The sequence below is a fragment of the Rhineura floridana genome, chromosome 4, assembly GCF_030035675.1.
Source record: "Rhineura floridana isolate rRhiFlo1 chromosome 4, rRhiFlo1.hap2, whole genome shotgun sequence".
Taxonomy (NCBI): Eukaryota; Metazoa; Chordata; class Lepidosauria; order Squamata; family Rhineuridae; genus Rhineura; species Rhineura floridana.
The window spans coordinates 128207760-128279848 of NC_084483.1; the positions used below are offsets into that span (position 1 = coordinate 128207760).

The 72089-nt window shown below is 44.2% G+C and overlaps 1 protein-coding gene across 3 annotated transcripts; it reads right to left on the reverse strand.

The window, feature by feature from the left end:
* Positions 1-41138: 41138 nt before the first annotated feature.
* TBXT (T-box transcription factor T) lies at positions 41139-58536 on the reverse strand. Of its 3 annotated transcripts, none has more exons than XM_061626374.1 (8): positions 58331-58536; positions 55954-56218; positions 53114-53248; positions 51223-51284; positions 51066-51127; positions 49392-49565; positions 42816-42948; positions 41139-41406 (listed from the first exon to the last, which is right to left on the reverse strand). In XM_061626374.1, the coding sequence occupies exons 1-8, from the start codon at positions 58534-58536 to the stop codon at positions 41139-41141; spliced, it is 1305 nt and encodes a 434-aa protein (XP_061482358.1). The 3 variants fall into 3 exon arrangements, with proteins under 3 accessions (XP_061482358.1, XP_061482357.1, XP_061482359.1); XM_061626373.1 differs by having other exon boundaries at positions 49392-49568; XM_061626375.1 differs by lacking the exon at positions 49392-49565.
* Between the last annotated feature and the right edge of the window lie 13553 nt (positions 58537-72089).

Here is a 72089-nt window from a genome sequence, read left to right on the forward strand (position 1 = left end):
CTATGGGCAAAGTCCTTCCCTACTTAAGCAGGTGTCCACCCAGGCTCTAGTGCTGAGTCAACTCTCCCCACACGCTGCAGAGACTGCTTAGGTAGCTGAGCTAGGGAAAGTAATGAGCTAGAGTAGACAGGTCTATGATGCAGACTGCTTTGGATGTAACCATCACCCTAATAAAATGAGAATCGAACCAAGCCTTGCCTCCATCTCTTGCCTTTGGCTTTGGGCAGGATACTGTCCAAGAAGAGAGGAGACATCTCTGTCTTTGCTCTCTCTTCTGAACCATGAGGTCAATACCCAAGGCCAGGCATTGTGCCTCCAATGCTGTTTAACATCTATATAAAGCCACTGGGGGCTATCATTAGGAGATTTGGGCTGCAATGTCACCAGTATGCAGATGACATGCAGCTCTCTCTCATTTAAATCTCCACCGAGGTTGGCTGTAGAAACCCTGTCCAAGTGCCTGGAGTCGGTGAGTGGCTGGATGGGAAGGAATAAACTGAAACTGAACCCTGGCAAAACTGAGGTACTGTTCGTGGGAGACAAGAGAAGGCTGGGGGATGTTGACCTGGTACTCAATGGGGTACAATTGAGACACCATCCCCCCTCCCAGGCTGTGCCCCCCTCCCCTTGTCTGGCTTGGGAAGGTGGGGAAAACGTTGATGGAAAAGTTTTACCAATTCTGGAGCATGCACATCAGCTGCATCTTCCCATGATCTGTCAGCCACCCCATAGCCTTTCCAGTGAATCAAGTACTGCAGCTTGTGGCGTCTGATCCTGGAATCTAAGATCTCCTCAACTTCAAACTCAAGCTGCTCATTTACCAGGAGTGGAGCTCCGGGAGGTTCCTCCAGCCGTAACTCACTGGGAGGGGCGGCTTTCGTTAAGAGGGATCGATGGAACACAGGATGTATTTTAAACGTGTCAGGCAGCTTCAGTCGGTACGCCACGGGATTGATTTGAGTTTCTATTTCGAAAGGACCCACCCTCTTGTCTTGTAATTTTCTACATTTGCCCGGCATCTGGAGGAAGCGGGTGGACAGCCATACCTGGTCTCCCGGTTGAAGGGGGGGGCCCTCCTTCCTGTGCAGGTCAGCAACTCACTTGTACTCTGTTTTGGCTTCATTTAACTGCTGTTTCAGTGTCTGTTGCGCCACTTGCAATTCCTTAAGGAAGTTCTCAGCTGCCGGTACCAGCATTCCTTCTGAGCTGCTTGGAAAGACTTTAGGATGGAATCCATAATTAGCGAAGAACGGGGTTTGTTGAGTGCTGGAGTGCAGAGGATTGTTGTAGGCGAACTCTGCAAAATGCAAATATGATACCCAGTCAGTCTGTTGATAGGACACATAACTTCGTAAATATCTTTCCAAAACGGCGTTCAAGCGTTCCGTCTGCCCATCTGTCTGGGGGTGATGGGCGGAGGAGAGTTTTAATTCCGTCTGCAACTGTTTCCACATTGCTCTCCAAAATTTGGCTGTGAACTGAGTTCCTCGGTCTGAGACTACGCTGTTTGGCAATCCATGCAGCCGGTAGACTTCTTTTATGAATAACTTGGCTGTTTCTTTAGCCTCTAAGGCCCCTGCACAAGGAAGAAAGTGTGCCATTTTGGTAAGTAGATCCACCACTACTAAGATGGCTGTCATTCCTTGGGACTTGGGTAGATCAGTTATAAAATCCATGGAGAGGTCCTTCCAGGGTTCGTGTGGGACAGGCAACGGTTGTAACAGTCCTGCTGGTGTCCCTGTTTGTGTTTTTGTCCGCAGACAGACAGAGCAGGACTTTACATAACTCTCAATATCCCGACGCATTTTAGGCCACCAGAAGTCCTTGGCCACGTTCTGAATGGTCTTGTAAATCCCAAAGTGTCCCGCTGTGATGGAATCATGACACTGGCGTAGGATTCTGAGCCTTAATTCCCCTTCTGGCACATATCTGGCAGTTTTGAACCATAACAGTCCATTTCTCCAGTGAAAGGTTACTTCTGAGTCTTGACCTTGTCCCGTCTCCTGCTGATATTTTAGCATGTCTGCATCTTCTTGTTGTGCCTTTTTGAGTTCCTCTTCCCATGAAGGCTGGCATACTCCCAACGTTAATTTCTCTGGCGGGATTACGTACTGAGGCTGGTCCTCGGATTCACTTTCTTTGTATTGTGGCTGTCTGGATAAGGCATCCGCTCTCTGGTTTTTGGCTTGGGCATGGTAAGTAATCTGGAAGTTAAACCTAGTGAAGAACTAGGACCATCTTATCTGTCTCTGGTTCAGCTTTCTGGCAGTTTGGAGGCTTTCAAGATTCTTGTGGTCGGAGCGCACTTCAATTCGATGAGAGGTCCCCTCTAGGTATTGTCTCCAGTTTTCAAAAGAGTCCTTGATGGCCAGCAGCTCCTTCTCCCAAACTGTGTAGTTCTTCTCTGCAGACTTTAACTTCCGAGAGAAGTACGCACAGGGGTGCAGCTCCTTCCCTTCTTGGTCTAATTTTAGCAGGACCCCCCCGATGGCAAAATCTGAAGCATCTGCTTCCACTACGAAAGGGCGGTTCGGATCAGCAAAGCGCAGAATGAGCTCAGTAGCAAACCTTCTCTTCAGCTCCTCAAAGGCCTCGGTGGCATTCTCTGTCCATTGAAACTTCTTCTTCCCCCTTAAACAGTCAGTCAGAGGAGCTGTTAATTTGGAAAACCCTGGAATGAACTTTCTGTAATAATTGGCAAACCCCAAAAACCGTTGTACATCCTTTTTGGTGACAGGTTGGCCCCAGTCCAATATGCAGCTTACTTTCCCTGGGTCCATCTCCACGCCTTCCGCTGAGATTCGATATCCAAGGAAGTCTAGAGACTTGAGGTCAAATCCACATTTCTCTAATTTAGCATACAGGTGATTTTCTCTCAGTCTCTTCAACACCGTCTTCACATGCTGGTCGTGGTCTTCCTGGTTCTTTGAGAACACCAGGATATCATCTAAGTAACAGATTACATACGTGTCCAACAAGTCTCTAAACACGTCGTTCATGAATTTTTGAAAAATTCCTGGACTTCCACAAAGCCCGAACGGCATGACCAGGTATTCATACTGTCCGTAAGCGGTCAAGAATCCTGTTTTCCATTCATCTCCCTCCTTCATTCTGATCAGATTGTACGCTCCTCTCAAATCCAACTTCATGAAGATTTTTGCAGAGCGCAGTCGGTCCAGCAACTCTGAGATCAGGGGCAGCGGGTAGCTGTTGGGGATGGTGATCTGGTTCAATGCACGATAGTCGTTACAGGGTCTGAGTTTCCCCCCCTTCTTTTTCACAAACAATAGTGGCGCTCCAGCAGGGGATTGTGAGGGGCGTATGAATCCTCGCCTCAGGTTTTTATCCAGGAATTCCTTCAGGGCCTCCCTCTCATTCTCTGTGAGAGAGTAGATTCTCCCTGATGGGATGCTGGCTCCTGGCACTAGGTCAATCGCACAGTCGTAAGGGCGGTGGGGGGGTAAAGTCTCTGCCTCTTTTTCCTCAAACACATCTTTGAATTCTTCATACTTTGGCAGCAGGGTCACTTGCTCGATATCTTGCACTGCCCCCGCTAGGGTGTTCTTGATTCCTTCAGGTTGACAGTTCTCCTGGCAATACTGTGAGGTGAACCACACCACCGCCTCCTTCCAACTTATTTTGGGTTCATGCTTTGCTAGCCAGGGCATTCCCAGAATCACCTCAAAGTTCGAGAGATCTGACACGTATAGCGAAATGAACTCTTTGTGCCCAGGGATTTGAAGTTTCACTTCCTCCGTGGCTTGTGTCACCCCTCCTGACTTCAGGGGTCTCCCATCGATAGTCTCCACAGCTAGGGGAGCGTCCAGTTTCCACCGGGAAATTCCATGACGCTTGACTAACTTTGCATCAATAAAATTTGTGGAGGCTCCACTGTCAATTAAGGCAGTGGAATTAAACACCACTCCTCTGGAAGTTGTAATCCGAATAGGCAAGACCAACACCCCCTTTGAGGGAGGTTGGATCGTTGGGGGGCCTTTATACAACGCTGCCCCCAGTCCACCGGCCTGCACGTGGACTGGGTGTTCTAGTTTCCCGACGGCTCGGCTTTCCCCCCTTTCAGTCCACAGTCTCTGGCCACATGGCCCGGCTTTGAACAATAAAAGCATAAACGTTCCCGGCGTCGTCTTTCCTTTTCTTCTTCCGACAGTCTTGGCCTAGCCCCTCCCTGTCCCTCAGTTGCATTACCTGCCATCCCTGCAGTGGGGAGGGTCTTGTTGCGGGATGCTGAGGCTGAGTATCTCGGGACCTCCTGCTTCCTTTCCAGGCGCCTTCCTTCCATCCGGTGATCTATCTGTAGGCATAGCCGGATGAGCCCTGGTAGGTCAGCAGGGGGGGAGGTCCTGGCCAACTCATCCAGGATTTCAGCATTTAATCCACTCCGGTACATAAACATCAGGGCGGTGTCATTGTAACCAGTTTCCTGGGACAGAATTTTAAAAGCGTTAGTGTACTCGGAAACAGTCCCCTTTAGCTTGCTTCAGAGCGCCTAGTTGCCGCGCTACTGTTTCAGCCCTTTGCGGGTCTTGAAACATCTCGGTCATCTCCTGTATAAATCCTCTGTACCTTCCTAAGACAGTATCCTTTCTCACGAGATACGGAGACACCCATTTTGCAGCTTCTCCCTCCAGGAGGCTAATCACGAAAGCTACTTTAGCCCCATCGTCTGGAAATTCCGTGTGCCTGACATCCAGATATAACTCACATTGAGCCACGAAGGTTGCCAACTGATCACTTTGTCCCGCGTATTTTGGGGGCAATCCAATGGGAACCTTTACTATGGCAGCTGGAGGGGCTGTTCGCATCTGGTCTATTGTGGCCTTCAAGGTTTGATTATCCGTCTTCAGCGCCTTGACTGCTGCTAGCAGGGCTTGAACATCCGTCTGCAAATCAGCTACCTTAGTCCTCAAGAGTTCCACTTCTTCCGTCTCAGAAGTGGGGTTCGTCCCCCCCGCTGCTCCCTTTGACATCTTGTCCCAGTCAAGTGAAGAGAGCATTGAGGGTGATTTAGGTGGCTCTGTCAAGCTGTCAGGCCCAGGATGTGACTCAGGAACCAGACCAACGGCTGTAGTTAATTCGTGTTTTATTAGGGTAATGTCCAAACAAAGACTGCGTTTTCTCATGAAGCAATACAGGGATACAGGTCCTGCGGCATTGGGAGAAAGTTGACAGAGCAAGGGACTTCTTCCTGCCTGTTCTTTAAGAAGGGGCCAAACGGGCGCGCAATCTTTCGCTCCTCCTTAACTGCCCCTCAGGTACTGCCCGCCTTCCCCCCTTCTCTCCTGTCTTTTCAGCTGTCTGCGTGTGCGCGGTGAGGGGGGAAGCATCACCCCCTCCTCTTCTGAAGTTTCCGATTCCAGGATGGGGGATAGGGGAGGGGCTGATGGTAAACTGCCTCCCCGCTTTTCGGCTGTGAGCAGCCCTCCCTCTTTCCCCTCTTGCTCTGAGCCTGAAAGAGGGGGAGGCGTGAGAATGTCCAGGGAGGGCTCAGGCTCCCCGTTGCTAAGGGACCTTATCACTGGCAGTTCCTCTGTTTTGTCTTCTCTCCAAAGGGGGGAAGTTCCTCCCCCTTCCCTCTGCCATCCATCCGAATACTCTTCTCCCAACTCTCCGGGATCCAGCTCCCCGGGATTGGGACCCCAGCTCTGCCTTCCGACAGAGGGGGATGAGTGGAAGACCGTGTTCAAGACACAATATGGACAGTTTGAGTACTTGGTCATGCCGTTTGGACTATCCAATAGGCCAGGGGTCTTCCAAAACTTCATGAATGACATATTTAGGGACTATTTGGACAGGTTCATGATTGTGTATCTGGATGATACCCTCATCTGTTCAGACTCCCCAGCAGAACATGAGGAACACGTGTGGGCAGTCTGCAATGTCTCAGGGAACATTCTGTCTCTATGTCAAGCTGGAGAAGTGCAGCTTTGACCTGACCATGCTGGACTTTTTGGGGTATCGCATTTCTACCCTTGCATTTCTACCACCAGGGTAGAGATGGACCCAGGCAAGGTTCATTGCGTCCTCACATGGCAGCCTCCCAAAACAAAGAAAGACCTTCAGCAGTTCCTGGGCTTTGCCAACTACTACCATGGTTCATTGCTAACTACTCTGACAAGAATGTGCCCCTCACTGACTGCCTGAAAGGGCCGGGCCCCTTTTGTTGGACTGATGCTGCGCAAGGAGCCTTTGGGGAGCTGAAGGTTCGGTTTGCCTTGGAACCTATACTGCAACACGTGAACCCAGCCTGTCCCTTTGTGGTGGAGACAGATGCATCGGACTTGGCTATCTGCATGGTGCATTTGCAACCAGCACGGGGGAGGGGGTCTGAGACTATGTGCTTACTTTTTGCGGAAGTTGACAAGTTCAGAGCAATACTACACCATGTGGGAAAGGAGTTGCTGGCCATTCAGGATGCCTTTGAAACTTGGTGACATCTTTTGGAAGGAGCACAGCACGAGATTGAAGTGCGCTCCAATCATCGGATCCTGGAGAGTCTCCACACTGCCCGTAAGCTGAACTAGAGACAGGTGCGCTGGGCACAGTTCTTTGCTTGCTTCCACTTCAAGCTTCATTACATTCCTCAGGTGCAGAATAAGAGGGCAGACTCTCTGTCCCACAAACCAGAGTACCTGGAGAATACAACTTCAAGACCACAGCAACTGATCATACCCCTTGAGAAGATGGTGGCAGGGGTGTGCCAGGACTCTTGGGTGGAGGATCTGCAGTTGGCACAAGAACAAGATCCGTTTGTCCAGGAGAAGCGCGCAGAGTTAGAGGAGCAGCCTACTGGGAGTGCAGAGGGATTCACGCTGAAGGGGGGTGCTGTATCATCACGACACAGCTAGAAAGAGCGGAAGCAGATTATAAGAGAGCCACAGATCAACATCAACAGGAGGGGCCCGTAATCTGTGTGGGAGACAGGGTGTGGCTGTCCACACGCTACCTGCCTACACAGGGGTGCTGTCATAAGCTAGAAGATCGAAAGGTGGGCCCCTTTGAGGTGGAGGCTCAGATCAATCCAGTGGCTGTTCGCCTGAGGCTGCCTCCTTCCTTCAAGATACATCCAGTGTTTCATCACTACCTGCTTACTCTGGAACATCCTCTGGATCCCCACAGAATGCCACAGGTCCCTGCGCGCGCCCCCCCTTCGCAGTGAATGGGCAAGAAGAATATGAAGTGGAGCAAATTCTGGACTCACGGAAGCACAGAGGGCGGCTTCAATATTTGATTCACTGGAAGGGATACGACCAGACGGAGAGTTCGTGGGAAGCAGCTGATGACGTTCATGCACCAGACTTGGTGAGGGAGTTCCATGATGCTTACGCGGACAAGCATAAGCCCAGGGGGTGGGAGGAGATGGTGCATGGAGGGGGGGATGTTGTGCCCCAAGCGCACGAAGAGCTACCTCAAGGAGAGGAATCAGATGAGGACAAGGTCCCCGGGATTGTTGAAGGAAGGGGGAGCACTGGCAGCCTACAGATTTCCACGGCCAGCCCCCCCCATCGACGCAGTTCCCGCTCTGCCTGTGAGTTCCTCACCTGAGCTGTTGGGAAGCAACCCCTCATGCATGCCAACACTGCCCCCACAGGGATCCCCTCCTGGTACTTCAAACGCTTCCCCACCAAACAGCTTCCCACTCCCTGAAGTTGAGCCATCACCTAGCAAAGCCTAGCTGTCAGATGGGTCATCGGAGACTCGTCCCCCTTCGCCCTGCGTGAGACAGTGTGAGAAGAGGGACCTTGATAGGGTGAAACTTTGGAGGAGCCGTCATCTATGGGCAAAGTCCTTCCCTACTTAAGCAGGTGTCCACCCAGGCTCTAGTGCTGAGTCAACTCTCCCCACACGCTGCAGAGACTGCTTAGGTTGCTGAGCTAGGGAAAGTAATGAGCTAGAGTAGACAGGTCTATGATGCAGACTGCTTTGGATGTAACCATCACCCTAATAAAATGAGAATCGAACCAAGCCTCGCCTCCATCTCTTGCCTTTGGCTTTGGGCAGGATACTGTCCAAGAAGAGAGGAGACATCTCTGTCTTTGCTCTCTCTTCTGAACCATGAGGTCAATACCCAAGGCCAGGCATTGTGCCTCCAATGCTGTTTAACATCTATATAAAGCCACTGGGGGCTATCATTAGGAGATTTGGGCTGCAATGTCACCAGTATGCAGATGACATGCAGCTCTCTCTCATTTAAATCTCCACCGAGGTTGGCTGTAGAAACCCTGTCCAAGTGCCTGGAGTCGGTGAGTGGCTGGATGGGAAGGAATAAACTGAAACTGAACCCTGGCAAAACTGAGGTACTGTTCGTGGGAGACAAGAGAAGGCTAGGGGATGTTGACCTGGTACTCAATGGGGTACAATTGCCCCTGAAAGACCAGGTCCGCAGCCTGGGGGTCATTCTTGACTCCCAGCTGTCCATGGAGGCTCAGGTTTCGGCTTTGAGTCGGGCAGTGCTGTATCAACTCCATCTGATATGGAGGCTACGCCCCTACCTTCCCAACCATCTGCTCCCATTGGTGGTACATGCCCTGGTCTCCTCTCACCTAGACTACTGTAATGTGCTTGTTGCGCTGCAGCCAACTCAGAAGGGACAGGAAGGGGGGAGGCATGAGTTTCAGGCGCCTCCACAGCCAGAAGAAGCAGAGTTGGGGATTGTTGTGTCTGAGCAGGATCGTGCGGGAGGGGGGCAGCCTGCTCTCCAGCCAGTTCCCACAAGTAATGCCCTTTCCGAGGAGCCGAGCACACCACCCCCAGCTGATGCAGAGGACTTGTGGGGGGAAGCTTCAGAGTCAGTGCCAGCTCCTCCCTTGCCAAGCAGTTCGCAGGAGGATTCCAGTGTGGCCCCGCCCCGTGACCTCGAGCCCATTGCTCGGGAGCAGGTGTCTTCAGATGAGCTGTTGGATGCGCGTCCCCTGTCTCCTTGTTCCCTGCACCGTGAGAAACAGACAGGGCGAAGACAGAAATTACGAAGGAGTCAGAGATTACGTTCGAAAACATTTCCTATATAAGCCTGCCGCTCCCAGTGGGGGGTCGTTGAGTCAACTTCCTTCACACGCTGCAGAGCATGTCTAGAGTATAGTTAGGGACTCTAGTGAGTTAGCGTAGGGTTTCCTATGAAGCGCAGTGCCTTTGATGTATCCATTACTCTAATAAAACGAGATTTACTTGCACACACACTCCAGCCTCATTCTTTCGGCTCTGGACGGGACAGATTGACTCAACCACCATCTCTACTCGAACCTGTTCCCATGGTGGATGACATGGACCAGAATGGAGCAAGAGGGGGAGTACCTATCACCATGGAAGCTTTGTATGCCGAGATCCAGAACCTCCGAGTGACTACGCAAGCCCTACAAGCCAAGAACCAAAACCTCAGAGCCGCAACGCAAGCCTTGCAAGTGGATAACCAGAATCTCCATGCCTTGGTCGCCCATGTCCAGGCTGCGCCTCGGGGCGGCAGCCACTGTGAAGTCTCCAGTGGGGCTCCCCGTGCGATACGAGGGCCAGAGTGAACAGTTTGCCACGTTTCTAGCCCAATGTGAGTTGTACATTCAAGTGCGCAGAGCTGAGTTCCCAACTGATGACGCGAAGGTGGGGTTCATCATCAGTTTATTGGATTCGCAACGACCAGATATTGCGCCAGTTTGACGCCTTCAAGAATGTGATGGGGGACATGTTCCGAGATCCCCAGAGGAAGGAGACAGTTGCCCGCCAGTTAGGGACTCTGAGACAGGGAAGGGGGTCTGTAGGGCAATACACGAATGCTTTTCGTGTTTTGTCTCAGGAGATGGAGTACAATGACCCAGCCTTGATGTACTTCTACAGAAATGGACTGAGTCCAGAAGTGTTGGATGAACTGGCACGATCCACACACCCCGACTCACTGAGGGGTTTGATTCAACTGAGTTTGCAGATAGACAGCCGCTTAGAAGGAAGAAAGTTGGAGCGAAGAATGGAGCCTTCACAGAGTCAGGTTGCTGTTCCGCTGCCCTGTGCGCACCCCGTGCCCAATCCTGGCATCCCTACTGTCTCGGGAGAGGAGCCCATGCAGATTGGGGGGGCTAGACCACGATTGACAGAGGAGGAGAGGGAAAGACGCCGGAGGGAAGGACTGTGTCTCTATTGTGGAAAGTCTGGACACCTCACCAGAAATTGTGCAGCCAAAACCAGAAGATCCCAGCCGCCAGAATACCTCACATCCGAGCTCTCATAGAGGCTAGAGAGTTGGGGTGTGCTACAGACACTGAGCCTCCGTTATGACCCCTTCCCTCCCAAGGGGCCCTTCTGTTGCCCATTCGCATCACCCTATCCTCAGGCGAGAGCTTCTCAGCCAAGGCTATGATCGACAGCGGAGCATCCTCTTGTTTCATAGACTGAGAGTTGGCGCTACACCACACTATTCCCACAAGAGAACTGAGTCAGTCGTTGGCAGTGGAAACTATAGATGGCCAGCGTCTGAAGTCTGGGGGGGGTGACTCGGGTGACTGAGTCCGTGGAAGTGAAGGTCCCTGGGCATCGGGAAGACCTGTCGTTCTATGTGGCGTCCTTGCCGTGTTTCCCGGTGGTGTTGGGTATGCCTTGGCTGGTTAGGCACAACCCCACAATCTTTTGGGATGAAGCTGTGGTGGTTTTTACCTCCAAGTACTGCCATCAACATTGCCAGCCTGAAGAGGAGCCACAGGTGTTGGCAGGGGCGTCTCCCCCAAGGGAGATAACTTTGCCCACCAAGTATGGGAGTTTTTGGGACGTCTTCGATAAAAGGAAGCGGAGCAACTCCCTCCTCACCGGCCCTATGATTGATTTGGTGCCTGGGGCACGCATCCCCGCCGGGCGGATCTGCTCTCTATCTGAACCAGAGTTGGCAGCGTTAAGGGAGTTTCTGGACGCCAATTTGAAGAAAGGCTTCATTCGCCCTTCACAGTCCCCAGCTGGTGCACCCCTGCTGTTTGTGAAGAAAAAAGGGGGGGAGCTCCGTCCCTGTAATGATTATCGAGCCCTAAACCAGCTCACTATCCCCAATAGTTACCCACTGCCGCTCATTAGGGAAATGTTGGAGAGGTTGCGTTCCACCAAAATTTTCACGAAACTGGACTTGAAAGGAGCTTTCAACTTGGTGAGGATTAAGGCAGGTCATGAATGGAAGACTGCGTTTAAGACCTGTTACGGTCAGTTTGATGCCTCCAGCATCATCAGCGATGCCGCTCAACTAGATCAGCCTCAAAAGACCTTCTCTCCATCCCACCAGTTAAAACAGCTAGACTGGTGAGGACTAGGCAGAGGGCTTTTTCAATTGTGGCCCCCACTCTGTGGAATTCCCTCCCATATGATCTCCTTCATGCCCCCTCTATGATGAGCTTTTGCTGGGCCTTGAAGACCTGGCTCTTCAAACAGGCTTTTGGGGTGAGTTAGGTTTTATTATTATTGGTTGAGATTTTAATATTTTAATGTAACTAAAAGTTTTAATTTTGTACATTGCCCAGAGTGGCTAGATTGCCAGCCAGATGGGTGATTAATAAATTAAATAAATAAATAAATAAATAAATATGCCTTTCCTATCTACTTTGTATTTCTATAAATAAAGTAGCTTTTCTTATTTTAGAAAGTCTTAAGTCTCTGTGATCTAAATGCAGGGTAAAAGCCTGCTTCTAAGGTAAATGCACACACTGGCACACACGAAGCTCAGTCCACTGGGGATCCCTGCATATTTCCATAACAGGAACAAGATCTAGTTTGCTATTAGAATGCTATAAAAGCAATACTGTGCAGTGAGGGGCAGTTTTCCATCCCAAGAGCATTTCAGGCTCAAATGTTCAGGGGAGATCCCAGAATGCATTGGCAGAGCACATATTTTTTTGCATGACAACTGTCACCTGATCACAAATATCCCATTTTGGGCTAAGGTGGTCAGGTAGCTTCAGGCATACTTGAAGGAAACCATTTGTCTAGACCCATTTCACTCTGGTTCAGGCCCAGTTTTGACACTAAAACAGCCTTGGTCACCCTGATTGATGATCTGTACTGGGAGAGAGACAGGGGAGTGCAACTCTGTTAAGCCTCCTGGATCTCTCAGTAGCTTTTTATACCACTGACTGCAGTATCTTTCTGGATTAACTCTGTGGGTTGGGGTTTGGAGGCATTGTGAAATGGTGGTTTTGCTCCTACTCACAGGGCCATTTGCATAGAGTGACAGTGGGGGACCTCTTCGTCCCATGGCAGTTGAGTTGTGGAGTCCCACAAGACCCCATCTTGCCCCCCTTTCTGTTTAACATCTGCATGAAGCCACTGGGAGATATCATCAGGGATTTGGAGCATGGCATTGTGCTTATGATACCAGTTCTATTTCTCCATACTATCTGCATCAGAAGAGGCTGTGAAGGTGTTAGACAGTGTCTAGAGGCAGTAATGGGCTAGATAAAGGTAAATAAGCTAAGGATGAATCCAAACAAGACAGAGGTCCTGTGGGTACGTGGTTCTCATGTCTGGGAATTGGGTAGACAGGCTGTTCTGGGCAGGGCTGTACTTCCTCTGAGGACTGTAGAAATGGGTGATGATGGAGTTAAATATTGTCTCCAGTTAATGTGGATTGTAGCTAAGACTCCACCCTTTAGCTTGCTCTTGTGATTATTTTCATTTTCCTGTTCATCTTTTTCACTGAAGCCCAAGTGGCATCAGTGGCTCTGAGTGCCTATTGACAGCTATGGCAATTTCTGGACAGAAACAAGGTATAGATATTGTTATGCTCTAGTAAAAGATTACTGTAATTGGGCTGCCTTTGTAAATGGTCCGGAACACCAGCTGGTGCAGAATGCCTCAATAAGGTTATTGTCTGGCTTGTCTAATAGAGCTCATATATAAAACCAGTTTTGAAAAACCAGCACTGGCTGCCTACATTCTACCAAGCCCATTTCAAGGTTTTAAAATTGACTTACAAAGCCCTAAGTGACTTAGGACTCAATTACCTGAAAGAACACCTCTCCCTGTATCATCCTGTCCAGGTGTTAAGATCTGCTCAGGATGCCCCACTTCATCCATCTCTGAGTGACATTTTACCTCTACAGTTCATAAAAGGGCCTTCAAAAGGATGGCACCCCAGGCTTTGTAATGCCCTCCTTTTTGAAACCCCGCTGGTGCCAACATTGAATGGTTTGGGCAGCAGCTAAAAATAACCCTCTTTTGCCAGGCTTTTAATGATGTGGGTTCTTGATGCATTAGGCCACTGGTTTTTGAAATAAGGAAGAGCAGAGGTTGTACTGATTGATCTTTTATTGTTCTAATGTTTTTTACTGGAGTTGTTTTAATGTTTTGATTGGAATTGCATTGTTACAATTGATTATATATTTGATGTAACCCACCCTAGGATCCCTTTTATGATAAAGGGTGGGTTTAAAATGAAATAAATAAAATGAATATATATTTTATGTATTTTACATATTGAAACATGTACTCTACAACTGAACTATGGGCCCTCTGTTGAAACACCCGTCCCTGATATATTGGGGTGAAAAACCACCCTTCATTGCTCAAGTGCTGCTTACCATGCAGAAGATCTTAGGTTCAGTCTTCTAGTTCTCCACTTAAAGGATCTTAGGGAGCTAAACTGGAAAAGAGCTCCCTACACTGGAACTCTGGAGAGCTGCTGTCTGTGGGAGTAGATAATACTGGAAAGATGGATCCATGGTTTGGCTCAGGATATGGTAGCCTCCTGTATTCCTCACAGGTTGAAGCATTTTTGAATGATCTCCTCCAAATCACAGATATTTTTATACCTCCCATCAACAAAAATTGTCAAGGGGGATTACATAAAAAGAAAATGCAAAAACAATTAAAATGCAAATAAAGCAGATCCAAGCAATCATTAACAAGTAAGAACGAAAAGATCTTACCAGGCAGATACAAAACAATCAGCAGGACTAAGGGACACTATTTCTCACAGACAGTGAGAGAGGCTAAATCTTTCTTCTGTTGCCCTTGGATTGAGTGACTGCTTTTGTTTGCTGACCGGTGGGATGAACAGTAGAAAATATTTACACGGATTGAAGTGCACATTGAGAGGAATGGTTGCTTGGGAGGAAATAAACAACACATTATCTCGACCCATTCCAGTCTTGGTTCAGGCCTGGTTATGGGACTGAATCGGCCTTGGTCACCCTGATGCATAACCTTTATCAGGAGAAGAACAGGGTAAGTGTGACCCTGTTATACTTACTTGATCTCTTGGTGTCTTTTGATACCATTCACCATGGTATCGTTCTGGGCTGACTTGGTGAGATGGGTATTGGTTTAAAGTGGTTCCAATCCTATCTCCAGGGTTGTTTTCAGACGATAGTATTGTGTGATAGTTTTTCAGCCCCATGGCAGTTGTGCTGTGGAGTGCTGCAGGGTACCATCTTGTCCCCCATGCTGTTTAACATCTATATGAAGCCCTTGGGAGCGGTCATCAGCAGATTTGGGGTGAGGTGTCAGCAATACACTGATGATACCCAGCTCTATTTCTCTGTAACATCTGAATCGGGAGAGGCTGTGCAAACCCTGGACCGGTGCTTGGACTCGGTGGTGGGCTGGACTCAGGCCAATAAACTGACTCTGAATCCTAGCAATATGGAGACGCTGTGGGTTGGTGTTTCCCGAGTTCAGATAACTGGTCAGTTGCCTGCTTTGGATGGGGTCATACTCCCTCTGAAAGAGCAGGTTCATAGTCTGGGGATGCTCCTGGTTCCATCTTTGTTGCTACAGGCGAAGGTGAGCTCAGTGGCTAGGAATGCTTTTACCATCTTCAGCTGATATGACAACTTCAGCCATCTGGGATAGCCTGACCACTGTTGTCCATGCACTGGTAAGCTCCAGGCTGGATTACTATAATGTGCTCTATGTGGGACTACCCTTGAGGTTGGTCCAGAAACTACAGCTGGTGCAAAATGTGGCAGTGAGACTGCTCACATTGAGACTGCTCAGTGAATTACTTGTAATTCATTACTTTTTTGAGGCATGAGTAGGTAACTCCTTTACATTTTGATTATAATAGAATTAGGAGTAATTTTATTACTTTTATGGAGTAATTGTAATGTTTGCAGCATTACCTTTGGACATTACTTGGGGGGGAAGCAGGGGAAGTCTTCTGCTCCTCTGATTTGTGGATGAAAATCATGTGCCTCAAACTGGGCTTCTGTGCAGCGTCATTCTTCCCTCATACTCTGTGAGTGGGTAGAAGGCACAAGAGAGGAGATGAAGAGTGAGATGGGATGGAGTGGAGAAAACAATTGTTTTAAAAAATGGATGGTAATGGAGAAGAATGGAGTGGAAGGGAAAAGGAGCCGGAGGGCAAGAACATGGATAAAGGAGGATAAGGAGGAAGCAGCAGAATGGAGATAAAGAACTGTGGAGGTGAAAGATGACAATGCGTGTGTGTTTGCGCTTGGCACACAAAGTGGCCTCCACCACCCTCTCTGTTGACTGTGCTGCATTTGCAGTATCTTAACTTTTTTGCATCTCAGGGGAAAATGTTTGCTTGGGTGAGTGTCCCTTAGTTGGTGGCAAGGCAGGGTCCGGCAGGTGGTTAAGTGAGAGAGATTATGCTCTGTCTGAGGGGGGGGGTTTGCACTTGGTTTGATGTGCAAAGATCTACGTAGTGGCCTCTGCCTCTCCACCTCCCTTACCAGCAGAGAGATTGCTACCTTATGGATAAAAAGAATACTTCTATTATCTCTGTATGTGTGTGTTTATTTTTAATGTTGTTTGAGGCTACTTAGGTATGCAGCAGCCAAGGCCAGCACCTTGTAGGTGTTTTTTTTTAAAGTAACTGAAATGTAATTGCAGTGATTACTTTTGAGAAAAAGTAAAATAATCAGTTACTTTCAGAGCATTTGTAATTGTAACAGTAGTTGCTACTTTTTGGGGCCATGTAATTGTAACTGTAATTTATTACTTTTTAAAAGTAATCTTCCAAGCTCTGATCATGTTTTGAGCATTTTGGGTGAGCTCCTAATCTGCAGCTAGAAATAACTCATTGAAAGGTCAGTTATAAGATTCTGAATTTCAGGTGATTACACAAGGCCACCTAGAGGCCGATTTAATGGCATGCAGTTTAAAGGAGAAACCTTTATCCAGAAGAAGCTAATACGTTTTTCCCCTGTGCCTTAAATGAGTAACACTTCTAATTATGTATTAATTTTAAAGAACATCATGTTTTCTTAAGTGGGCTAATTCTGTACATTACTTTGCAAAGCCCAAGGCCAAAAGAGGAAGCTCATCGAAGCTGGTAGCGTTGTCAATATGACAGTCACAGTGCAGGAGATAACACTATGGCGAATGTATTTTTTATTAGTTGGAGAGCTGTTATCACAATGTCATGAATACTAACACAACCCTCTATGTGTCTGTTCAGAAAAAAAGTCCTACTGATTTCAGTGAGGCTTACTCCCAGGGACATGGGTATAAGATTGCAGACTAAAGCTCCTAGTCCAGCACTGTCTGCTCTGACTGGTAGCAACTCTCTAGGGTCTGAGGCAGATGGGGTTCCTTCCCCTCAGTGGTTAGCTGAGCTTTTAAAATGAAAACTGGAGATGCCAGAGACTGACCCAGGGACCTTCTCTATGCAAGGCAGATGCTCTACTGAGCTATGATCTCTAGTTCAAAACCTGCCTGTTTTCTGTACTAGCTACTCTCTCAACCTCCATTCTCCCAAATGTGATATGGGGACAGTAATACAGACCAACCTTTCAGGGGTGTTGTAAGTGGTCTCATGTATATGAGATGCCTTGAATACTGAAAGAGAATCAAAAGATGGGGGTGGGGGTGGGGTGGGGAGGAGCAGAGGTATTTTCAGCAACCAGCTCCATCATTTTACATGTGAAATGCTTGTTTTCTCTTTCCCTTATTACTTAAAATATGTTTGCCCTGTGGTCTTTAGGTTTCAAATAAGGACACACATATCTCTGGCAGCCAAAAATAAAAATTTAAACAATATCAGAACAAATCACATAAAAATTAAATAATAAAGCAGAGTCAGCCAGCAACAAGAAAATAAAAGGAGCAACACAAGGCAGTGGAAAAGAATAAAAAGTACTCTAACCCAAAACCATTAAAAACAGGATGCACCAAAGACACTAATAAAGAGGGAGCCAAACAGGCCTCCTTGATCAGTAGTGGATAGCACAGTGATGTGGTGATGCTTACAGAGCCTCCTGGTGGCTGAAGAAGGAAGAACGGAAGGGGCAAGGCAGCACAGTACAAATGTGAAGCACCTTGGCCAGCTCCTGGGAAGTTCAGATGAAAACTCAGAGTGGCTTCCACTGCCCCACTGACATAGAGACACCAGCCACCACTGAATAAAGCATATCTGGACCCCTCTTGCTGTTGAGATCTGTAACTGGCTTGGTAAGAAATCCATATACCATATGTGATGTCAGGTATAAGGCAGGTGGGTGTAGCTTGGCCAAAATGGTCTCACAGACCCACTGGGTAGGCTTATTGGCAGTGGAGGCAGGTGGCTCCAATGTCTGTGGGGCAGTGAATTGGCTCTGGGTTTTAGCCTGCACTTTTAAGGAGCTGGCCAAGGTGCTGAAATATATTCCCAAAATAGTTTCTGTGCCTTGGACAGCTCCTTGAAAGTTTGGACTAAAACTCAGAGTGGATTCACTGCCCCACTGACATTGGAGCCACCAGCCTCCACTTCTTGGTGAGATTAATTAGGGCCAGAGGTTCCCCACCCTTTGTGTACATATTTTGGACACAATACATCCCTTTATACATCAATCATAGGAAGGAGGCCCATGTGTAGGATGGGGCAATGGAACCATACCACTGGCCCCTCCTTCAAGAATGCACATCTCCACAGATCTGCCCTCCACCCAATATCCATGCATTGATCATGGACATCTAAGAAGGAGAAACCTGCAGGTATGACCTGACCCAGATTCAAAGCCTGGTAACTCGTACACCTCTTCAGAACAGCTTTGGATAGAACCAGTTTAAAGTGCAATCCTATGAATGACAACTCAGAAGTAACTCCTGTTAAGTTCAATTGGACTTGCTACAGGGTAAGCATGTCTAGGATTGCAGCAGCAATGCTATCACAGCAGGGTTTTGAGGCAAAGGTCCATGAGCAGGAGGGGCCCTCAAATTCAGCAGAGCTCAGAAATTATTACCTGAAATTGAAATTACTAGTTGTGAGAGTATGTGACTGTTTTGCATGTTTTTAATGTTTTAAAATGTTTTAGACATTTTAAAATATGTTTTTATTTTATATTTTAATTGTAGCATTTTTACCACTTTGGTGCTTACCACCCTGGGCTCCTTTGGGAGGAAGGGCAGGATAGAAAGATGATGATGATAATGTAATTGAAGTAATGCACATTATCCTCTAAAAACCACCCACCCACCCGCACACACACACATTAAGACCATGAAGTCCAAAGTCTAAAATGCTTAGCAGCGCCCCTGGATTGCATCCTTAGGTTCAGGTGAAAATGGCTTCCTAGACCCTGATGGGCTGTATCTCACAAAGTGACCTAGTTTGTGCAAGGACTTCCACAAGAACGTTCCCTCTCTGTGCACCCCCCACTCCAAAATCTGTTGTGGAGGTTCCCCTCAACCCTCTGGAGCAGATTTGGGGCGGGGAGAAGAGAGGGAAAGGAAGTTCTGTTGTGCAAGCAGAAGTCCTTATGCAAATGGGATATAACCCTTTTAGTTAGAACCCTCTTCTGAAGAGGTCTTAGGGCACTCAATACACAAGAAAACTTCCCAGGAAGACATATTCAATATAAAATTGGGGAGAAAGTATTTGCTCCATTCCAGTATGTGTTTGTGCATTTAAATATGTATGCACATCAACACTGCAATACTCATTTGGATCTCTTTGAATTGTTTTTCATTAAGTAAGCCTTGTGCATCACCATATGAGAACATATATGGTTGCACACAGTTTTGTTAATAGCTAGGAACGAAATCGCAAATGCTCACCTCCCTTTTTTTTACGTTCTCATGAAATAAAATGTGACATCCACAAGGTGGAGCACACAGACCAGTGGAATCAAGCAACAATGTTAACCCTCCCCCCCCCAAACAAAATTGGCATTAGGGAAACTGTACCAGATAGTTTAGATAAATTTCACTACTTGTTCTTGGGTCCAGACAGTAGCATTTCAAAATGTGACAAGTACAAAGGATAAGGCTAAAATTCACATGAAACAGAGACTTTTTTTAAAAAATGGTAAGCATTTGGAAAAGTAGCCAAAAACTGCAGCAACAAAAATAAAAGGCATACTATGGATCATTAGAGACCAATTGCTTTATTGCGGAATGAGCTTTCATATGTAATATCCTGCTTTAGCAGATGTATAAAGTGTGTGTGTATATCTGTATCTTTATTATACAGCCACAAGAGTGGCTGTATACTCTAGCCAGCATGGATTTTTCGCATTCTGCAATGTTAAATTGAAAATACCCCTGATGCCATTATGATGCTTCCCATAAGCTCATTTCAAAACAAAGCCTTACAAAATTTATAATCCTGAACTCAGAAACGCTTGCTTAACAATACTCTAAATTTTCATGATGATTCACAAAACAGTCAGAGAGAATTGAGAGTTCAAAGTGTAAAACAAGAGGGGGGGAAATCCAGACCCCTGTTGGACTTTTTTCTGTCAGCGGTCTCATAATTTGTTGAAATTAATTAAAAATCAGCCATGTTCACAGAGTACCTTTAATCCTAATACTGACCTTGCCCCATACTCTGACCTTCATCTTCTGCTGTTTAAAAGTTAAAAAAAAATGCCTGGCTGATTTTTAATTAATTTAAGAAATTTTACATTGAAGACTATGATAATGTCAGGCAAGCTCAGTAAGAGCCATCAGTGTCCTAAAAGCCAGATTCACAGCTGCTTGGCTTGGCTAATCAGGTGGCCACATCCATGCCAGACCTTTATTTGACTTTTAACAGTCCTGGCTTCCCCCAGAGAATCCTGGGAAGTGTAGTTGGTGAAAGGTGCTGAGAGTTGTTAGGAGACTCCTATTCCCCTGACAGAGCTCCAGCGGCCAGAGTGGTTTAACAGGCAGCCCCTCTTCTTGGGATTGTAGCTCTGGGAGGGGAATAGGGTGTCTCCTAGCAACTCTCAGAACCTTTTAACTACAGTTCCCAGGATTGTTTGGGTGAAGCCATTACTGTCTAAGGTGAAGTAAAGGTCTGGTGTGGATGTGGCCTGGGACAGCTTTGGCTTAAATGTGGGTGGGAGGCTACATGTGCCTGCTGTAGAATAAAAAAGTGGGGGGAACCCTTAAAAACAATGATACTGTTCACAGTGTTTTCCTTTGGAAAGGAAAAGGGCTTTCCCTCTGCCCAGTGCCCACCTACCTAATCTCCTCTCCTCCCCCTCTCCTCCCCTTCCCCGACCCCTCCCCTTCCTCCCTCCCCTTCTCTACCCTTTCCCCATCCTTCCCCCTCCCTACCCCTCCTCCAATCACCTATCCCATTTGGTTTAAAATGAAATAGAAACAGTTTAGTAGCTCTATTTCTTAGCAGAGTATATATTTTGCAAAGTGGAATGAGAATTAACCAGACCACTTTCCCTCATACAGACTAGCTGAATAAAAACAACATACAATCCTCTTTGGTAAAAAGTATTAAGAATGTTTACTCACAATCTTTCATATGTTCAGGAAACATAGGCTCTAGCTTGCAGAGAAAAGATAGAAGTAGGTAGTAGATTCAGTCCATGATTGGGATCATCTGGTAGAGACGCCTATACAGGCTTCTCTCTTCTGTTGCTTAATGGAGAATTATACTAGTAAGAGAACAACAACAAAAATGAAGAAAAGAAGGGAATTAACATCTATCAATAGGGCGTTACATCACAGTAAACCAGCATAGAGGTGCCCCCAAATTCTGCCTAGAAGGGACTTCTCCCAATTAAAAGCATGCAATGTTGCTTATCCCAACACTCCTCCTCAAGCTGGCATGTAAGAACCCCACAGCACCATCTTGACTCGAAGGTTCTGGAATCGGTCTCTTGACAATGCTTTTGTCAAGATGTCTCCTGTCATCTCTGTACTTGGACAATAGTTCATCTCTATGAGTCCTTTTTCTGTCAGCTCACGCACTATGTGGTATTTAATTCCTATTTGCTTAGTGCATGGTGTGATTATCTCAGTCTGAGAAAGTCTAATACAACTCTGGTTGTCTTCCATCATCTGAATTGGACTTTGTACTCTTATTCCAAAGTTCTTTAGTAATCTGTTAAACCAAATGGCTTCTTTGCATGCTTCTGCAGTAGCTATATACTCAGATTCTGTAGAAGAAAATGCTGTTATATCTTCCTTGTGACTAGCCCATGAGATAGGTCCATCTCCATATATAAACAAGAAACCACAGTGGATTTGGAGTCTGAACTGTCTCCAGCCCAGTCAGCATCAGTGTAACATACAAGTTTAGGATCACTGTTACCTGGCAATCTCAGCTTGAAGTCCATTGTCCCTTTCAAGTACCTAGCTACGCTTTTGACAGCAATCCAGTCCTACTGCAATCCCTACTGCACTTGCACTTGTCGGGTCTGATGTTGGTGGTTAAGTACAGAAGTTTCCCTGTCGCTGTTCTGTACTGGTTGTTATTTGGTAAAGGCTGGTAAAGGTAAAGGTTCACCTACATCGTTGTCTTTAAGAAAGCCTGTCATCATGGTATTGCTACAGGGTAGGCATCTTTGAGTTCTAGAGTCTCTAAAAGTTTGACAGTCTTTTGCCTTTAGTTGAGGAGGTAGGAGCCATCTCCTTCCCTTTCAGTTTGGATGCCTAGGTAGTATGTTGCCGTGCCTAATTCTTTGTTTTCAACTTCTTTGTTTAAATGATGTACAATTTCTGTGTAGTCCCGGTCTCACTGAGTCGCTACAGTCAGATAATCAACATAAGTCAGAATAAAAGTCAAATGTCCATCTTTGCTTCTGGTGTACAGGCATTGGTCTACCTTATCTTGCTTGAAGCCTTGCTCCTTGAGCATTTTATCCAGTTTCTCATTCCGTGCCCTTGCAGCTTGTTTGACTCCATACACTCCCTTTTTAAGTTTACAAACAAGATGTGCTTGCTTCTGGTCCACAAAGCCTGGGGGTTGCTGCATATATAACTCCTCTGTTATTTCTCCATGCAGAAAGGCAGTCTTCACATCGAGGTGTCTGATGTGCATCTGTTTGGAAGGTGCCACACTTAGTAGCATTCCAATGGTGCTATGGTTAACAATGGGAGTAAACGTCACATCATAATCCTCTCTGTATTTCTGCATGAAACCTTTGGCAACTAGTCTTGCCTTATAGCATTCAGTTTCTCCTCCTGCGTCTTGCTTCACCTTGAACACCCATCTGCACCCTATGGCTTTCTTGCCTGGTGGAAGCTCTGTCAGGGCCTATGTCTTATTAATGTGCAGTGAATCTATCTCCTCCTGAGCAGCTTTTCTCCACTGAGTGGCCTCGGCTGCTGGCATCTGCTTAATCTCCTCCCAAGTTGTTGGTTCTCTGGGTAGCGCTGGATTTGCAAGGTAGGACAAGCATAAAAATACATCTTTGTTGGTTCACGATGAGTATCTGGGAGCCTGTTCTGGGCTCTGGTCTGGTTCTGCAGCATCTTCCAGCCCAGTCATCTCAACATCTTCATTTACGTCTGTACCACTTTCAGCCTCTGATTCATTTTCTGCAGTCTCTGCCTCTTCCTTCTGTTCAAGGCTTGGGTGGTTGGAAATGGGGCAAGAGCAACTCCAGATTTGTTCTTTTGTTTATGTTCCAGAAGGGAGATAGAGTTAGGGTCTTCCATATGGATAGGCTTGATTACCTTTACCTGTGATGCTCTGACTGACTTCCTTCTGTTGTTAGATTGATACGTCTTAAGGAAGCTTATCTGCCCCTCCTCCTTCCGCCCTTTCCTCTCTTTTCTTCTCTGACTGTCCAAGAGAGAGGAGACACCTTTGTCTCTGCTCTCTCTCTCCTAGCCATGAGGGCAACTCCCAAGCCTGGGCATTGCGCCTCCAACTTAGTTAGTTAGTTAGAACTAGGTATGCCTTTCCTATCTACTATGTATTTCTATAAATAAAGTAGCTTTTCTTATTTTACTAAGTCTTAAGTCTCAGTGATCTCAATGCAGGGTAAAAGCCTGCTTTCTTAGGTAAACGCACACACTGGCACACACGCATTTCAGACCGCTGTTGTTCTCTGCTTAACAAATATACAAATTTACACAACATGGGTCAGGTTGTGCAAATGTTTGTAGTGTTACTGGTGTCCCATATGTGAACACTGGCATATCTATGACAGATTGGACATGGTGTCCTTGCTCTTCTGAGAAACCTACCACAGTCCCTCTTTAGTCAGCTCTGTGTTGCTCATCAAAGTAGACAATGTGTCTTATGCTGACTTACCAGTTTTCAAGTTCATTACTCTGCAGCCTTTGCTACCAGGAGCATAGCCAATCAAAATAGTCTGTTGTCTCCTGGCATCTAGCTTCTGCCTCTTTTGTTTTGGTATGTAAGCAAAAGCGATTTCCCCCAAAACTCGAATATGTTCCAGGTTTGGAATTCTACCATGCCATAACTGGAATGGTGTATGTGTGGTGCCCTTGGTAAGCAATCTGTTCTGGAGATACGTTGCAGTAACAATCACATTACCCCAGAGTGTCAGCCAGCAAGCATTTAGTCATTTCTAGAAGAAATCTGAGTTTCCTTTCAGAAATTCCATTCTGCTCAGGAGTATGGCTGACAGTCTTCCTGTGCAAAATGCCTTGCTCATCCAGGAAGCTCTGTGTATGGAGCCAAATAAACTCACCACTATTGTCTGTTTGTAGAGCCTTTGGTTTTCTCTCAGACTTCATGCTGAGCATCTCATGCATTTTGCTCTTCTCTTTTAGTAGGTAGGTGACACAATACCTTGAAAAATCATCCACAAAAATTGGAATATATCTGTTCTTCCCAAGTGAGGGTACATTAAATGGTCCACAGAGGTCACTGTGTATAAGACCTAGCACCTTGGTGCTTCTTCTCTCTGTCCTTGAGAGTCTAACTCCATTTTCTTCATTACAGTTTACGCACCTGCCTGTCCTATCACTGTACTTTGGGTTTACCTTGATACCTGTTCTGGTATCTGGTATCAAGGTAGGTTCTGGTTCTGTAGCTGCAGGATTGCCTTTGGATTGCAGTGTCCCAGACACTTGTGCCACAGATCTAAGCTGGTCTCATCCTTGTGCACTATGGCTGCATTTGCTTGTTCAGCTGAAAGACTCAGTTCATAAACAGCATCATTTTCAAAAGCTTGTGCAAACAAAACATTATTTTTGGTTACTGTACACTTTCCATTCTGGAAATGTATTGTGAATCCTTTCTTGTCTAATGCAGATACACTCAGCATGTTGCAACTCAATTCAGGAACAAACCAAACATTGCCTGCTATCAGGTAATTTGCATTTTAGAACAACAGTACCAGCTCCATGAATCTCTATCTGTTGATCATTTGCAGTTTGGATTTCTCCTTGACTATTTCTGTCTATGTCATCAAAGAAAGCATCAGTAAAAGTACTATGGCTTGTGCAGCCACCTGTCAATTATTCAGTTGCTTGATTTTGGCTTATAGTTATTTTCCATCAGACCCTTATGCATTAAAAGGAAATTGTTCCCTTTGGGTCCTACTTTCTGAGGTCTTTTGTCATGATCAGGTAAAACATGCTGTCTTTGTTCACTCTGTTTGAAATTTAGAGAGCTACCATTGGTTGAGGAGCTCTTGGGCGAGGTGCATTGCTTAGCCAGATGGCCCCTTCAACCACAGGTAAAACAGCATTGTGATTGGCTCTTGGGCAGGGCTTTCCCCCATCCTCCCCACTGGCCAGGTAATTTGAGCCACTTGTTGTAGGTGACTGAGAAGGGCATTTCTGCTCAATACATTCCTCTCTAAGTCTAGCAATTGCCTGTTCAATTTTAATTTCATGTTTGTGGTCTAGAAGAGAAATAAATGGTTCAAATTTCTGTCCCAATGTGCTCATAAGGAAACCCAACTTCTGTTGGTCATTAAATTCAAGTCCAGTTAACTTCAATTTGTCAAATATAGTAATCAAAGAAGTTACGTGCTTTTCACAATCTTTCTTTGATTCCAGTCTCAGTTTCACCATCTCTCATCCAGTATTTCTTTAGCTGTACTACATTCCTTTATATGAATCAGCTGCTCATCTTCCAGAGAATAAAAAATAATAGCTTTTGCAATGGTATTTTTCTTTTCCCAATCTCTTATCCCTTGGCCATCTCCCTTTGGCTTTGGGCTTTCAATACAGGAATAAACTTCATTTGCTTCTAGTGCAATTTTTATTCTGTCTTTCCACTGTTGAAAATTAAGAGCACTTAGCTTTGGCATTTTTCTGATAAAAGCTCTATTGTCTTGCAAATACATTCTTTATTGCTGGTCTGAGAAGAGCTTGGTTGCAAAAACAACTCAGAAAAACAGCAGCAAAAAAGTTTCTTTAAGCTAATGTGTGATACGAGGGGAACAAACACGATAAAAAGACACAAAATAAAATCCCCCCAAATCTGGTTTAATTCTCCGCTTATCTGAGGACCGTAACCTATTTGGTTTAAAATGAAATAGTTCAGTAGTTCTATTTCTTAGCAGAGTATATATTTTGCAAAGCGGAATGAGAATTAACCAGCCCACCTTCCCCTCATACAGACTAGCCGAATAAAAACAACAGAGACTATCTTCTTTCGTAAAAAGTATTAAGAATGTTTACTCACAACCTTTCATATGTTCAGGAAACATAGGATCTAGCTTGCAGAGAAAAGACAGAAGTAGGTAGTAGATTTAGTCCATGATTGGGATCATCTGGCAGAGAAGCCTGTAGAGGTTTCTCTCTCTTGTGGCTTAATGGAGAATTATACTAATAAGAGAACAACATCTCTCAACAAAGAAAAGGAAGAGAAGAAGGGAATTAACATCTATCAATAGGACATTACATCACAGTAAACCAGCATAGAGGTGTCCCCAAATTCTGGCTAGAAGGGACAACCCTATTAAAACCGTGCAAGGTTGCTTTTGATTGTACAGCAGTAAATTCCACTGAACTAAAAAAACATGCAAATGATCAAACCTGCCCTGCCCTCCTCCTCCCTCCGATCCCTCTCCTCCCCCTTCTTTCACCCCATCCTTCCCTTTCCCTTTCAGTCCTCTACCTCTCCTTCCTCCATCGTCACCCTTCCTCCTTCCCTCTCCTGTCCCCTCCACTTCCTCCTCCTCCACGGTCAGTTTTACCTATTCTAAACAGGATTGCATGGGAGTAAATATGCCTGAACTCAATAAGCTTGCAAATTATCAAACCTGCCTTTCTCCCCCTTCCCCTCCCCCCTGCTCCCATCCCCTCCACCCCTCTGCCCTCCTCCTCTCCCTCCTCCTTCCCCTCTGCCCTTCCTCTTCCTCCCCTCCCCATTCTCCCTTGGTTATTTTAACCTAGCCTAAGCGTGATTGCACAGGAGTAAATCCCATTGAACTCAATAAGCTTGCAAATGATCAAATCTGCGCTCCTCATCTCTCTCCTCTTTCCCCTCTGCCCTTCCTCCTCTTCCCATTCTCCCTTGGTTAGTTTAACCTAGCCTAAGTATGATTGCAGGGGAGTAAAGTCCATTGAACTCAATAAATATACCAATGATCAATCCATTCTCAGCAAACTTGCACAGGATCCCATTTCTTACCTCCCGAATTAAAAAGCAGAGAAATTCATTAATAGGCCAAAAAAACCTTGCGGTTCAAGAACATTCCTATAGCCAACCGATATTTCTATCAAACTTTAAAAAGCAGGGAAATTGGGCAGCTATAGTGAATGTACCGGGGAGCAGGAGACCTGAACTCCTCTCTGAGATATTGTACTGCCCTACAAATTTGTCCAAATGCAAACACAATTTGGGTTGGCCTTTCACAGTCCAATCCACTTGCTATGTAGCTTGGAAGAATTTGGTAACATGTGCCTCTGAGCATATGGTGAGTGGTGGCAACACCTGCAATCCGCCCAAATAACAGAAACAAGACATGTGCTGTGCTGATCTTGTTTTAGCAGGAAGGAAGCAACAATATTAAGACAGTTGATATAGTTCAGAAAGTCACTTTAAATATGTTTGATTTACTTTGCAATTTTAGATAAATTTCCTATAGTAAATCATTTTCTTTTGCTTCCGTTTCTGTGAATATGTGAAGTACAGCAACACCTTGCAAAATTTACACTAACCCCCCCAAAAAAAACAATTGTGGAATAATGGCACTGACTATTCTGCAGAATAGTCTGCAGTGGACATGAGGAGTGTCTCAGTTTGCACAAGATAAAACAGTGGGAGGTGAAATATATTCTAGCAAAATTCTAGGTGTGCTCTATATGTTTTTAATTGACCATGCCCACATTTCCTTAAGTGGAGTAGTTTAAGCATAGCAGGCTGAAAACATGCATCTTGGGCAGCCAACTTTGTTTTTTCCAACAGCTAGAGTCATTGCTTAAGTAGCAACAAATTGTAATCAGTCTGATTTAACATCAAACTACAGTTTCAGATTCAACTGTTAATGTACCCAAAATAGAAAAAGAACTTAACCTTCAGTTTGAAACACAAAAGGCTGTCTTCACCATCATATGACATTGACCTATAAAAAGGCTTTGAAATTAATAAAAATAAATTTCTCACAGATTTCTAGGATGAATAATAAGAGCAATAATTTTCTAGGTTAGATTCTCTGTAGAAAGAGTAGTAATGGGAAAGAAGCAAAGTAAGAAGAACACCAACAAACATGCAAAAATGTAATTCTCCATCCTTGGAGATGGCAGGTGTTGCTACCACTCACCATATGCTCAGAGGTACATGTTACAAAATTATTCCAAGCTACACAGGAAGTGGATTGGACTGTGAAAGACCAACCCAAATTGTGTTTGCATTTTTACAGATTTGTAGGACAGTACAATATCTCAGAGAAGAAGTCAGGACTCCTGCTCCCCTGGTGCATTCACTATAGCTGCCAGATTTCCCTGCTTTTTAAAGTTTGATAAAAATATCTGTTGGTTATAGGTATATTGTTATATTGCAAGGGTTTTTTTTGGCTATTAGTGAATCTAAATCTATATAAATAACAAACCTAATTCTCCAAGTACCACCCTTTGCATAACCAAAATTGCATCACCCATGCACAAGAGGGAGGTATCAGTAGGCTCAGGGGAACCCAAAGGTTTGCAGAACTACCAAATATTTAGAGGGATAAAAACTTCAAATAGACCAATAAGGACTGAGCATGTTCAGTGGCCATGGAATGCGCTCTCTCTCTCTCTCTCTCTCTCTCTCTCTCTCTCTTCTCTCTCTGTGTGTGGGGGGGGCACGGGTGGAATACTAGGGGGGAGAAGGAATTGAATGAAATGCCTTGGAAGAAGGTAAGGTTGTCTAAAACCCTGAACAGGAGCCTCATGCACTGCAACATTTTGTTGCAGGTCCCATTTGATTCCTACACCAAAGAGATCAGAACCCTACTCCACAGCAACTCAGAGCAGGGCTTTTGGTGTGGCTGCTCCGGTTCTGTGGAATAACATTCCTCTTGACATACAACTGGTGTTTGCTATGGGTAGAAACACACTTGCTGTTCTGCCAGTTCCAGTGCATTTCTATCTCTCTCTTTTGAAAACCAGGGCACATGACACTACTCAAACCCCACCCTTTTTTCCTATAAAACCTGGTGGGAACGGCTTGAGTCTCCTTTTTTTAAAAATTGCTTCTAAGAGATTTCACAACTGATCGGCAGATAAACTCATTCCCTCTACAGGTGTGGCTAATAGAAACACTTTGATCCAGCAACTAGTGTGTTTACATTTTATATGTTCATTCCACAAACAATTGAAGACATTTTTGTTCCAATAAGTTTTCCCAGGTCTCTGCCATGGGTGTCTCCTTTTATTGTTTTCAGTTCATTTGCTATTATTTTCTATGCTGTTTTTAGCTGCGGGGTTTTAGCTGGTTTTATTTTATTGTGCACATCACCTTGAGACATACTTGTAGAAAGTGATTGATTGATTGATAATCTGATAAAGACAATGGTTGCCTTTACAGGCCATGGCCACAGTAAACCAGTTAGTTTATCCAGAATAAAAATTTCAGGCATGGCTCTAGGATGAATGGATACATTCAACACTGTAAAAACTGGTTTGTTGATCATGTCCATCATTGGCATTTTCATAAATCTCCAACCTTAATTCCAGTCATGTATTACAAATGTTAGGTAACTCATAATTTCTGTTCACAGGTCGCTAGCTCCCATAATTACTTTGGCGACATCCTGTACTAACAATGTTCAGATCATGTTCTCTCTGGTCACATTCAAATTAAGGAACTTTAGGGAACGCATTCTGTAAACTGACTAAACCAACAGAACAGATTTAGGGGGTGCATGGGAGGAGGAGAGGGGGGAGAATGTTCCTTTGCACAAGGAGAAATCCCTGCACCGACTTCACTTTAGCGCTATGTTGTTGACAACACATGGTCTTTTAACAAGATTTCATTATGTGACTTTTGACAGCTTTTATCTTGCACTGGAGCATGATGCCAGTGGAAATATTCTTTGCCACCCCTTTCATGGCACACCCAGCAATGGTCATCATTCCCACTCCCACTTCCCTGGCAGCCTTTGCCACAATATTCCTAATTTAAAATATAACTACATGTTACATAAAAAAGTGTGTAATGGTGTTCCAAAGAAAAGAAAAGCAGCTTGAAGGATTTTTTTTTATGTAGAAAGGAGGATGGAGGGATACTTCACCCTTCCTCCCTAGGGTTCAAAATATATTTACCTAGGTTTTGAACTCGAGGGCAAGGTGGAGAAGAAGTTGCTTAAAGTGGATTTGGAGGAAGGGAAAAGGGTTAAGCAGTCCTTCCTCACAGCCTGTCTCCATTCAATCTCTTCTCCAAGCTATTTTTATTCTAAAATAATAAGACAAAGTTACCAGCACCAGGGCTCTGTTGCATATGTTTCAGCTTGTACTTATCCTCTTACACTGAAAGACTTGTCACTGCACAATCACCAGAACTCCAAATGGCTGAAAATTAAATCCACGAGAGGATTTCCCAGACTGCTCACAAACAGACGAAGAGGTAACATTCAACAAATGATCCATTATGAATTATTCTCTTAGCTTTAATGGATGGACTGGTTTGCTTTTCATGGCCTGTTAACCTTCGCCTCCTAAGGGACAGTTCATGAAAGTGAACTCATGACTTAAAAAAAAAGATTTAGGCTGGATTCAGACAAACATCCATTTAATCATCTGACAGGCCATTTTTCTCAAAGTGTTTAATTGCAACTGCTTTTCTGACAGCCAGAGACGAAGAAGGGTCAGGCACTTGCTAGCATTCTCTAGCAGTTTGTGTTCCCAGAGGCAGGCAGTTAAAAGATGAATACCATTCCTCACCTATGCTGGAAGAATTTGCTCATAAGGAAAAATACATAGAGAAGTGATTACTGAAGTCAGATCATCAGATTGCCCAGCTGCCAGACCAGGCTACTCCTTCTTGTGCTTAGAGCATCTGTTTGGATTGCTTACAATTCTATTTTTGTCATATGTAGGTGACTGATCAGCTAACTATTGCAATGAACCTGGCCCCCCAAGGTACAAAACACAACATTTTGTCTTGGTTGGCTCGCTTAAATGCCAAGATTCCATTATAAAACCAAAGACTGATGACAGATTCACACACAAATGCCATGCTGAAAGAACAAGTGATGGGTTGCAGGGCCATGCAGGCTAGTCATGCTCCTGTTGCTGATGTCACAATGGTCACACACCCTGCTGTCCACACATTCAGCATGTATTGGAAAGTAATCTATGTGCATACTGATGTACTGCATAGAGCTCCTCCATTGGGGGGACCTGCCCCCCACACACATAGAGAAGATCTATGTGCATACATGAGAACATGCTGTTCAACATCTACATGAAACCGTTGAGTGCGGTCATCCGGAGCTTTGGAGTGCATTGCCATCAGTACACTGATGACATGCAGCTCTATTTCTCCTTTTCATCTTCTTCAGGTGAGGCTGTCAATGTGCTGAACTGGTGCCTGGCTGTGACAATGGACTGGATGAGGGCTAATAAACTGAGGCTCAGTCCAGACAAGACTGAGATGCTGCTAGTGGGTGGTTCTTCTGACCGGGTGGTAGATGTCCAACCTGTCCTGGATGGGGTTGCACTCCCCCTGAAGGAGCAGGTCCATAGCTTGGGGGTTCTCCTAGAACTGTCTCTGTCACTTGAGGCTCGGGTAGACTCGGTGGCATGGAGTGCCTTCTACCTACTTCGGTTGGTGGCCCAGCTGCGCCCCTATCTGGACAGGGATAACCTGGCTTCAGTTGTCTATGCTCTGGTAACCTCCAAGTTAGATTACTGCAATGCACTCTACATGGGGCTGCCTTTGAAGACGGTTCAGAAACTGCAGATTGTGCAAAATGCAGCGGCCAGATTGGTAACAGGGACCAGACGGTCCGAACATATAAAACTGATTCTGGCCTGCTTGCATTGGCTGCCTGTATGTTTCCAAGCTTGATTCAAGGTGCTGGTTTTACCCTATAAAGCCTTACATGGCTTGGGACCACAATACCTGATGGAACGCCTCTCCTGATACGAACCCACCCATACACTACGCTCAACATCTAAGGCCCTCATCCGGGTGCCTCCTCCGAGGGAAGCTGGGAGTCTGGCAACAAGGGAGAGGGCCTCCTCAGTGGTGGCTCTCAAATTATGGAATGATGTGTCTGACGAGGTGCGCCTGGCACCATCACTGTTGTCTTTTTGGCACCAGGTCAAGACTTTCCTCTTCTCCCAGGCATTTTAACATGTGTTTTTAAATTGTTTTAATTTTTTTAAATTGTGTTTTAAATTGCTTTTAGAAGATGTGTTTTGAATTTGCATATTTGTTTTTAATGTTTTTAGTTACTGTAAACCGCCCAGAGAGCTTCGGCTATGGGGTGGTATATATATATAAAAATAAATAAACAAACAAATAAATAAATGTGTAGACCACCTTCTGCCGCACTCTGGTTGCAAGATGGTGGCAGTCTGACTGCTGGGTGAATTGGCAGTGGGGGTAGCTTATGCACCCTTGCAACAAAACAAAACCCTCATGCATTATTTCAACATAGCAGGGGTGAATATCATCATCTGAACAAGTTGGCTATGGGCTGCCAGGGAGTTAGAGAAGCTTACAGTAGTTCCAAAACTTTTGTGAAAAGACCTATGAATGGTTGAAATAAGAGTGCTATTTAGGCTATATATATATTCTTCATGGCTCCCAAATTCCTCATCCCACCCGCAGAATAGTATGCTGCATTCCACTGATAGCTCTGTTGGGCTTAAAGGAATGAAAATATCCTGTTAGTTTGCTTACACCCCAACTCTAAAACCAAACATGGAAGGAAGCCCTCTGAACTTCAGTAAAACGTGCCTCAACATAGCGTCTGCAAGCCAGAAAATTTCAAGACTGAGTTCTGCACAGCCAAGAACATAAATAATTAGTTTCTTATATGAAACAGCTAGAATACCTTTTGCAAAAACATGGAGACTGGCTAATACATCATCTATTAAAGAGTGGATGAAGAAATTGTGGGAATTTGCTGCTATGGCTAAATCAACACATTGCTTTAGAGAACAAAAACAAAGGCATGATAACTTTTTGAGGAGGTGGAATTTACTGAGTACAGCAAAAACAAATGGTTGTTGCATACATAAGCTGTTGGTTCATAATATATTGAGAATTGGTACAAACAGTTCTGATACATAATATCCAAGTTTTCAACAGGGCAACACACTCTCCTTGTATTTATATGTAAAACTTGCAACTGATTGTAACCCTCAATACAACTATGGCATGACAATGATGTTTAGAAGTTATAGCATCATCATCCAGCAGTGCTTTAGGCTTATGTTTTTCAGACAACAGCTCTGCACAAAGCATAGAACAGTTCAGGGAAGATTTAGAAATTTCTGACACATACAGCACAGAAGACTACTATTGTAAGGGACCACAAGAACCTAAGAAGTCCTGCTGGGTCAGACTGAAGATTAGTGTTGTTCAGCATCTTCTTTCCTAGAGTGGCCAACCAATGCCTATGGGAAGCTCGCAAACAGAATGTGAGGTCCCTCTTCTGTTGTCATTCAACAGCAACTGGTGTTCCATATAGCTATCATGGCTAGTCTCCATGGAGAGACATCCTCCATGTCTATCTAAAGCCCCTCTTAAAGCTAACTAAGCTAGTGGCCATCACCAAATCCTGTGGCAACAGATTATGGGTTCTGTGAAAAAGTATTTTCATTTGCTCTGAATGTCCTGCCATTCAGTTTCATTGGATTACCTCAAATTCTCTAGTACTGAGAGGAAGAAAAATTCTTTCTGTCCACTTTGTCTACACCATGCATAATTTTATGAGCCTCTGTCATGTTCCTCTTAGTTGCTTAAAAAAAAGAAGAAACTAAAAAGCTCTAAATATTGTACCTGTTCCTGGAATGTAAGATATTCCACCTCCCAGACCATTCTGGCTGCTCTTTTATATGCCTTTTCCAGCTCTGCAATATCCTTTTTGAGATGGGGTAATCAGAACTGTATGCAGTATTCCAAGTACAGCTGCACCATGGAATTGCATACAAGCATCACAATACTGGCAGTTTTATTTTCAATCTGTTTCCTAATAACACCCACATGGAATTCAGCTTTTCCACAACTACCACACACTAGGTCAACATTTTCATTGTGCTACTCACTGTGACCCCAGGACGTTTTTCCTGATTAGTTACCATCAGTTCAGACTCCATCAGTGGTTTTCTACCAACACATGTATCATGTTACACTTACATTGAATTGTATTTACCATTTTGTTGCCCATTCACCCAGTTTGTAGATAATCTTTTGGAGCTGTTCATAATCCCTTTTTGTGTTTAGCACTCTGAATAATTTGGTGTCACCAGCACACTTGGCCACCTCACTGCTCAGCCTTAATTCCAGATCCTTTTATGAACTAATTAAAATACAGATCAAAATTGGAAACAAATCCCAGTGTAGATCTTTGGGAGAGACCCCTTCTTACATCCCTCCATTATGAAAGTTGTGCTTTATTTAAATAATCATCGGTATCATCTATAACAATAACAATAATTTCTACTCTCTTCTTCCTGTTCCTTAATAGGTTACCAATCTATATTATAAGATCATATCATTCCTGTGGTTTTAAATTCCATTTTGGAGATATTTGATCTACTTGACTTTCCCTTTCAGATTCCTTTCAACTTGTCTTCAAATTTCGTCTTTTGAAATCAAATGTGAACTTGTTGGCCTTTCTTTGTGATTTCCCAGTTCCATAGACGTTTAATTTGATAGTGCTGCAGTCACTGTTCCCAGTAGGTTCAACAATTGTTTCACATAAGGTCCTGCACACTACATAGGATTCAATCCAGGGTTGCCTTAACCCTGTTCAGAAAACGGCAGGTCAAAAATATGTCAGAAGGCACTTCTTTTCTTTCTTTATTTCACATCTCTACCGCACAACACTCAGCCCAAGTAAGGGCTCTCTTGGTGGTTTAGGTTGACTTCAGGCAGCTCTTTTGTTTATGGACAGATTTAGGGCCATGCTGTATGGGATGCAGGGAAGCCCAATTAGGTTAGGTTTATTAGATGCAGATATAGCTTCCCATGACAAAAGTTCCAAAATGATATACAACCAGAACAAAAATACAATAATAAAAATAGATGAACATATAGAAAACAAGACCAGAATACAAACATCCAAATCATTGGTGCTTCCCAGATACTTGGGAAAATAGAAACAACTTTGGCCCCAAAATGATGACCAAGTTAGTGCCAGGTGAGCCTCTCTGGGAAAAGCATTCCATAGACACTACTACAGAAAATGCCTGTTCTCTCATTGCCCCCCTCTAAGCCTTCCTTGGAGGTAGCACACAGAAAAGAGCCTTAGGTGATAATCTCAGGATCCAGCAGATTGATTTAGGGAAAGGCTGTCCTTTGGGTAGAGGGTCCCAAGTCATATAAGATTTTAAATTCAAAGCCAGCACTTTGAGTTACACCTGGAAACAAAGTGGCAGTGAGTGCAATTGTGCCTGAACTGGTTTTATATGCTTACACTTTCTTGCCCCAGTTAACAATGTAACCATCTCCAAAAGAAGCCCCATGTAAAATGAATTACAGTAGCCTAACCTGGAGGCTCCCAGAGCATAGATAACTGAAACCAGGCTATCCCTGTCCAGATAGGGTTGCAGCTGGGCTACCAGCCATAGCCTGTAGAAGATATTCAATGTCACTGAGGCCACTTGTGCCTCCAGTGACAGTGTTGTATCCAAGAGTACCCCCAGACTGCATACCTGGTCCTTCAAGGGGAATATGGCCCCATCCAGAATAGGGTGCATCCACTCATCTGGACAGAGAAACACCCCATGAAAGTGTCTCAGCCTTATCTGGATTGAGCTTCAGTTGGTTTTCATCCAATCTGTTATGGAGGTCAAGGCACAGATTCAGCACATCCACCATTACAGCAGCTTATTAATTTATTTACTTCTTAATTAAAAAAAAATATATGCTACCTATGTTTTTGAATGGTCATCTGCTCTTTTTTTCTGTGGGAGAGCCTGACTTGGATGTGGAAGTGGCAGTGGGAAAAGATGCTTGACACTTCCCCCCAATCTCTGCCCTAAAGCTGCTATTGGCCTTGTGGGGGTAAAATATTCAGACATTATACAGGAGCTTAGAAGTCATAGCTAGGAAGGTCTCCCGTCAATGTCTATTTAATTCTAAATATGTAGAATGAATGACAGGAGAAGCTTCTTCCAACACTCTGCAGATGGAGAAAGGGGGGGAAATATTGCATTCTCAGAGACAGATGGCTGTTATGTTAAGAATATCAGTTTTGCCTTGCTTGATTAGGTGAAAAAGTCCTTGAGGAGCTATGGGGAGTATTTCTTTATTTTTAAGATTTATACGTCTTTTCAAAGGCGTGATCTTCAGTGCTTATAGTGCATTACAGTGATCACACTGTTTAGAAATATTCTAAATGAGTATAAATAAATAAAAAACCCTGCCATGTATATACACATGCAACCCTGCAGCAGCCCTTAGTTCTCTGGCCAATGCATAGGGCCAGATTGTGCTTCCCTTCAGTTTTGCAGTCTCCTGCCAACTCTTAGTTGCAGCAGAGTGTTCTTTTGGGCCAGCTAGCTCTCTGGCGCTACTTCTTCTCTGGCTGATAGTTGGGGTCAGGTTGCTGTGATGTCTCCCTTGCCATGATGTTCTTTTTGGAAGGCAGGGGGTGAAGTTACCCAGTGGCCTCTAGTCCTCTGATCAATGAATGGGGCCAGAGCGTGCTTCCCTTCCACCAGGAGGGCCTTCTGAACTGTGGGCACTTAACTGGACATGGAGCACTTCCACATATTCAATGAGCCCAGATCAGATGAATATCTCCTTGACATAAAGACATAAGCACCCTATTGAGGATTAATTCTGGCAACCCTATACAGCAGCATACTGGTTTATTTTCTCTCTCCAAAAGCATTTCAGGGTGTTTCACTTGCAACAATGTGGGAAAGAGGGTATGGTTGACGCAGAGTGCTGCTGGTGCAGACCTAGCTGTGAGAACATTCCCTCTACATGAGTCAAACCAGAGGGGAGGGTTTGTGCTTGTTTATCTGTTTGCTGAGTTAGTTAGGTTCGCCTCTCAGCAAGCGCTGTCAAAGGACACCCATAACAGTCACACACTCTTTCACTTTCTTTCTTTGCTGTGTGTGTGTGTATGTGTGTGCATACACAGGGGAGCACCTTTGAGTAAAGTGAAGAATGAGTATGGAAGAATTAGCAGAAAAATACTGGTCTTGGATAGACCTAGTTTGCAATGTTGTGCAATTTGTCTTTTATGACATTAAGAAATGAGTTACTGAATAAATATTTCCATTAGCATTGGTTGCTAATATGCACCCTGAGATTGGAGTATGAGTGGAAGGTGGCATTGATGCAAACATTTGCCAACTCCAGTTCCCTCCTCTGCACCAGAGTAATTCATCACACATAAATCAACCTCCCCTAATCATATATTTTGGACTACAGTTCCCATCAGCCTCATTGACTATGCTTGTTGGATCTGATGGCTGCTGATGAAGTCCAAAACATCTGGAAGGCACTAGACTGGGGAACAAGTTGGTTTACACTGATGCATTACAAGAGAGCTAGCATCATATCAGATCCTCTGGCCACCTGCAAATAGCCGTGGAATTGGGATTTGGGAGGAAAGGAAGGAAAGGCTTGCTCCAAAAAGGGCTGTGTTAAACGACTCTTCTCCCATCAAGTCTGGGGGGAAATGGCTGGAGCTCCAACACACATATGCAATATTGGTGAAGTGAGGTCCTTGGAAAGGCTGATAGAATACTCAGTGCCACTTTCCCAAGCAGTGTCCTTATCTCACAGGAGCACTCTTGCTAGTTGTTTCTGTGGCTTAAAAACTTTAGAGGAAGAGTTCATATACTTCCAGAAGGCACAGGTATTTCCAAACTCACCATCCATGTTACAAATTCACCCTTCTGTGATAATAATAGATATCACCCCTTTCTATCTCCATATAGAGATACAGGAGCATTCACATGTCATACAAACATAATGCATGGGAGCTGCTCTGGGCTCCTGCTGGAGGAAGGGCAGGATATAATTCAAATAAATAAACTTTCTTCTAACAAAGAAGGCAGGGGCACAGGTGTTGCCAATGAGACAAATTCAAGTTTTGGATGATGATTCTACCATCATTTCTGTATAAAACTGTTGTTGCTGTTCCAGAGAAAAATTAATGGCCATGTATGTGGTCTCTTCTGTGAGGTCTTCTATAATAAATATAATAAAAATATTTCTATATAATCAGAGCAAATGCTCTTAGGAATGCAAAGCCTTTCAATGTCCATGTCCAAAACATGGCATGCTTTGGGGAACTGAGGCTTGACGTCTGATGTTTATTCCATTTTAACCATGAAGGGGAATTATAGGTATACACACCACATATTAGAAATATGTTGTTGTGACCCACAGAATACGACATAGCTGTGAAACAGATGCTGCCTCCAAACATTTGTCCCTTCCCCATATTCCTGAAACTTTGGGGACTATTTCTTAGCTCAGAGAGAACAATGGAAAGCTAAGTGTAGGAGCAAGTGTAGAAAAGAGTTGCTTATATTGTCTCTGCCATTGCTTCTATCCACCCCATTTCTTGCAAACCTTTCCAGTGTTTGGCTACAAGTAGGTGTTTATGCAGATGGTCAACTTGTACTTATTTTTATGAACTCCTCCAACACAAGTGTCATGTTCAAGAGCAATCGGCTCAAAACACTTAAATAGTGTAAGATCCTATATACAAGGAACCCTTCTAACAACTTCCCTCTCCAGCAATCCAATCTCAGCCACCACACCCAATCCAAATTATGCAAGCCTCTAGATTTCTGCAACAGAAACAAATATGGGAAAATTAAAGCTGCAGTCCTATACACACATATCTGCAAGTAAGTCCCACAGACATCAAAAGGACTTACTTCTGAGTACATATGCCTTACGATTGCACTATAGGATACACTAGTGCACAATTCAAGCTGCAGAAATTCAGGTACCTTGGCTGTAGCACTACAAGTTCTCATGTCAAAAAGCCTTTATTAGTTAGCCAAGGGCCACTGATTTTTAGTGTGACACAAGTAAATTATTCTTACCAGCTAGCAGCTAAGCATTTGGTTTATTAAAGAAATGTACTACTTTGTTTCACAGTTTAACTGAATACATTTAAAATGAGTAAAAGAACAATTACACTTTTGCTAACATCTAACAGAAGGCACTAAATAGTAATGCACACACTTAATTTACATGATTTAGCTTTCTCAATAAACATGAGAGCTTATTTACAGAGGACTTATCAATGGCCACAATTATGGTGGCTGTCTTGTTGCTAACAGTTTATATGCAATAAAATCTAAGTCCTCCACCACCTAAAGTGGAATTTGTCTCCAGACCGCTGAGAATGCAAAGTTATGTTCATGTGAATGGGATTCCAAAATAGGACCCCAGGAGAACAATAAGGCTTGGCTTTGCTGGCCTTATAAGGCTTCATCATTCTGACACATCCAAAAAGAATTCTGAGTGGTGTTGGGAGACATGTCCCCCAGGTGATTGTCTTAAGATATACTAAAACTAGGGCTTGGGAACCTGTGCCCTCCAGAGGTTGCTGGACTATAATTCCCATCATCCCTGACCACTGGCCATGCTAATTGAGGCTGATGGGAGTTACAGTCCAAACAACATCTGGAGGACCACAGACTCCCATCCCTGTAAGTACACAGAAAGAGCATATACACATATACAAAAGCATACTAACAAATAAATATTGCTCACTGACAGACAATACTGAAATAAAATAAATTAGAAAGAAGTCCTTAACTGTGCACTTTCTACTATGGGCCTGGTTTCAAGCCTATTAAAATTAAGGGTCTTCAAACAGCCCTTATACAACAGCCCTTTAAATAGTCTGAAAATCGTTTACAAACCACTCCTTAAAAGACAGTTTCACACACACAACAATAATTTTTCAAACAGATATCACTTCATATAGGAAAACCACATGTAGATAGTATGTGATCATGTGTGATGAATGGATGTTGCGACAACTTTACCATTTGTACACATGATAAGATACAATTACTCCTCAGTGAAATTGCTTATAATGGCTTCTCACTGAGTAAATGCAATATGTAATGTGGCAAAACAGATATCTGTATAGGAAATGATTGCATTGAATCAGCTCTAAGACTGCAATCAATCTTGGGCTCATTTACCTGGGAGTAAGTCTCACTGAAGTCTTACTTTTGAGTAAACATACATAGGATTACACTGCACAACAACAAAACACACTATACAAACAGGCACTTTAAGAAACAAGAACTGATTTGTAAAACTTTGAAAACTGCATTTGTTATGCAGGAAAGAGCTCTTTTTGATTGTCATTTCAACTAAAGTCACAAGTACATACTGTTGTGCATAACTCTGCAAATTGGGACAAATATGGTCAAGGCATGTCAATTATAGTAGTGCACATTTTTTTCTAGCTACGATCTTTTAATGCTGATTCTATCTAGGTATCTCAAACAAGAAAAACTCTTCCATTTGGGCCAGTTTCACATCACTCCACATGTGGCAAACCATTTTTTCTTTCCCAGATTAAACAGTCAATGTGGTCAAAGTATTATCTGCAGCATCCATCAGCTCAAGCCACGATTTTGTACACCACCCATGCCTCAACCTGTTAAGCATGAAACTATGATTTATGCTCAGGGTGGTCTACTCACCTAACCCGTTCATCATGAGCCTGGAGCAATCCAGGCTAAAAAAAAGGTGTCTAGTGATAAAGTACGATAAAGAGCAGTGAATGAACTGGCTTAACTGGGAAATGAGAAGATGTCACTTAGTGTGAGTTCACACATGATGTTGCTGTCATCAAGGAATGAACATGCAAGCAATGGGTTACAAGAGTGAAACAGCCAGCACAGATCAAACACTATAGAAAAACCACAGAAAGAGCTCTGATACATGCACAGTACTTTTCAGTATAAGGAGTTCAAACATTCTTCTGTGATAAGTCACTGAGTGAGAATCAGCCCTCAATGTAGTAAGATTTTGGGTTTTTTAATAAAACATCACAGAAGTGAGGGGGGGAAATCCATGATCTACCTACTCCCATTTTCATACATCTTGCTTCTGGTGAAATTTGAAAACTGAAATGGCTTGTTGTGAAAATGGAGAGCAGAGAATTTGTTAGTAAATATTGCTCTCTCATCATACAGGGTTAACAATGTTTCTAACCCTCATGAATGCAGAGAGGAAAAAAAGGAATGGCAAACATTTCCAACATGGCCTGCACTGTAAAACCAGTTGCCTGTCCCTTTCATAAGGTGTCTGTGCCACTATCAATACAACTCTAATACTGAAATGAGCATAAAGCAATGACCATTAGCATACTTCATGCTTTTTCCCTCCACTCTCCTCAAACTTTCTGGATTCCTTGTTTAGAGCAGCTAGAAAGTCTTTGGTCATAAGAAAAGGTCTACATAGAAGGCGTTGTGACAGGAGTCCATGTAGAAGAAAGTCTAGCATGCACAGATGTATCATATTGATTGTCAGCAATGTCTGTAGGTGTCCCACTGTCGTACAGTGGAGATCCCGAGGAAGTGGTGGTGACTGAATGAGGAAGGGTGGGATAGTGGGTCGTAGAGCCTCGTAAAAACTGGGAACTTATCCCACTGGACATCCCACCTGATTGTGACACAGGTGAGACGGTACTGTTGCTCACAGACCACAAGTTGGGATACTGGCTGCAAGAGAAAGAAAACCAGATTTTAGAAAGTATGCTTGACTTTGGAACCCAGTATAGACCAATGGACAGAATGTTGGACTTGGACTCAAGAGCGTCTCCCCAGTCATGTATGCACTGGGTAGCTTTGGGCAACTTATTATCCCAGCCTCCATGCCCCAGCTGCAAAAGTAGGAATAGAGATTGTCACACAGGATTTAGCAGGATTCTGTCTTGTTATGTAAAGCACCACAGATATGGACAACATCAGATGATTATAAATTGCCCTCCCAGCTTCAGTTACTTGATGATACGCAATTCTAATACTATGGTATAAACTCATTTTGCCATTCTGTAAATTGGAGAAGTGTTACAGAATTTGTTTGCACACAATCCCTCTGGAATCCTGCAGGTAACCATAGAATATAAAACACATGACAGCACCTATTAGAAGGATATCTTCCATAATTATCGCAACTCATGTTTTTGCTGTCCTATGCAGGCTAGCATTGTATGGAGCAGCAGAATTTCAGAGTCTTTAAGGTAACAAGGAAATCCCTCAAAGGGAAATAAAATCCCATCTCACTACCGACCCTTAAGACAACAGGGTCTATGGTGGAGAAGAAATTGTATTTCCCCACTCTTTTTAAAAACTAATTGTAACCCCTTTACCCTCCTTATAAGTCAGACGTGGGGAATATGATCCAGCCAGTGGGCCAGATTCCAAACTCCCCATCCCCTCACAGGCCATTTTGAAAGGTGGGCCTCTCCCATCAATCACCTGATGTCACAATATTGTCAGGTAACCCCAAACCAAAAAACTAATCTTTTGTGACTGCAGCTCAAGCTGTGTCTCCATCCGCCCCATATCCGATGTCACATATGACATCAGGTGTGGGGCAAGTAGGCATGGTTTGGGGAAAACAGCATTGTGGGACAGATTGGGACCCATGCTGGGCCTAATTAGCCCAGTGAGCCAGAGTGTTATAACCCCTTTTATAAGGGAACAGAGCCAAAGTGTCCAGTCATTTGTATATGGTAGATAAAAGAAGGTGAAAGCAACAGTCTTCCTTCTCCCCCTCCCTTCTCACCTTGCACACCATAAGATGCTGGGGGAGGAAGACAAAATTAATTTTCAGCAAAATACCTTGAGCTGACCCTGCTGCTACTATGTTACCTACCAGCTGTCTAGTCCATGGAAACAAAGGACACAACCTACTATACACACTTCCTGTACAAGCCCTATTGAATGCACAAGATGGGCAGAGATTATAGAAGCACTCTTCCGGAACTTCTATTCACTCCCCTAGGGATTGCGCAGCAATGGTTCCTGGGAGACTCTGCCTTTTGACAACAAATTCCTATAAAGAAGTCACATTCCATTTTATTTAAAAAATGTGAGGGCTTCCTTGCCCACGAAATACAGCCCACCTGGAGCTGGTTGGTGGACCGGTGCTGTGGCTCATAGGCAACATGCTTGCTGGGGGTGGGACGCTTAAGCTGGACCAGTTGTCATGAGACTGCAGCACAGAAAGGCAAGCTGAAGAACTGTCACCATAGGTCGCTGTAAAAGGAAAGCATTAATATTAGAACAGTCCATATTTCACCTCCATTAGAGATATGATGACGCTTCAAAAGTCAGTAGCTCTTGTAAACATATGTTTTCTGTAATATTCTGCAAAAGACTTTGTGGCTAACTTTGTAATGAACACCAAAAGGGAGCCCCATCTTGCCCTCTCAGCCCAATGAGGGAGGGCATAATAATGCTCCATGACAAAGGAGTGACAACCCTAAAGTCCACCCAAGCCTCCACTCCACATCCAGTTTAGAGGGGAACAACAACAACAAGCAATCCCAAACCATCAAAGTTCTGAGACAGTCTTTTATCTGGTTTACCACTGTTTACTACACAAACAAAAGCTATGGGGCGGAGCAATCCAAATGCCAGGAAGCTGGAGGAAGAGGGGCCGGCGGAAGAGGAGCCAGTGGAAAGCCCCACGGGATCCACCTCCTGCTTGGGAACTGCCGGCCTGTGCACAAGCCAGCCAAGAAATGCTGGCTCCCATGAATCGGCCTCCCAGGGAATAAGAGCTCCCTGTGGAGGCCCATTACAATTTTTTACTGTCTTTGGGCCGGTGGAGTTTCCCAATAGATCAGGACCTGGGGGAGGGCTCTGAATGCAAGGAGGATCTTGTGTAAGTCCCCCCCCCCAACCTGGCAGAAAGGTAAACTAGATTGCACCCTCAGTCACTGAGCAGAGCACAAAGGTACTATTTAGTCTATAGTACTAAGTATTAGGGGTGTGCACCAACCACAAGATTCATTTCAGATTCTGATCTGACACCTTGGAAAAGCAGCCCACTTTGTCTCAAGGTACTTCAGAAGTCATCCAGTTCAGTTTGGGGTCCAAACATGCTTGGGGGGGGGAACAACTTCATCTTCTCCACCTGCCTCCATAAAATATTATAGGGAATCAAAACTATCGATTACATTTTTTCTACTGACATAAGTGGATGAAATTTGCAGACGCTGAAGCCCCTCAAGAGTGGGAAAAGCCTACCAGATTACAGGGAAATTGGTTCAGGGTACATTTAGAGTTTGCTTTTTTAAAAACTATGAAATGACCGTAACTTTTTACATTTGGGGACAGAGCTGCATAAAATTTGCAGGCATGGTAGCTCTTTCTGAAAGGATGAATTTGCCAAGTTGCAGAACAATAACTGTAGTGGTTTTCCTGCAAGGGGAGCTTTTACAGTTTTGGCAGGGGGTAAAATAGGAAAAAAATAATCTCCCCTGTCATTTTGTGGGCAATCAGTCTGATGAGGTGCCCCTAGGTAAGAAATCTGCCAAATTGCAGACAAATAGGCCCGGGATTTTTTGATTGGTGGGGAAGAGCGGTAAAAGCGATTTGCTTTTCTCCCTGTGGTTTTGTTTGTGGGCAATAGATTCGGCACTGATTCAATAGGTGCCTTAGGTGGAATTTCCTCTTTCAACAAGCCTTTTTAAGTTGAGACCTATCCCAGTTTGCGTCTGTGTTGGAATTGCTTTTTAATATGTTTTTTTAAGAACAATATGTTTTTTAACCATTTTTTAAAGATGTTTTAAAAGCTTTTTAAAAAAATGTTTTTAAAGTTGTTTTGTTTTGGTGTATTTTAGGGTCTGTTTTTATGATGTTTTGATGTGTTTTTAGCACTTCTGTTTGCTGCCCTGGGCTCCTGCTGGGAGGAAGGGCGGGATATAAATCAAATAATAAATAAATAAATAAATAAACAAACAAACAAACAAATAAATAAATAAATTATGCACAGAGCAGCAAAGTGTTTTGATGTGAAGATTAGGCTGGCTTCAGGTACCTGGTTCAGCAGGTAGGGGAGATGCCAGGGTAAGGACTTGACACTGGGCACAGAGTCTCTAAACTGAGTGTTGTATCTTGAAAGCACTTCTCTGTCTGTGAAATCTAATATTTATTGCTCATTGTCACATAGAATATGAGCAATAAATATTAATAATAATAGGCTATCGATGAAAAATGAAACAAAAATCACTTGGTACACACACAAAGCAACAGTAAGCACATAAGGCAGAGTGAAAAATAAATCAGATTGCTCAGATTAATTGTTTAAAACACACATGCAAAACTCCCTGACCTAGAATTATCTGGGGGGGGGGACACCACTGTACTCCAAAACAAATTCTAACCGAAACAACAGCAAGAAGATATAAAATCAAGACAGAATGAAAAGGATTTCTAGATAATGAATGCTTGGAAATAAAATAATAAAGTGAAAGGGAAAGTAATAAAAAAAGAATGAAAGGAAAAGATTTCCAGAGAAGTATGGCAATTTTTGTTTCAAAAAGGTTTAAATTTCTCAGTATCAACATCCTATAAAGAGAATTGTATCAAAATGGCAGTCCAATGTCATTGGACTCCATGGGGGGGAAATGACAAATAAATCTGGAGATGGAAAGTGCTGGGCATGCCAGGAACCAAAAGGCGATTTCTATTATATGTGGTGGAGGTGTAAAAAAACCCAATCATTTTGGCAAATGGTGGCAGGATTACTCAAAGAAATATTTTGGATATAGGTAGATGAGAAACCATGATTGTGCTTATTAACCTCTACACAAGGGCAGGAGAGCTTAAGAAACTATCAAATACAAATATTGCACATAGTGACCATTACAAGGATATTATATGCCAAAACATGGAAACAGAACAGAGATCCAAAACAGACTGAATTAATTTATCAGAAAATTTAGGAGCAACTAGAAATGATAAAATTAACTGCACTGTTGTGCCCTTATAAAATTGTGAGAGAGGAAATGGACAAATGAACGCCATTCATTCATTCATTTCCCGCCCTTCCAGTAGGAGCCCAGGGAGGCTCTAGAATTACATTTCTAAAAAGGGAACTAGGCATTGCAGATATAGAGATAGATTGCTTCCTGCCATGAATGATAATTGTTAGTAAGGAAATTGAAATTACCTTTATATTTACATACAAGTATTTATAAACATATAAAAGCATATTTATTAGTGTTTACAGATCTGTATGTGCTAATTTGTAAATGTGTATGTAAATATATAAATGCTTGTGCATATGTGTATACTTGAGAACTGATGTGAATATTAGGGTATTGGATGCAACTGTTAAGTATTTATTCTTCAGGTTAAATCTGTATGTTATTCCTTATGCTTGTATGTAATATTGTATTAAAAGTATTTTTAAAAAGAATGAAAGGAAGTAATCTGGTAAAGCAATTGAAAAGGGTAGGTAAAAATCTTAAAGATAAATATTCAGTCAAAGCCAGAATTTTTTTTATTGGGTTTTATGGATAAACAAATAGAAAAGAAATATGGAAGAATAATATTATATATGATTACGGCAGCAAGATTATTATATGCACAAAAGTGGAAAATGGAATCAACACCAACAACAGAAGAATGGCTATTGAAATTAATGGACTTAGTAGAGATGGATAAATTGACATGTTTACTTAGAGAAAAATCGACAGATACATTTCTTAAGGAATGGAAGCCTCTCTTAGACTTTTTGTTGAAAGATAAAAATGAAATGATGATAATGGGATTTGACGATTAATTAAGATAGACTATGGAGAAAAGTGATCTTGTATGTATTTAGGGACAGGTTTGATATATATTATATACTTATAGCTGATCTGTGACAAATCGGAAGTCAAGTTTTTTATTTTCATTTCTATTGTGTTATGTTTTTTGATTTTGTTTTGTTTGTTTTATGAAAATTTGAATAAAAATTATTATAAAAAAAAAAGAAAAGGGTAGGTAAAGGATACCATCCTCCAGTCCATTGGAACTCTTTCTATAATGTGCTGCTTCAGAGAGATAGGATTTTCAAAAGAGCAAGGGGCACATGAGACAAATGTATTTATTTCTAGGAACATCCCTCCCCCAAAGAGCAGGGATTGGAGAGCCCTAGTGAAATCATCCCCTCTTTTTAAAGGCTATACCTGTCAGTCACAATGGAGCTGTCCCTCCCCACTCTCCCAGTACCTGCTCTCCCCAATGTGGTATTTCCCTAACATAACTAGAAATCATATAATTAGAAACTAAGAGAAATTAGTTTTGTTTTCACAGGCAAAGTATCTTCAGCATTTTTAGGATGTCTGAGTCAACAAGGTGCCATGAGAAGTTTCAGCAGATGCCTGCTTTGTCCCTGGACTTCTTACAGAGATCCTGCTTCACTTTAGGCAAACCAAGAATCCCTCCAAGGCACCTCACTCCACCTTCAGCTTTTCCCCTATCTATCTATATAAAAATGAGAGCTACGCTAGTGTCTCCCTGGTGCACATGCAGAGAAATCAGAATGTAAAGATGTATTCAGGTATGTAAGCTGCTGCATGTGTCTCTGAGATGGTTCAGTCCTGTGAGGACGGGACCAAATTCCCTGCTCATTGCTTTACTGCTTTCACTAGCTCAAAGACAAGCATTTTTAATTTACTTCAGTTTCAGTCTACAGTTTAAGCTACCTGGCTCAGGATTCTGTTAAGTACCTGAACACTTTCCATGACCAACTTCAAAAATGTTTTAATTATAAGTAGACATGTGGGACATTGGTTAGGCTGTGAATCAAGAATAAAAGTCAGGGGAGGGTCTTGCTTTCCCTATATGATTCTCCCCTCTTTCCATTTTGGAAAATGGTATCTCCTGCTTGTGTTTCCTTTTATCATATACCTATACTGTGAATTTGCAGAAGACAAGAACTAGAGTAAGCTGAGTTCTCACAGCACATCTTGTTTAAAACACATGCAGTCAAGACAATGTGTCACTCCTTCCAAGTACAAAATTTACTTGTAACTGAGACCAAGGTGATACTTTTTACCAGACTATGAAAACAAACACTGATGCTGCTTCAACATAAAGGTATTGCTTTGTTTGCTTTCTGACTCTGCAACCATTTGACAACAAGAATAGTACAAGAAGGGTATTGCCTCCACCACTCAACCTTATTGTCATATTGTCATTCCTGATCTGGAGCTGTTCTGGTGCAGCTGTTGGGCATGTGTTACTTCTGATAGCCCAGCCCTTTGTTCTCTGCAACCTTTCAGCAGTTTCAGGTTTTTGTGCTTTTTTGCTCTGCTTTTGCCCCTGCTCTCTCTGCTCCTCATAACTGAGTTCAATAGAGTAACAGACAAGATTTTTGCTTCCACATAATTCACACAGTGAGGAGGAAGGTGGATCTATTTACAGTAATGAGATTCAAATCACTGATATAAAGTGTGATTTAACTTACAAAAGAAAAAGAAATACATGTAAATGATTGCTTTAAATCAAATTTCTGAGTTTGTAATCAATATATTTTCTGGTAAGCTTGCATACTGACTGCCGTAATAATTAAAACATATTTTTTTGCAACTGTAGATAGTTTTTATGCAACCTAGTATCATAATCCAAAACCATTGGTCATGCAGCCAACACACAAAATGCAGAATAGTATCTGCTTAGACACAAGAGACATTTTTTTATTTGGCTTTCTGTATACTACATAAAAAAATACTACATAGGCAAAATATATAGGCAGAAACAAAAAACATAGGTATAACGCAGAAACCTGTCTTGTACCAAATCAGACCACGGTCCATCTCGCTCAGTATTGCCTATCATGACCGGCAGCAGTTCTTCTTAGTTTCCCAGTGCTACTTGGAGATGCCAGAGACTGAACCTGGGGGGCTTGGGGATGCAAAGCATGTGCTCTGCCCACTGAACTACTACCCTTCTTACCTACAGTGCAGTATATGCAACTGAATCAGCAATAAGTCCCAATGGGGCTTATTCCAAGGTAAATATGCATAGTATGCAACCTTGAAGCCTAAATACACTTGAAATCCTATGTACTTATTTGGAAGTTAAGTGCCACTGAATAACATGGAACTTATTACTGAGTAAATGTAATATATAGGGGATCAGGCTGCAAATGGGCAAACCTTTCCTTACACAAGAGTTGATAGTTACTGAGCAAAACAGTGTTTCTCAAGCAGATGGAAAGTAAATATTGAGAACTGAACATAGTGCAAACCTCAGAAACCTGGGGGTATAAAAAAGATGTACAAGATTACCCAAAAGCACTCCGCTGAAGATCTTGCTAACATCTCCATGATTTTAGTGCCCTGTGGTGACTTAATTAGTCCCTAGGTCCAGTAGGAAGGGCACAAGAAATGCAAGAGATCATGCACTGTATCATTTATCACGTTTAACATCAGAAGTACAGCACAATGCTATGAATTGTTTTTTCCTGTTGTGATATATTTTAGGCAGCCATGTCCAGAACATTCTAGCACAGCTTTTGTCCAATCTCTGTCATTTGGGTCATAAGGCAATTGTTTTCTTTTTGCTGCTTCTTGTCAGAAGTCATCAACAACATGAAGCAAGACAGTTTGTTTGTTTGGGCTCTATGTTCATATTGTTACGTGATCAGCTCTTTTTTCCCCACAGTAGCAAACAATAAGAAGGCAATAAAAAACACTTACTTGGAGAATTGGTTATATGAGTATATGGATTCGAATAAGGAGCAGGACGGTGATTCCTCAGAGATGAGTACCTTTCGCAACTGTGAGCAGGGGAAAGTGACAGAGATGCTCCAAACTGTGGATGAGGATTGGCGGGAGGACACAAGGTCCCTGTTCCAGGAATCAGCCAACCACCTACTGTAAGAAGAGGAGACATTTCACTATGCCAACACATAGTAGCAGGATCTGTCCAAGATGGCAGCCTTTGCACACAAGTGTTCTGGAGTATCAACAAACTAAATCTTTTATTTACAGAGGGACTACAAAAATGGCATCCTTGTAACAAGTCCTCCTCTTCTCCCCCATAACATGGTGGCACACTTACCCATGTGGTGGTGTCATCTAGTAGTGCATTTCCCTGCCAGCCAATGTGGAGCAAGGGCTACATCACAACATAAAGAGGGGGAAGAGGAGACTCAACACAGGAGTGCCATTTTTAACAACAGCCTCGTGTCATAGGTAGCACACATTTCTATCCTCACACCTTGTCTTTGCCTGCCACATGAAGTTGGAAGTTATTAATATAGCACATACAGGGTAGCCTCTTGTATCTAATAGCTGGGAGAGGGAAAGGGAGGAAGGGGGTTGTTAGCAAAAATATTCAATTAATCATCTATGTGAACAGTACTATTTACATGACAGCACAGGATTCATCCAGATGATCACTTGTGAATGTTGAAAATTGGGGATGAACTGTATTAAAAGGGATTTATTTACCCATATTTCTACTAATACTGTTGATTAACATAGTAAGGCTTCTAAAATACTCAGAGCTACGCTACTGCCAGTGATTCATGAATTATGGAGCAGGCACAAAGGCTTCAATGGGATTCAGTGGGGCTCTTCCAGAAGTTGTGGGATGCTACTCTAGTGTTTGGGTTTTATTCATTTAGAGCAGGGACACTGCATTGGCTGCTCTTCTGCAGTTTTCAACCAGTTTTAAAATCCATGGATATAAATTCTTCTATGAGACATACAGAATGCTCTTTTTCTACGTTAAACATTGTAGGTGCAGGCCTGTGTCATTAAAGGCAATCCATTTCAATGACGACTTCAGTGGGATATGGACTGTTTTAAAGCACAGAATATCTTACTTTTTATGACAAGGTATTATGAAATGTGCAAATTCAATCACAGATCAAGAAAGTGCTTGCCAATAAGCATATATTGTACTACTTAATGGTAATCACTGTACAAGATCTAGAGATCCATGAATGCAGCAGCAGTCCTGCCTTAATGGAGCAGCACACCCCATTCCTCCCCTAATGTGTGTTTTGGGGGAACACAATGCAGATATTCCTTCCCCCTCCATGTTCAAGAGGGAGCAAAAAGAGTACTGAGCACTACTGAACTATGGATTTCACTATCTGAACTTTAAAAACATAGTATCAGTCTTGGTAGTTAAATATACTGCACACAATTAGAAAAATGCAAACCCCAAAAGATATAGGCGAAAAGAAACAAAAGTAGCTAAAAATGGTTTAGAAAAGGGCATATTTACAAGTCAGTACTTTGACTTGCACTACATACATGTAAAATATCCTTAAATACACAGGAAAAAAGGTACCTGAGCAAAGCAGAACTGATTTTGGAGGTATATTATAAAACAATTTTCAGAAGAGAGCTTAGACATACATTGCGAGTACCCTGACTGCTGACCATCTCCCACTTCATCCATCATGTCTTTGTGATCACTTCTGTCAAAGAAATCATATTTTGTTAGTCAAAAAGATTAAATACCCTGAAGAAATATGCTTCATAAATGCAACTGAAAGTAGCCAACAGCTCTCACCTTTCTTTTGCATCAAGAAAAGCTTTGGCAAAGGGATTGTACTTAATTTTTAAAGCTGTTATCTAAAAAAACACAAACAAAAAGTCTCAAATCCAAATTCCATTTTATGCAAAAAAAAATTCATAAAGTAGTCACACACCGTTTCTAACAATGGATTCTACTGGGAAAATGTCCCAGAATGGAATTAACAAAACAGCACCTAAACTACTCACACAGTGCAACAACATGCTTTGAAATCATTCTCTCCACTATACCCTCCCCCATTTGCCTGATTTAGATGCCTGGTTTTATTATCCTATTAAGGAAGTACATAAGAAGGGGGATACACTAAAAACAGTTATAAAAAGTTTCAGGTTTCTGGATAACACAACAGTAAAGAATACCTTGATCATGAATATCACAGTCATTTTAAAACAAACTGGTCCAACATGTTAACATATTTGGCTTTTTAAAAAAAATTATTTACACTTCTTAGAGATTTTTTTAATTAACTGGTTTACAAATTTTCTTAAATAAACAAATAAATTTGGTGGACTTGCTCTCATTTCCAACTTTGACTAAACTTTAGCAACTGATTCAGACACAACAGGGCAGACAAAACAAATATTGTTTTTGGATTGCTGATGGCTACTTATTACATTCTGAGAAGGGGAACACATGTAAAATAGGATGAACACTTATATAGCACTTTCTTTTCCTTTCTTGGCAACTGAGCTGTCACATCATTTGTTTACACTACTTTTAATGAGGAACAGTGGGATTTTAGGTTAAAGTATGGGTTAAAGTTATGTAACAAAATAAAATATCACACATTAGTCTACGTTAAAGCTATTCTTGATATTTCATGTGCTTTATACTTTATGAGATAACTCTATATAATTTTCTCACATTACGTAATTAGGGATTTTCCAATACTCTTTTCAGCTGGTAGGGGGGGAAATGCAGTGACACATTTTAAAATAGGGATGTTTAAAATATGAATTATCTCTCAATTTATAGCCTGAGAAAAGTTGTTTAGTGTTGACAGTAAACAATCTAGGTTCTCTTGAGTTACAGGGAGTTTTGCAAAAATAAAATGTTTGATCATGCTGTCTACTTGAGACTACGTTCTACATTAAATATTCTCAAAACTTCACCTATATGAGAATCTGTAAAAATCTAATTATATTTTAACCTGATTCATTGGCTCAACACAATTTGTTAAGGGTCCTAAACACAATTTATTTAGAAGCAAATTCCACATAGTTCAGCAAAACTTACATACAACTAAATGTGCTTTGGAGTGTAAGCAAAAAAGGGGGGGAATTGATTAAAAGTCCAATGTTTAATTAGAATTTTCTGCAAACAAGGCTGTGATTTGAAGGATCAGAAGGCATCACTCTTTTTTGTTAAAATAATGAGATGATTCTAACTGAAGATATTCAACTGAAAATATAACAAAGGGGTGCTTTTTGCTAGAAGCATAAAATAATCAAGTTTCACAGCTATAGATTTTCAGTGGATCATTTAGTCCAGACCTCCATGTTATCAAATGGAGCTTTCTGTGATTAAATATATGCTCAAATCTTGTCTTCAAAACCTCCTTCCTTCAAACAAAAAATACACAAACCTCACTCGGCAACTTATTCCGTTGCTGAGGTTTTCTTATGCTTTGGACATTTCTCCCATCTACCTACCTTCCAGCTGTTCTGCTGTTTTTTAAAAATAGTCCAGTACTCAGTGGAGTGAACAATTCTTACATCTTTTCTGTGGCATCCTTTAAATTCTTAGAAAAAATCAACATCTCCCACACACACACCTTTACATCCTCTTTCTTGTGCCAAGAATTTGTCATTCCTGCTTCAAATAAGCAAAATCCATGCAAAGCTTTTCCTCGTTATTTTGTGCCTACCTCCTCATTTTGATAAGCTGTCACAGCTATAAACTGAGTCTCTGGGAAGGAATGACTGGTGATCATGCGCTGAGGGCCACCAACTCTCACTATATGAATCCTAGGCTCATATTTGTGCAAGGAGTTCAACATGATCTGTTAATATAAGGACAACACAAGTAAGCATTGACACAGCAGTAGAGAATGTTTGATATTACACCATTATATCTTATAGCTTTTTTATTTTTTCTTAAAGGATGATATTGGCTAGCTTAAACCTAAAAAATCAGAAAGGGGGGGAAAGCCAAGGGTTGTAACCATCCAAGTCATACTTATAGTAGACTTGATTAAATCAAAAGATATGACTAATGTAAGTTTATTAATTTTAATGACTCTACTCTGAGTATACTTTAGTTGGATACAACAAACACTCTCTCTTTCTATCATTTAAAATAGTGGCCCAGTTCAAATGATGATATCTCAACTTAATCAGCTCAGATATAAGTTAGTCTTTTGCCTATATATGCAGCCCCTTTGGTCCTCCCTTCATGGGGTGTTGGTTTAATATCCTGAATACAGAGTACCAAATAGCACTTACAATGCATTAAAGACACATATGAAACTGTCCTTAAGGCAAATATAAATTTTCCAAATAGTTAGCGGTTATTCTAAAGTTTCCAGAATTTGCCAGATAACCAAGCTGGCTCTCTATCCCACAATGTGCTACTTTCTTTGTTAAGCAGCATAATCCCACTCATGTTAACTCTGAATTCCCCCTTTATTCAATGGGTCTTATTCCCAGGTAAGTGTGTATAGGGTTGCAGCCTCAGATAAGTTTTTTGAGGTTACATGCATTGATTCTCAATTGTGCTTGCAAGCCACACAAAGACTAATTTGTATTATTCTAAAACGATAGACCAAAGACGAGAAAGGTCAGAGGCTAGTAGTCAGTGATGTGGGGTGGGGAAAAATCCATTTCACAGATTTGTTAGTAATAGTGAATGGATGCTAATTGTAAATACAATATTAGGTAGACTTGGCAGCTTCAAAGTTTTTAGCTTTGCTTAATAAATACATGCTAAATTAGATCACTCTCTAGTGCATCAGGACATTTTCTGATACGTGCTGGAAATTTTCTGATGCTAATTACCCTGGGCAAATTCAAAATTTTCCAGCAACCTCACATCACTGCTAATAGTAGTGGCAAAACCAGAAAACCTGAATGCTGCACAAGATCCCAATGCTTATTTTTCTTCCTTCCTATCTGATGTTGTGCTAATAACCATCTGTGCAAGACAGCAGTTTTAGCCTTGTAGCACAACCAGATTGGACTATGGGGAAGAGAAACGCATCAGAAATGACAAATTATTTATTTATAAAAATATGTTCACCCTGCACCTTCCATTCCTAGGAGCCTCCCAAGACAAGTTGTGCTACAGTCCCTGTCTTGTCATGTACTGCTACTCTGATTCTGCTAGACCCGATCCTGACTTTTAGACTGGCAGCATAGAAGGCATTCAGCAGTCCCAGTATTCAAGGTTAATCCAAAGCGTTTGGGTGCCCAAGGTAAAAAATCAAAATGGTAATGTTGTTAGTGGACACACATGTGCTAGAGTTCTTGTGGTTTCAGCCCTCTCCATCATTCTTTAAAGTTAAGTGGGGGATCTTACTCTAGAATCTAGGGCACTGATATACAACAAATGGCCAATGCACCACTTAATTTCCATTTTCCCAAAACTTCCTACTACTCATGCAATAATTGTTGCTTAAAGCTGTTTGAATAGCAGCTATTCTTTAATAAGAACATCCAGATCCATTATCAGGTTATAATTCTATTAAATGTTCTTAAGGCTGTTGTGTGTTTTTATTTTAATGAAACTGTTATTGTCAGTTTACTAACATACATTGTTTCAGAAGCCAGTGAACAAAAGGCTAATAAATCACTTTTTGGATGTTCAGTTAGGGATCAGGATCACACCGGCCATCTGATATTCCATGCATTCATCCAAAGGTCTGAAATGGGCTTATGTGGTGCAAAAATCAAGGGTCCCTTAACTGCCCATACACAGCCACTGTAGGTGCATGTGCATAGGCTCTCTTCAGACAAAGATGTGGAAATCGCAACAGGGGGCAGGAGGCCTGATCCCAATTCCCACTCCATGTGGTCACTGCAAGTCTGAAAACAGCTAGCAGTAAATGAATGTAACTTGCACAGCTTGTAAAGTGCCTGCACAATGGGTAACAGTGTGTGTGTAGCCTTGACGTGAAGGTATACAGCAGTTTCCTACTTTTTGTCTATGAAAAATATGAATCAATACATGACACCAGAAAAACCCTCTGTCTTTGGAAACAGCCTCCGAGTGACACTCCTCCTTATAGAAGCATAGAAAAGCTGCTTTGCCACTATTCCTTGGGGCAACTCGCATCTCCCACCAGCAAACTCTGGAAATCTCCTTCTCATAGACAGTTCAGAAGGGGGGGCAAGGGGAAGTGTCTCAACCTCGCAGTCCTGGATCCCTGTGGGAATTATAACTGAATCATAAAATGAACATAAGAATAAGGCTGCAACCTTAGGCATGTTTATTTGAAAGTCGACTCCATCAAAATCAAGAGGACTTAGTTCAGAGGAAATATGCTTAGGATGGGAGCGCTAATGTGATCTATTTCGTTGTTTCTCTTTTGGAAAATGAACCCGCGGGATAAATGCACTTTGCGCCTTCTATGGCCCACACTCTTTTTCTAGGGCCGCCACTATCGTTTCAGCTTAAAAGGAACCGCCAGGTTTGCAGCAGGCAAAGGCAGGGCTGCACGTCCTCCCCGCCGCCTTCCTTTACCTGTCCCGCCAGTTGGGCCTTCCTCACCTGCCCCCCTCCGTTGAGTTTATTGGTGAGTTTGACCTTGCTGAAGGAAACGGGCGCCTTCATCCAGTGCGCGCCAAAATTGGGCGAGTCCGGGTGGATATAGACGCAGCTCGGGGCCTGCGGCTCGGGTTTGCCGCCCGGCACCCACTCGCCATTCACGTACTTCCAGCGGTGGTTGTCGGCGGCCACGAAGTCCAGCAGGAAGGAGTACATGGCGTTGGGGTCGAGGCCGGAGACGCTCGCCTTCAGCACCGGGAACATTCGCCTGCAGGGAGGAGACGCAAGGAGCGAGGAGGCGCGGGAGGCTCCGCCGGCTAGGCCTCAAAGCCGACGGAGCCTTTTGGGCCTCAGGGAGAACGAGGGACGAAGAGAGCGACCGAAGAGAGGGCCCTGTTGCACTCGAGAGCAAGGCCTCGTCCGTCCCCAACTCAGGCTCTTTCCCGCCCAACTTCTTCTGGGGCAGAAACAAGGAGGAGGCCTCATGCCTTAATCCATATTCAAGTCTGCAGTTCAAATGGGGCTGATTTCCCTCTAAAGTTGCCTAAGGACTGGGCGCAGTACCAATTCACGGTTGGAAGTAAGGCCCATTGGACTCCGTGCGATATACTTCCAAGTAAATATGCATGGGGTAAGGCCGCTTGATCATCTGCTATAACACCAGTATGCGATGCTACAGCAGCCTGTGAGGCTGCCATCCTAAAGCGGGGACACTTTTTCGCTTATAAAGTCCAGTGAAATCAGTGGCACAAAACCTGGAACGTGGGTTCACAGTCAGTTAGGGATCCTAAGCTGCCTTACTTGAAGTAAGCATTGACATCTGTTGCATTTTCTTAAGATTAAACGCTTTTGAGGATGAGGTGTAAATGTCTTTAGGAAATTACCATTGAGGTGTAAGCAATCCGATGCGCTTAAACTATGGAAGCCAGTTCCATTGAAATTGCTTGCTATTTGCATTTAGGCCCTCATTTCCTAGATCCTTTGATTTGGAAGGAAGGCCCTCCGATTTCACAGAAATTCAGTTGCGACTAATGTGTACACTTGTGACCAAGAAATGGGAGAGGCTTTTGTTTGTGTTATTTCCCCAATTTGGTTTTTAACGGACTGGCACTGGCATGTGACAAATGTGCTAGTCTTTAAGGTGCCAGAAGACTGCCCTTTTTGCTGCAAGAAACTAACAGGGCTACTCCTCCGGAAAGAATTATAATGTGTTGGATCCAGACTTAAATTAGTTGACCTTAGTTCCCATTTAAGTCAGTTAATCATGACTAACTGTTCACGCTGATTTCAACGGGATCTAAGTGCAACTTAACTTAGTCTGAATCCAACCAAATACTAACAAATCCCTCTTTGTAGGGTGATGAGGAATTCATTGAATCAATAAACTGAAGGAGACATCACAGCACAAATTGTCCGGGGTGGAAGGCGATCGCTTTTTAAGGTGTGATCATAAAGATGTTTACTGGGGCTTAAGTTTTAAATCAGTAAAACATCTTGCAAACAAAAAGATGTAATGCACATTTGCTTTTGTGTACGTGTAATATATTTGGGATTTGAGTACTGAAGTCTCATTTAAAGGATCTTCTGAAACCAATTGCTTAGTCTTTGCTAGAATGCCCTGCTCTCTGAGGAAGTTTCTACCCCAACCTAAGAATCAAAGGCTGGCATGCAAAATTTCCTGTTTTGCACCTGAATTGGGGGGACACTTTTCTTCCCTGCACTGAATTCTCTGATATAAATGGGCAGAAGTTTGACACACTGCAAAGTATATTTTGCAGGCAGGCAAAAGGAAAGCGATACCCTCCAAAAAGTGAGTGCAAAATTCATGTTGAAAATGTGCCCCCTCAAGCAGTCAGGATGTGCCCAAAGATAAGCAGTTATTCTGGAGGAGGCTTTCTGTGGGTCACCCCATGTCAGAAATGAAGCTGAGCTGTCTAGGGCAAGCAATGGAAGAGTCAGATGGCCTGGAGCAGCTGGGTAAGGCCCTGCATGGAAAGTCTACCCTACTGGGTTGCAATTTCAGTTTTGTGTGGATTAAGGGAGTAGCAAGGAGGAAATATTAAGGAAGCTTGAGGGGACAAGAAAGGTCTAGGACAGGTAAAACAGGAACAGGTGGTCAAGAGGAAGAGAAAGGAAGCCATCAAGGGGGTGTACCCCACGAAAACAACAGGAGGGAACAGAGATGAGGAAATTATCCCCATCAGTGATCTGAGCCACAACAGGATTGGGAATAGATGGCTTCAGATGTGTACAAGTGCTTGCATAATTCTTGGGGCCCTCTCTCAACCAATGGGGGGCAAATCAACGAAAGCGAAAAGGGGTGTCCACCTGAGGCAGCCCCGAAGCCATCAGCGTTTCTGATCGCCTTCCTTTCTCCTACCTGCCGTTCTTGGTGACGATCATCTCATTGGTGAGCTCCTTGAAGCGCAGCCACAACTCGCTGTCCTCCAGGGTGACGCGCAGCTCCCTCTCGGTGGGGTCTCCTTTCTCGCTGCCCGCCTGCAGTTCATTCTCCACGGCGCTCAGCAGATGATCCACCCGGTACTGCAGGCTCTTGCCGGAGCTGTCTGTGCTCGGAGAAGTCATCCTTAACGCCCTTCCCAAGCCCCCTTACTGATGAAGATCCGCCTCCAGCTTCTCAGGACCTCACGCTCTCCACCTTGGAGGACCTGTCCGGGCTGACTTAACTGGAAGTTGCAATTGGGGGGGGGATTAGAGGCGCAGCTACTGTGGGAGGGATCTGCAGTTTGGGTGCAGAGGGGTTAATTCCACTTGACCGCTCTGATCTGTGCTACCTGAAACTGGTCAAGCGGGGAGCAATTATGTGCCCCCCCTATAAATACCCTCCTTGTGACATCACAGTGCCGATAGGCGGCTCACCTGATTGGAGGAGAGTCTCTTTGATGTGTCCGGCCCGCCCACCTGATTGGCTCCCTGCGGTCATATCAGAACGGTGCCCGGGGGAAAGCCTGTGATGTTAATTGCAGTCAGTGGGATTAAACGCGGTGTTTTATGTAAATCCACCCCCAAATGTTTGCACCTCTATCAAAGCCGCCGTGGCTGAGGTCTTCAAGCAGCCCAAGAGGAAATGGTGCATGTCAGCAAGAGCGCCATAACCGATCGGCAGCATCCCCCTTTGCTTGTCCTGGTCGCACCACCCGCCCATCAGCAGATGCGCCTTGACACTCCGGCAAAGCTCAAGACTGCTTTGGGTCAAGTCATTGCGGCCAGACGTTACCCGCTTTCAGACTTCCGTGTCTTCAGAACCCCGTTCAAATCCTCGTCTCCATTGGCTCGGCCTTACAAACACATTCATATGCACATCAATACCATTCAAATCAGTGATCCAGTAAATGGGGTTGGATGACGGTGTAAACAACAAAGGCGGTCATTTATTGTTGAGGAAACCGTTCTAAACGTGTCGCCCGCTCAAGATAGATCCGAGGATTGTTTATACCTGCGATCAGCACTGAAGATCTTTTCCAGGCGCAGCTATGGGAACAGCCCAAGTGAAACTCACACTTCAGTCTTTTCTATGAATGAAACTAGTCGCCGAGATTGGTTTCGGCCAGCCTAACTTTTTTTTAACCTGTGAAAACACAAGAAATAAGAACGTGAAACTAGAACAGTAAGATGTAAATATCGCCTCTCCTCTTGTTGCCATTATGCATGCATTCGCCTATTTACTTCTAGTGTATCTTCTGATGGACTGTAATTGTGAATCGCTTGAGAGCCAACCTTGGCGGGAAACCGATGTATAAATATACACAGACATGCGCACATCTACATACACAAACACACATGCATACGTATGTACAGCTGTTCTGATTCATTGCTTTGTTAACTTTGCAGCCCAACGCATCGCCCGATCAAATTGAAATACTTGAATTTACCAGCCCGACCTTGGCTTCTGTGAAAGCAGAGCTGAGCCCAAATATATAAGCATCCTAGCCTTTGCTAAATCCCACCGAAGTCAATAAGATAGACTCCTTAGCAAGTGCGGTTAGGGATTTTGACCTTACTAAAAGGAAGTGAACGGATTTAGGATAGGATTGCTACTTGGAAATAAATGAAGCCAATGGGACTTGCTCTATAACCATTTGTGTTTAGGGCTTTCTGTTATTGGGGAAGGGGGAGTGTTTAGTCCAGCTTCAACAGAAGAAAAAACTACCAGGCGTTCCGCGCACCTGATTTCAGCAAAGGTATAAAATGGGGGGGGGGGCAACGGTGCATGAAAAACGAGCCGTCAGTCCTCGATCAGTCCTTGAATACAACAAGTGGGCTGCGCGATCCGCACACCAGACGCGAAAGAGTTTTGCGACTTGCAGCACAACATGCGTGTTCACTCGGAGGCGACTTCCATTGTTCCCAATGAGCTTACTCTCGAGTAAATATGTACAGGATGCAGCCTTCACTAGATTGCGGACAGGTCTGCAGCCCAGGTATTTCCCCGTGAATAGGAGACGAATTTCTTTCCACCGACCAGCAGCCTGCCTCAGGTTTTCCTCTCAGCTTTCCTTTCCTCGCTCGTTTCTCCTCTGAGGAAGAGGACCCGGCTACAATTTGACATGTTTGCTCGAACAAGCCCTTGCCCACCTCTGGAACTCGTAGCTCCGTCCTGGGCGGGAGGGGGATGCCATCAGCTTCGAGTCTGATGTCATCCCATGGAGAACGGTAGTGGTGGTGAAGTAGTTAGTTGCCTGCCACGTAACACTCAAGGAAGGTGACAGTGCCTCGGGAAAAGGGGGATTTCCCACCCTTTCCATCTTGTCAATAATGTATGGAATGATAAATGCTGAGATCTATTTCCAGATATGGTGGCCTTTCCGCAGACTATTGTTCTTTAAAAGCTCAGAGGCTGCTGAAGAGAGTGGGGAAAGAGGTCGCCTCCCCAGAGGAACGGTGGTGGTAAAATATTGGGGGGGGGGGTTGAAGGCTGCTGCAGTCCTGGGGACCCGTACTTGCGACTCGGTGGGACTCACATCTGAGTAAGCATGCGTGGCTGGCTGCAGTCCTAAACACACCTCCTGCACTTGATGACATAAGAGCCTAAGAAGAGCCTGCAGGATCAGGGCAGTAGCCTATCTAGTCCAGCATCGTGTTCTCACAGTGGCCTCTAAACAGATGCCTTATGGGAAACCCGCAAGCAGGACCTGAGCGCAAAAGCGGGTAGCATAATCCACGTTGGTGTCCCATAATCCTTGAAGTGTCCCGAGGCCCTTGGTTGTTTCCCTTTAATCCCTGTGGATTTCGAGGGACTTCTTACTCAACAAGCTTCAGATCGCGCTGCCCACAACACGCCGTTTGGACAGAGCAGGGCTCCCTGGTTGGCTGGGCTGTGTTTGCTCCCGTTTAACGAGATCGTTATTGTTTCCAGAAGCCTTCCCGAATCATTTCCTGCCCATTGACACCTCCCGCTCCTTCCCATCCTTTCCCCGCCTTCCTCCTCCAGAGATTCCCACAGCAATGTAATAAAGCCTCCCTTCCTGAGCAGCCCCAACCACCAAGGAGACGTAAGATGATCCGCTTGCCCCGAAGTTCGCTTTTGACCGCGCAGACGGCAGAAATTTTGCAAAAGGGTTCAGGAATCAGTCGGGAAAGAATCGGCTCCTTTGGAACCCCGACACAGACTACAATGGCACGTTTAAGGTCTGGGTTTAGATAGGCTTTATAAAACTCTTTCTAGGGCAGTGCTGCCGCATTCCTTGTCCATCACCATCCAGACTAAATCTTATTTATTCCAAGGAAGCTGTAGGCATATAGTATTCTGTTGTCGGCGGCCGCGTTATGCCCACCGACGTTCCTGGTCCTTGGCAGAGGACTCTGAACATAGGCAGGCAGACCCCATCCTGGCCCCGAAGAGATTCCAATCTTCCCATTAAGTGAGGCAGATCAAGACTTATAATTCTCGGGCTCCTGAATTCAGTTTGCCTCATTCCTCAGCAAAGGAAGAAAAAACACGATCCGTGGGATGGGAGAGCTATTTCACAATAGTTTTTTTAAAAAATATTTCTACTAACCGATTATTTAAAATCCACATGCATGGAAGAGGGGATTTGATCGTACCTGGAGGTGTGATTACCCCTTTCACAACGGGTGGATTTCCCCTCGCTGGCCCTATACCTCCACCCACCACCCCTTGCTTTTCTAGCGTAAGGGGAAAGGCCGCGGGGTCTTCAGCGATTTCGAGGAGAGAGTTAAGCATCTCGTTAACAATCTGTCACCCCTTGAAACCAGCAGACGCGACAAGGACGTTTAGGTGAGGCTTGCCGGTGCCCAAACTTAAGAGCGGGCTGGCGAGTGAAAAAGTCCCTTCTCTACCGCTGCTGTCAGGCGCGGGACGGGGAAGGGACAAGAGTCCGGGCGGAGAGCGCGGCGGGCTGTTCCAAGAGGCTCCCTTCTCTCCTGTGCGTGTGTGGGTATCCAGTGAGCAAGGCGGCCTACGCTGCGCCCTTGTCGAGGCTGCTGCTACTGGAAAGGACAGCGTGTAAAAGGGATCAACCATCATTCCACAAAGATCTCTTGCCCTTTTTCTCTCCTGCAAGAATTTTGGCGGAGGGGGGGAGAAAGCAGCTCATTCCACTCCCCCTCAAGATTCTTGCCTTTTCCTACCCCCCCCAAAAAAAGTCAGGAAAAACAACCACGGAACTACGGGCAACGTCAAGACCTAAACAACTCTGGTGAATTCAAGCCGATTTCGGCACTTTCTCTTCCATCCAACTGCATGGACTCCTTGTCCAAGTAGCGCTCCGGTGATAAGTTGGTTTGGTACTCGGATGGAAACTGTCCCTTTGACGTGACTGTAGATGTGTGCTTAGTATCTCTCGATTAACATTTTGAGAATGCAAATCCATTCCTGGCCTTTTTTCTTTTTTCTTTTGTAAAACATGCCAGCAAAGGCTATTGATCTATCCCAAACGCTAAGGGATAGATTTGAATGTTGAATGTACTGATTGTCACATTTCTGTTCCGCCTTTCCTGCAAGATGGGGGTTCTCGTCCTCTCTCACAATCCTGTGCAGGAGGTTAGGCAGAGAGAAGGTGCCTAGCCCAAGATCACCCCGGGAGTTGAACCCTCGTCTCCCAGCTCCTGGCTCCAAGCCCACCACTCGAACCACTAAGCCACAGGGGCTCTCCTGTGAGTTTTTTGTTGTTCATTTCCCCACTGTCTCGTCCAGCAGGGTTATCTTTACAAAAGCGATCTAATACCCGGTTAAAGTCATAAAAATACAGCTCATGCACGTCCTCATAGGCAAATCGAGAGAGCTCCGCTAAAGGGAAAGAGGCCTTGCTTGCCCAGGTCCATCTCAGCGTGCTCAGCTTATTAAGCACATAAAAACGCATCGAGAGACATTCAGCAACAGAGCAACTCCCCTCGATTCAGTGCAGCAATTTCAGTGGAAACGCTCCGAGTATCGCAGCAGCTTAGTGAAGCGATCCACAACGCAGTTAAGCCTGGGTCCTTCAAAGAAGACTGCAGTTGGATGGCTGCTGAATCCCAGGACGTCAGATAGGGCTGTAAGGTAGTTGCCGCCAGGAAGATTCAGAGCACACATAACCCCCCCCCCCGTAGCTGACACCCTTATACATGGACGTAATAAGGACGCCACTTGATTTCAGCGGAAGGCACATACGACCTATGCACACTCTTCCTGGGGATCCCACTGGACTCAGTGGGACTTACTTCTAAGGGGACATGCATAGAAAAGGTTGCTCTTTTTAAGGACCAGGCGATCCAAGTCCTGATAATTCTAAACCTCAATCTTTGAATGGGTCCCGATCCATCTGTTGAAGGCCATCGGGATAGAGAATGTAATGTAGACATTAAGCGGTATATAAATGACTATAATAAATATATGTATGTACACACGCGTGCGCACGCGCACATACAAACATGTACAAACATACGTGCGATATCTAGCTATCTCAAATATATAAATGTCTTCTCGGTTACACATAGGGAGGGGGCCATATAAATTAATATATATGCGTACAAGATATATATAATACATAGCTTCCTATTGTTCCTAGGATCAAATCCCCAGATTTCTGGAGTTGTGTTGAACTCTAGGTTCCTTAAGCTGGCTTTCCCCGCTCTTCAGCATCTCCTCCCCCCAAACTTTGCAGCTGGTTTTGCTTGGGGGAGGATTAATCCTGCACCTACGGATACACGTTCGTCTTGGCCCAACATGTAGCTGCATAAAAGAACATTTCCATTTATTGCAGTTACATTTATTGTGCAAGCAAATTCTTTTAAAATCTCAGCCTTGTTTAGAAGTAAGTACTGGTGACTGTAAGTGTGCAAGTCCGTGCAAGTGCGGTCCCTTGACAGCATTGGCAACTCTTTCGGGGGGGGGAAGTATGGGATATTGAAATATATTTAATTCCATTCTATATAACAAATGTGGTATTAGAAGTTATTAAACTGTTACAGATCTTTCTATCGATCCCTCAATACACATGATGCAGAAGGAGGGGCAAGCCAATCAATCACTGCTGATTTGATTTCAGTTGCGTACAACATACCCACGCACGCACCCCACTAATCATTCCAACATGTAATACACAAGCACAATTCTAAACAAAACACGGGGCATGGCTGGGAAAGTCACCGCAAATGGGTACAGTTATACGGAGAACGCTATTCATTGGAGTAAGTCCTCATTTATACATCGAACATCAATTGTAATTGCACAGAACATTGGCGCTAGTCACGTAGGAAGCATTCTAACATTTGAACAATGGAATTAACATTGAATTTATTAATATTCTGTCTTAAAAAAAAAAAAAACCACCACCACGTAACCGTGCTTGTTCAGTATCGAGATCTGTTACTCATTTGTAAATCCGACGGAGTTTAATGAGAACTCCTGGGCTCCTTTGGGAGTAAGGGCAGGATATAAATGTAATAAATAAATCAATGAAATATTTAAGCACAGGCTCAGTTCTCTTCTATTGAACTCATTGGGGTGTCCAGGTGCTGACCGTCGCTTGGATCGTGCGCTTTAACAGCGAAGCCAGCTCGACGAGATGGGGGCGTGTGTGAACCGACTCCTTTGGGAGAAGGGCCGTAGCCCCGTGGCAGCGCATCTGCTTGCCATGCACAAGGCCCCAGGTTCAATCCCTGGTATCGCCAGGCAGGGCTGGGAGAGGTCTCTGCCTGACACCCTGGAGAGCTGCTGCCAGTCAGTGTAGACAATACTGAGCTAGATGGACCAGTGGTCTGACTCACTATAAGGCAGCTTCCGACATTCCGGGGTGAATTTGAAGGCTCACATTGCCTTAGGAGGCCCCGGGCGGCTCTTGGCTTTTTAAAGGTCCCCTTATCGTCTCCCTCCGCCCTCCCCGCTCCAGTTAATGTTCACTGCAAAGGTAGGAGGCGACGTTTTATTTTGCGGCCAGTAAAGCTCCCTGGCAGAATATTTGTTTTGTTAAGCGGCACCGTCAAGAGCCTTTTCCCAAAGAGCCATTCGCCACTCAATAGAGGGCGCGCCTGTGCGCGCCTGCCTGCGCGAAGCTGCGCGTTGTTGTGGGCGTGCAATCTTGCGTATGCCTACTCCGGAGTAAGCCCACTGAGGTCAGTGGCGCTGATTCCTAAGCGAGGGACTCGTCCGCGTAACCCTCCCCGTTGACTCAGAAGTATACCCCGCTGAGCTTACTCCCAGCGCGGTGGGCTACAGGGCCGCTCGGAGCCTTCGCGTCTTGCCGCAGGGTTTCCAAAGAGCGCCTGATCCGCAGGAACAACGGCGTGCTGGAAGAAAGCAGCCTCTCCTTTCTGTCCCGACAAGAAGCCGGGCCAGCCGTTTTGATGCTGCCCCCCCCCCGCTCTTCCTTTCCGAGGGATCTTAATTGCACTTTGGTTCTCAGGAAAAGAATGACGACTCCCCACTCTCACGGCCTTTTCAGCGGGAGCTGCAGTGCATGACCGTTTATAGCCAAAAACTTCCTCCAGCCCAACAGCTATAAAATCGGCCAGCAGACGCTGCAGCCTCCAGCCTGGCTTGGAGCCGCTCCTCCTCCTCCGGCACTGTCCCCCTTCCCAGGCGCTGTATATGAGAAGCTGAAGGGCGATGGCTCCCACTCCTACAAGAGAGGCCACTTTCTGCTCTTTCCATGGGATCCCCGCGGAATGGAAGGCACAGAACGTCTGGATCAGGCAACACGAAAGCTCGCCTTCCCGGATGACCACAGATGTTTGTCCAGTGCAAGAATTTACCTGACTTGCTTGTACACCTCGTAACTGGCCCTTGAAAGGAGAAAGGGGAGTGTATCGCTCCATTCTAGTTATAGGCCCAGAGTGCCATCCACGGAATGGCAGTCGCGCCCAAGTCATCAGGGAAACTAGTGGGTCTTTTAAAATTAGCTATAGCATGTACTTTTCATTTTTTTAAGAAAACGCATAAATAAATGTCTTTCTTGAAGGAGTTCAGCGCAGGGTTAGGCAGACTTCAGGCTTGCCAGATCGACTTTCTGCAGGATTTATTACTAAAGCGCTGAGTTTTTTGCCTGGTCCATAAGAATTCTAAGCCCACGGATTTGATTTGAATGCTGGAACTGAACTCACAGCCCGGTCAACATACACGTTCACTCCTGGTTACTCCTCCTCTAATTTTCTTCACTACATCAGTATTCGTTTTGTTTTTGTCATAGCTAAACGATTGGGAGTCAGGAATCCTTGCTAATCTATTTCAGATCACTCAGTGATGAGCTTTCCCAGTGGATTTGGATCTCCCTTCTCCTTTCCCCATAAAGGTCTTCCTCCTGTGAGATAAGTTAGGTTGAGAGATGGTCACTGGCCTGAGGACACTTAGTGAGCTTCACAGCTGAGTGGTAAAGCTGGGTCTCCACAGTCCTTGCCCATCACGCTCACCACTACAGCACACTTGCATTCAGTGAGCAACAACGATTTGTGCACAGTTGGGTGTGACTGGGTGGATGGGACATGACAGTGATCAATATCTTTAAATCTATACCAGGGTATTTTGATTCTCTTTGCCCCTGGCATATAGTCTTAAGATACGAAGGGAGACCATGGGAATCCTTTCCTAAACATGCAACAGTTCATACATCTGGGTCACTTGGTTTCAGTCCTACAATGTCACATTTAAAAATCTCTGGAACTCACTGGGCTATTTATGAGAAACCCTGCTTAAGCCTATGATTTCAGACAATGGCTACAATCCTAAATATGTCCATTGGGAGTAAATCTTACTACTAGGAATTTATTTATTTATTATTACATTTATATCCCACCTTTCCTCCAGTATACATGGTTCTCCCCCTCCCCAATTTTATTCTCACAACAACCCTGTGAGATAGGGTAGGCAGTGACTGGGCCACCCAGTGAGCGTCTTGGCTGCGTGGTGATTTGAACCCTGGTCTCCTAGCTCCTAGTCCAACACTCTAATCACTACAGCATGCTGGATTGGATTGCAAGGTCATTTCTGCATTTCATTGCCATTTGATCCCACAGTCTACATCCCCCCGTTTACGCATCTGCTCAAGTGGACTCTAGTGCACAAAAACATATGCCATAATAAATGTTTCACAAGACTCATCGTCGTTTGGGGCTAGGTAAATCCATTTGTGCTGAAATCCTATCCACTCATACCTGGGAGTAAGTCATATTCAACTCAGAGTGGAGCTAACTTCAGAGTAGACAATGTATAGGGCTGCACTGCCAGTGAGTGGATAAAAGTCACTGGGACTAAACAGGCTTGAATCCACAAACTTCACATGTATTGTATTGGGCATGAGAATGTCCTTGTCATTAATTTTAGCTCCATATAGCAAAGGTTATTATAGTGACACCCCAGACTCTCAGTCCTTGCCATGGGAGTAAGCCACACTCATTTCAGTGAAATTAGTTATACATTCACATCATGGCCATGATCCAGTGCCCCGCTCCTAGGGCTCTCATTGTCAGCCAGGGATTCTGTAAGTGCTCAGGAAGCGTTGCTTTTACGATGGGATGCTCTACTTGTGTGCAATGGGATTGTCTCCACCAGCTCACAGCTTTATTTGTGGCTAGGGTTTACGTAAGAGCTGATTCCCACAGCCACACTGAAAATGCAAGAATCTGGGTTGAGCATATCAGAGTGAGGTGGACATACAGTGATCATCATGGTTGCTTTCATTTATCCTGAGCCCAACCCACATTTACTATGCAGTCCATTCACCCACTATGATGGCTTCACTATGGAGATACAGTGAATTTAGGCTGAGCTTTATTCATATTGAAGCATTCACACAACCACTTTACTATTCAGCCCAGATCAATTCCACCCACATTCTCACATTTCCACTTTTGTTCTGTGAGTTGGTTCATCATCTTAAGTAGAACCTGCTGTAGTGCAAAACAGTCTTTTGGCTTTTTCTTGACTTGAACCCATTTCATCAGATGTATTGAGTGTGATCCTCATGTGTCATTCATACATACACACAAGTGTAAAGGAATCTTAGAGTTCCACTTAGTGGTGTATGTGACTTTTCTGTTCCTTTTTCTTCATAATCTTTAAAATATGTTTACTCCTTTATTCCAGAAAAAGTAGGATGCATCCACTTAAGGCTCAAGATTGCCACTTTTTGATGGACCAAGGCTCTATGCCTTTAACATTCAACAGCTGGGATGAAAAACCCCCCCCACATCTGTTGATTTTCTGCTTCTCATCTAGCTCTTAAAATCACAGCCCCCCCCATCAATTAAAAATGGGCAATCCTAGCTTATTTATATTCTGTTTCCTGACTCTTAACTGAGCAGAGCAGAGGGAGCTGTCCAAGCTGGTCCACAGGACAGGAGATACAAGAAAGCCAGCTTTCAGAGGGTGAGTGAACAGGGAGAGCAAACAGGAGTTTGACAAAAGAGTTCGACAGGGGAGGTCAAGGGGAGGTCCCTAATTTTTTTTTTTACTAATTCTCCTTGTACAGCGCACCACATACCAGTGGGACTCTCATGTTTACCCTGAAGTAGGACAGGACAAAGCAGGCCACTCTAAAACAAGCAGTTAGAAAGAAACAAAAGGCAGAAGAGAGTATGAACAGGAAGGATATTCCAGTGGTTGTGACCTGCAAGGTGTGTGCCATGTTTGTTTTCTTGCCTGAGAACAACATGGCATACACGTGCAACAAGTGCAAGCTCGTGACACTGTTGGAAGAAAAAGTGAGAGGCCTGGAACAGCGGGTGGCCACACTGAGGACTATAAGAGAAGATGAAGAGTTCTTAGACAGAATGCTGGAACAGCAGCAGCAAAGAGAAGTGAAGGTGGAAGAACAACAGCATGTGGTAACAGAAGAGGAGACTGCTTTGGAGAGGAACAATGAAGTGGAGGAAACTCTGTGGGAAAGGGTGACAGTTAGGAGCAGAAGAGCTAGAAGACGCCCTTCCCCAGTGGAACTATGGAACCGCTTTTAACCACTCGGGGAGGAGACTGGAGGACAACCTGTGGAGGAAGAATTACAGGAGACCACGTGCAACAACAAGCAAGAGGCTGAAGCTCAGTCAAGCAGGGGCAATGAAACCACACCCCACAACAAGAAGAGAAGAGTACTAGTAGTGGGAGACTCCCTACTGCGTGGGATGTAAACCCAAGTATGCCGAGAAGATCCGTGGACTCGCCAGGTATGCTGTCTATCAGGACAGACTAGAGATGTGACGGAAGGGTTGCCATCACTCATCAAGCCCACCGACAGGTATTCCTTTCTCCTCATCCATGTGAGAACATATGATACTGCCAAACACAGCTATGAAGAAATCACATCAGACTTTGAAGCTCTGGGATGGAAACTCAAGGACTTTGGGGCACAGATAGTTTTTTCATTCATACTTCCAGTACTTAGAAGAGGAGTAGAAATAATAATAATAAAAATAAAATTTTATTTAGCAGACGCCCATCTGTCCGACTGAACGGACACTCTGGGCGACGTACAATATAAAATACAATATAAAATACAATCTGCTCATATACACAATCATCACATTATTAATATCATAACATCTCATCTCAAGACCATCTTACATTAATACAGTGTAAAACCTAACCCTCCCCAGAGATCCCATAGGCCTGCCTGAAGAGCCAGGTCTTCAAGGCTCGGCGAAAAGTCAACAGGGAGGGGGCATGCCGAAGGTCAAAGGGAAGTAAGTTCCAGAGGGTGGGGGCCACGATCGAAAAAGCCCTCTCCCTGGTCCGCACCAACCTAGCTGTCTTAGTCGGTGGGACCGAGAGAAGGTCCTGTGAGGCTGATCTTGTTTGGCGGCATATTTGGTGATACTGGAGGTGCTCCTTCAGATAAACTGGGCTGGAACCGTATAGAGTTTTAAAGGTTAAAACCAACACCTTGAATTGGGCCCGGTATACAACTGGCAACCAGTGTAATTCAATCAACACTGGGGTGATATGATCGCGGTGGCGGGTCTGCTTTATTAAGCGTGCCGCCGCATTTTGTACCAGCTGGAGTTTCCGGACCATCTTCAAGGGTAACCCCACATAGAGCGCATTACAGTAGTCTAATCGAGAGGAGATCAGGGCATGTATCACTCGTGGGAGCAGATGTATGGGAAGATAGGGTCGCAGCCTCTGTACTGGATGAAGTTGGTACCAAGCTGCCCGGCTCACTGCAGAAACCTGAGCCTCCATAGACAGCTGGGAGTCCAAGATGACCCCGAGACTGCGGACCTGGTCCTTCAGCGGCAAACTCACCCCATTAAGTATCAGGTCAAAATCACCCAACCTTCCCTTGTCCCCCACTAGTAATACCTCAGTCTTATCGAGGTTCAGCTTCAGCCTGTTATCTCCCATCCATCCACTTACGGACTCCAGGCACTTGGACAAGGTATCCACAGCCAACTCTGGTGAAGATTTAAATGAGAGATAGAGCTGCGTGTCATCCGCATATTGGTGACACTGCAGCCCAAAACTCCTGATGATGGCTCCCAGCGGTTTCATATAAATGTTAAATAGCATGGGAGAGAGGATAGAACCCTGTGGCACACCACAGTTGAGGGGCCAAGGGTCTGAAACCTCATCCCCCAACACTACCTGTTGATATCTACCGGAGAGATAGGAACGGAACCACTGTAAAACAGTGCCTCCTATTCCCAGCCCCTCCAGGCGACTCAACAGGATACCGTGGTCGACGGTATCGAAAGCCGCTGAGAGGTCCAGGAGGACGAGGAAGGTATGTTCTCCCCTATCCAATGCCCTCCTCATATCATCCACCAGAGCGACCAAGGCTGTTTCAGTTCCGTGTCCAGTCCTGAAGCCCGACTAGAAAGGATCTAAATAATCTGCTTCCTCCAAGTGTGTCTGTAGCTGCTTTGCCACCACACGCTCAATTACCTTGCCCAAGAACGGTAAATTGGAGACTGGGCAAAAGTTGTTTAAATCTTGGGGATCCAAGGAGGGCTTTTTCAGAATAGGTCTTATCACTGCCTCCTTGAGGGGCAATGGCATTACACCCTCCTCCAAGGATGCATTTACCATTGCCTTGATCCCATTGCCCAGTCTCTCTTTACAGCTCATAACGAGCCATGAAGGGCAAGGATCAAGTAAGCAAGTGGTTGGTTTTACAGTAGAGAGCACCTTGTCCACTTCATCAGAGAGAAGAGGCTGAAACCGATCCCAGCAGACCGGATTGCAACTGGCCGCCTCTGGACCCCTACTTGTAACCACGACGTACGGAATCTTGTCCTTTAGGTGCTCGATTTTATTGGCAAAGTGTTTAACAAATGTGTCACAGGAGGCTTTTGATTGTTCCATAGGTTCCTGCGCTACTGGACCGACCAGGCTTCGGACCACTTGGAACAACCTCCTGGGACAGCACTCTGCCGACGCAATAGAGGCAGCAAAGAATTGCCTCTTTGCCGCCTTTGTTGCCCGCTGGTAGGCCGCTATTGCCGCTCTAACCAGTGTCCGATCACCTTCAGTGCACAATTTCCGCCATCGGCACTCTAGTCGTCTCACTTCCTGCCTCAGACTGCGTAACCGTGGTGTATACCAGGGTGCAGTCTGAGTTCTATTCAGGAGAAGAGGACGTTTCGGTGCCACCCGGTCTATTGCCCTAGTGATCTCCCTATTCCACTCCATCACCAGGGCTTTGACCGGGTGGCCTTCAGTTAGCTCCAGATCACCCAGCGCATTTAGG

What these genes read in the sequence shown, in the direction of transcription:
- TBXT (XM_061626373.1), bottom strand. Translation starts at nt 58,536, where the DNA reads ATGACTTCTCCGAGCACAGACAGCTCCGGCAAGAGCCTGCAGTACCGG. An exon ending in TTTCTTGATGCAAAAGAAAG is followed by an intron (nt 51,128 to 51,222) that starts GTGAGAGCTGTT and finishes TTTCTTTGACAG; the next exon opens with AAGTGATCACAAAGACATGA. An exon ending in GCAGTCAGGGTACTCGCAAT is followed by an intron (nt 49,569 to 51,065) that starts GTATGTCTAAGC and finishes CTCTTCTTACAG; the next exon opens with TAGGTGGTTGGCTGATTCCT.